The sequence below is a fragment of the Lissotriton vulgaris genome, chromosome 2_1 (assembly GCF_964263255.1).
Source record: "Lissotriton vulgaris chromosome 2_1, aLisVul1.2, whole genome shotgun sequence".
NCBI lineage: Eukaryota > Metazoa > Chordata > Amphibia > Caudata > Salamandridae > Lissotriton > Lissotriton vulgaris.
The window spans coordinates 1,041,605,897-1,041,677,680 of record NC_141687.1 but is presented as its reverse complement, the minus strand read 5'-3'; the positions used below and the strand labels follow the sequence as shown (position 1 = coordinate 1,041,677,680).

Below are 71,784 nucleotides of genomic sequence, written 5' to 3'. Positions count from 1 at the left end.
TGAATTATTAGTCTCTAAGCCCAGAGAGCACTTGTAGAGGTACCTTGATTCAAGTACCCTATGGGCACCTTGGACCTCCGCTCAGTTATTGTAATTGTTATTGCATTTATATAGCGGTTGCTACCCCTGACGAGGCGTTGAAGCACTTTTGGTGAGTAGCATGCTACTCCACACCCAAAGAAGAATAGTGGTGAATCCGTAAAGAGAGATATGAAATTAATTTGAGCGGTGGAAATGTGAGTTTGATATTCGGAATCAAAAATGATAGTGGAGGGAAATAAGAAGGAAGGGTTTGCATTTATATAGCGCTTGCTACCCCTGATGAGGTGCTGAAGTGCTTTTCAGCGGGTAGTACACTATTCCAGAAACCAAACAGGATTATTTGAGAATTAGTATAGGGAAATAGGAAATTACTTTGAGCGGTTGACATGTGAGTTTGTTAGTTGGATGGATTGAAAAGGATAGTGGAGGGATAGAAGAGGAAAGGGTCTAGAACATGGGTACTCACAAACTTTCTCTCGGCCGAATTTACAGTGTGGTTTGTGGCCGAGGGCCACACCGGTGGAGGTGGGGTCAGTGGGGGAGAGGCTAAAGAAAAAAAACTGTGACCATGAGGTTGAACACAGGCCCCTTCAGCAGACGCTTTCATCAACTAAGCCTACAGACCCGGCATCTCCACATCCCAACATATCTCTCTCTCTCTCTCTCTCTCTCTCTCTCTCTCTCTCTCTCTCTCTCTCTCTCTCTCTCTCTCTCTAGCCTCTCTCTCTATCTCCCTCCCTCTCTATTTCTCTCTCTCTCACTCCCTCCTTCCCTCTCTCTCTGTCTCACTCTGTCGCCCTCTGTCTCACTCACTCTGTCTCCCTCTCTCTCTCTGTCTCCCTCTTTCTCTCTTTGTCTCCCTCCCTCTCTTTCCTTCCCTCTCCCTCTCCCTCTGTCCGTCTCCCTCTGTCCATCTCCCTCTGTCTGTCCCCCTCCCTCCCTCTGTCTGTCTCCCTCCCTCTGTCTGTCTCCCTCTGTCTGTCACCCTCTGTCTCCCTCTCTCTCCCTCTCTGTCTCCCTCTCTCTCTCCCTCTGTCTGTCTCCCTCTCTGTCTCCCTCTGTCTGTCTCCCTCTGTCTGTCACCCTCTGTCTCTGTCTCCATCTCTCTGTCTCCCTCTTTCTCTGTCTCCCTCTATCCCCCTCCCTACCTCTATCTCCCTCCCTCTATCTCCCTCCCTCTGTCTGTCTCCTCTGTCTGTCACCCTCTGTCTGTCTCCCACTCTGTCTCCCTCTGTCTGTCTACCTCTCTCTGTCTCCCTCTCTATCTCCCTCCCTCTATCTCCCTCCCTCCTGCTATCTCCATCCCTCCCTCTTTCCCCCTCCCTCCCTCTATCTCCCTCCCTCACTCTATCTCCCTCCCTCTGTCTCCCTCCCTCTATCTCCCTCCCTCCCTCCCTCTATCTCCCTCCCTCTGTCTCCCTCCCTCTGTCTGTCTCCCTCTGTCTGTCTCCCTCCCTCTGTCTGTCTCCCTCTGTCTGTCAACCTATGTCTCCCTCTCTCTGTCTCCCTCTGCCTCTGTCCCTCTGTCTCGCTCTCGTGCCCTCTGTCTGTATCCCTCTCTGTCTCATTCTCTCTATCTACCTCTCTATCTCCCTCCCTCCCCGAGCTCCCTCCCTTCCTCTATCTCCCTCCCTCTGTCTCCTTCGCTATATCTCCCTCCGTCTGTCTCCCTTACAATGTCTCCCTCCCTCTGTCTGTCTCCCTCCCTCTGTCTCCCTCTCCATCCCTCTGTCTCTCCCTGACTCATTCCCTTGGCCTCCATCCTTCCAACTCCCTCTCTCTCCCTCTGTTTCCCTCCCTCTGTCTCCCTCCCTCTGTCTCCCTCCCTCTGTCTCCCTCCCTCTGTCTCCCTCTCTCTGTCTCCCTTCCTCTATCTCCTTCCCTCCCTCTATCTCCCTCCCTCTGTCTCCCTCCCTCTATCTCTCTCCCTCCCTCTATCTGTCTCCCTCTCTCTATCTCTCTCCCTCCCTCTATTTGTCTCCATCCATGTCTGTCTCCCTCCCTCCCTCTGTCTGTCTCCCTCTGTCTCCCTCTCCCTCCCTCTGTCTCTCCCTGACTCACTCCCTCTGCCTCCCTCCCACTCACTTTCTCTCTGTCTCCCTCTGTCTCCCTCCCTCTGTCTCCCTCTCTCTCAGTCTCCCTCTGTCTGTCACCCTCTGTCTCCCTCTCTCTGTCTCCCTCTGTCTCTGTCCCTCTGTCTCTCTCTCGCACCCTCTGTCTGTCTCCCTCTCTGTCTCCCTCTGTCTGTCTCCCTCTGTCTGTCTCCCTTTGTCTCCCTTTCTGTCTCCCTCCATCTGTCTCCCTCTCTCTGTCTCATTCTCTCTATCTACCTCTCTCTATCTCCCTCCCTCCCTCTTTCTCCATCCCTCCCTCTTTCTGCCTCCCTCTATCTCCCTCCTTCCCAATATCTCCCTCCCCCTAGCTCCCTCCCTTCCTCTATCTCCCTCCCTCTGTCTCCTTCCCTCTATCTCCCTCCCTTCCTCTATCTCCCTCCCTCTGTCTCCCTTCCAATGTCTCCCTCCCTCTGTCTGTGTCCCTCCCTCTGTCTGTCTCCCTCTCCATCCCTCTGTCTCTCCCTGACTCATTCCCTCTGCCTCCCTCCTTCCAACTCCCTCTCTCTCCCTCTGTTTCCCTCCCTCTGTCTCCCTCCCTCTGTCTCCCTCCCTCTGTCTCCCTCTCTCTGTCTGCCTCCCTCTATCTCCTTCCCTCCCTCTTTCTCCCTCCCTCTGTCTCCCTCTCTCTGTCTCCCTCCCTCTATCTCCTTCCCTCCCTCTATCTCCATCTTTCTGTCTCCCTCCCTCTATCTCTCTCCCTCCCTCTATCTGTCTCCCTCCCTCTATCTCTCTCCCTCCCTCTATCTGTCTCAATCCCTGTCTGTCTCCCTCCCTCGGTCTGTCTCCCTCTGTCTCCCTCCCTATGTCTCTACCTGACTCACTCCCTCTGCCTCCCTCCCACTCACTTTCTCTCTGTCTCCCTCCCTCTGTCTCCCTCTCTCTCTGTCTCCCTCTCTGTCTGTCTCCCTCTCTCTCTGTCTCCCTCTGTCTCTCTCTGTCTCCCTCTGTCTGTCTCCCTCACTCTGTCTCCCCCTGATTCCCTCTGTCTCCCTCTCGCTGTCTTCCTCTCTCTGTCTCCCTCTCTCTCTCTCTCCCCCTCCCTCCCTCTGTCTCCCATTCCCTCCCTCTCCCTCCCTCGGTCTCCCTCTTTCTGTCTTCCTCTGTCTGTTTCCCTCTGACTGTCTCCATCTCTGTGTCTCCCTCTCTCTGTCTCCCTCCCTCTATCTCCTTCCCTCCCTCTACCTCTCTCCCTCCATTTCCCTCCCTCTGTCTCCCTCCCTCTGTCCATCTCCCTCTCTCTGTCTGTCCCCCTCCCTCTGTCTGTCTCCCTCCCTTGGTCTGTCTCCCTCCCTCTGTCTGTCTCCCTCTCCCTCCTCTGTTTCTCCCTGACTCGCTCCCACTGCCTCCCTATCTCCGATTCCCTCTCTCTCTGTCTCCCTCGGCATCCCTCCCTCTGTCTCCCTCTCTCTGTCTCCCTCTATCTCTCTATCTGTCTCCATCCTTCTGTCTCCCTCCCTCTGTCTCCCTCCCTCTGTCTCCCTCTCCCTCACTCTGTCTGCCCCTGACTCCCTCCATCTCCCTCTCTCTTTGGCTGCCTCTCTCTGTCTCCCTCTCTCTCCCTCCACCTCCCTCCCTCTGTCTCCCTTTCCTTCCCCCTCCCTCCCTCTGTCTCCCTCTGTCTGTCTGCCTCTGTCTCCCTCTGTCTCCCTCCGTCTCCCTCTCTGTCTCCCCCTCTCCATCTCTCTGCCTCTATCTCTCTGTTCCTGTCCCTGCCTCTATCTGTCTCTGTCTGTCCCTGTCTCTGTCTCCCTCCCTCTCTCTCCCTCTCCGTCTCTCTGTCTCTGCCTGTCTCGGTCTGTCTCTGCCTCTATCTGTCTCTGTCTGTCCGTGTCTCTGTCTGTCTCTGTCTCTACCTCTATCTCTCCTTGTCTCTATCTCTGTCTGTCTCTGTCTTAATCTGTCCCTGCCTCTATCTCTGTATCTATCTCTGTCTCTTTCTGTCTCTCTCTCTGTTTCACGCTCTCTCTGTCTCTATCGCTGTCTGTCTCTACCTATATCTGTCTCTGTCTCTATCTGTCTCTGTCTGTCCCTGTATCTGACCCTATCTAGCTCTGTCAGCCCTGTCTCTATCTGTCTCTGCCACTATCTGTATCTGACTCTATATGTCTTTATCTGTCTCTATATCTATCTGTCTCACCTCACCCGGCTCTCACTCCCTGCTGCCCTCTGTCACCTCACCCGGCTCTCACTCCCTGCTGCCCTCCTGCCTCACTGGGCTCTCACTCCCTGTTGCCCTCCCACCTCACCTGGCTCTCACTCCCTGCTGCCCTCTGTCAACCCACCCGGCTCTCACTCCCTGCTGCCCTCCATCACCTCACGGGGCTCTCACTCCCTGCTGCCCTCCCACCTCACTGGGCTCTCACTCCCTGCTGCCCTCCTACCTCACCCAGGCTCTCACTCTCTGTTGCCCTCCCACCTCACTGGGCTCTCACTTTCTGCTGCCCTCCCACCTCACCCGGGCTCTCACTCCCTCCTGCCCTCTGTCACCTCACCCGGGCTCTCACTCCCTGCTGCCCTCCCACCTCACTGGGCTCTCACTCCCTGCTGCCCTCTGTCACCTCACCCGGCTCTTACTCCCTGCTGCCCTCTGTCACCTCACTGGGCTCTCACTCCCTGCTGCCCTCCATCACCTCACCGAGGTCTCACTCCCTGCTGCCCTCCCACCTCACCCGGGCTCTCACTGCCTGCTGCCCTCCCACCTCACCCAGGCTCTCACTCCCTGTTGCCCTCCCACCTCACTGGGCTCTCACTTTCTGCTGCCCTCCCACCTCACCCGGGCTCTCACTCCCTGCTGCCCTCCCACCTCACTGGGCTCTCACTCCCTGCTGCCCTCTGTCACCTCACCCGGCTCTCACTCCCTGCTGCCCTCCATCACCTCACCGGGCTCTCACTCCCTGCTGCCCTCCTACCTCACCCAGGCTCTCACTCCCTGTTGCCCTCCCACCTCACTGGGCTCTCACTTTCTGCTGCCCTCCCACCTCACCCGGGCTCTCACTCCCTCCTGCCCTCTGTCACCTCACCCGGGCTCTCACTCCCTGCTGCCCTCCCACCTCACTGGGCTCTCACTCCCTGCTGCCCTCTGTCACCTCACTGGGCTCTCACTCCCTGCTGCCCTCTGTCACCTCACCCGGCTCTCACTCCCTGCTGCCCTCCAACCTCACCCAGGCTCTCACTCCCTGCTGCCCTCCTGCCTCACTGGGCTCTCACTCCCTGTTGCCCTCCCACCTCACCTGGCTCTCACTCCCTGCTGCCCTCTGTCAACCCACCCGGCTCTCACTCCCTGCTGCCCTCCATCACCTCACGGGGCTCTCACTCCCTGCTGCCCTCCCACCTCACTGGGCTCTCACTCCCTGCTGCCCTCCTACCTCACCCAGGCTCTCACTCCCTGTTACCCTCCCACCTCACTGGGCTCTCACTTTCTGCTGCCCTCCCACCTCACCCGGGCTCTCACTCCCTCCTGCCCTCTGTCACCTCACCCGGGCTCTCACTCCCTGCTGCCCTCCCACCTCACTGGGCTCTCACTCCCTGCTGCCCTCTGTCACCTCACCCGGCTCTTACTCCCTGCTGCCCTCTGTCACCTCACTGGGCTCTCACTCCCTGCTGCCCTCCATCACCTCACCGAGGTCTCACTCCCTGCTGCCCTCCCACCTCACCCAGGCTCTCACTGCCTGCTGCCCTCCCACCTCACCCAGGCTCTCACTCCCTGTTGCCCTCCCACCTCACTGGGCTCTCACTTTCTGCTGCCCTCCCACCTCAGCCGGGCTCTCACTCCCTGCTGCCCTCTGTCACCTCACCCGGGCTCTCACTCCCTGCTGCCCTCCCACCTCACTGGGCTCTCACTCCCTGCTGCCCTCTGTCACCTCACCCGGCTCTCACTCCCTGCTGCCCTCCATCACCTCACCGGGCTCTCACTCCCTGCTGCCCTCCTACCTCACCCAGGCTCTCACTCCCTGTTGCCCTCCCACCTCACTGGGCTCTCACTTTCTGCTGCCCTCCCACCTCACCCGGGCTCTCACTCCCTCCTGCCCTCTGTCACCTCACCCGGGCTCTCACTCCCTGCTGCCCTCCCACCTCACTGGGCTCTCACTCCCTGCTGCCCTCTGTCACCTCACCCGGCTCTTACTCCCTGCTGCCCTCTGTCACCTCACTGGGCTCTCACTCCCTGCTGCCCTCCCACCTCGCCTGGGCTCTCACTCCCTGCTGCCCTTCCACCTCACTGGGCTCTCGCCCCCTGCTGCCCTCCCACCTCACTCGGGCTCTCACTCCCTGCTGCCCTCCCACCTCACCGGGCTCTCAGTCCCTGCTGTCCCCTGTCACCACACCCGCTGTCCTCCCCCCCCCCCCCCCGCGTGTGTGTGTCAACCCGGGCTGACACAGCTTCCCGGGCACACACACAGCCGCACCCCAGTACTTCACAGGTCTTTAAAAGACCATTTACATGTTAATGAGGCTTTGTTCACCTCTTCTTAGCGGCCCTGCAGCTCCACTCTGACTGTGGCTGGAGCAGTACAGGCGGTGTTTGCTGACACAGGTACGATGTCTGTAAGGTCCGCGGGTCGCCAAGGAAGGCTTGCCGGGCCACTGGCGGCCCGTGGGCTGTACTATGAGTACCCGTGGTCTAGAACATGAGCACTCACAAACATTTTCCCAGGGACCACAAAGTTGGTCTGTTATGTGACAGAGGACTGCATTGATGACAGCAGGGTGGCAGTCTGGGTTTGGGTTGGGGCAGGAGCGTTGGCGTTTAGGTGGGTGTAGGGGAAGCTAAGCATGTACATCTAATGTTTGAATTGCACAATGCGAAACCAGAATCTTGGGAATAATCTCAGCTTCTACACTTAACCAAATTGTGTGATCTTAGTAAATTGTTTTATTTCACGTTCCCTTGTTTTTCTTCATTATCACATATGAGGACTTTGAAATACATGAAGTGAGGAATCACATCCTGTGTTTGATTTAATAAACTCTAATGTTGTTCATAAATGTCTAAGGAATTCCGCACACACAAAATATGTATCAAATCACAATTAATTGTACAACATTTTTTAAAATACAACTACCTGAAATAGACGCTGTGATTGATGCTCGTGGCCACCATGCCTCGCTGAATACCAAACGTGTATTAGACATAATATATGTATCCAGGCCCCACAGATGACATAACATGTTGAGAGTGGACATACACTCTGAAATCAAATCTGAGCCTTAAAGAAGTCCCGCACAGGACAAAACGCGTCGGCTATTGAATTTTATCTTCGTTTTTCAATAAAGAACAGTGTTTAAAAGAAATGAAAACACGACTGGAAATTTCTTCATGTCATCTTTAATATTTTTGGACAATTAATTGTAATTTAATACATATTTTTTCTTAGACCTTTATGTTGTTTTGGATCACCAAATAGGGAGTAGAGAGGGGTGTACCCCCTGGTCTTCCAGCACCAGCACTACTCTCCCAGACTTTTGCCTTGACAGGTGCGGCTGTTTGTTTTTGCCTCAACCCTCAGTTTGCTAATTTTTATATAATGTTGTTTATGCATAATAGAAACTCAGGCCACCCAAGAGAGCACACAAAAACTGAGTTGTCTCTTAGTTCACTATTAGCATTGTTGTTAGAGAGGGGAGAAGAATGAATGTTTCCAAATCCATCTTTAAAAACGTTCACTTTAAAAACAATACTTCTCAGTGCACTGGTATAATCTGATGTATTAAGGTGAAACAGTTCTGCATGTGAATGATACATACTTCTTGAATTTTGAACAGACGTGATCATACTTTTACACTTATGTTGCACGATGTCTCTAAACATGAAGGTATATCTAAAGTTAAGCGGTGCAGGACCTGCTAGTTACTTCCTTTCTTTAACTTAAATTAACCTTTACATGAATGCTTGCCTGCTTGTTTAACATCTTTTTAATGTAAGTGCAAAGTCAAGTAAACAGCAGCTCATTGCTGCTGTTGATGAGGGAGTGGCATGGGAAGTTCAATAGGGCCGCATGCGCCCCCCGGGCCGTACTTTGAGCATCACTGGTCTAGAAAGTGTTTTTTGAAGATAATAGCAGTAGGGGGAGGTTTGGGATGAGCAAAGAGGGGGTGGAGTGGGGAAAAGTCAGAGGGCACATTATGTGTTCTGCAGCCAGACCCCTTGCACAGTGCACCTGTTTGCAGAGCAGATTGGGCACTGGGCACAGGAGATGGTCAGCCGCAGTCCAATCCATCAGATGAACTTACTAAAGACATATAATCATGGCTTCTTGGACATGACAAGAATAGGGGTCCGCTGCACTCACTAGTTCAAGGAAAGGTAGCAAAGAGTATATAGTCCAAAGTGATCAAGGTAAGGGTGCTCAGGAGGTTCACCTCCCGTCCAAGAGGTGCTGAACTTAGAAACACGAGAAGCAGGCGTAAGGTGTGGCTCTTGAGCACACACCTTACGCCTGTAAGGTTTCTCGTGTTTCTTGGACATGACAACATTGTGCAGATGTCAAAGTCTAAAACAGAGGATTCTGGATAACCTTTTCTGGTTTCTGTTAGCTCTCCCATGCATGCTTATGGTCCACCTTTGCTTCCTCTAGACCCTCTCAGGTCTAGAACCATAAAGCAAGGCCATCCTTTATAGCTTCATAGGTAGGGGGCCCAGCCAAGAGGTGTTTTTTTCTTTTTTATCTAGTGGTTGTGGTTCCTGGCCTGGAGGTGCCCAGCTCATAAAGAGAGCCCACTCTGCACCACCAAAGGCCCAGCCATCAAATACAAGCAGGCAGCACAGGCCCCTGCAGCTTCAGGGCTATAAATATCTATGACATGTGGGAGTATCAGAGGGCCCTCAGCACATTCATGTGTGTTACATGCTGCAAGTGAGAGGTCGGACTTGTTATGGAGATTAATATGTCCCACCTTTAATCCTCGAATAACTAAGCAGTCCTGTTTCAATTAAGTTTTTAGACTTTGAGAGGACTGCCCGACCTTTCTAAAACCATACTAGTAAATTGTGGGCACCTGGGCGTTTCGGGCAGAGCCTCTGGAATCCTGGGACAAGGGAACACAAATTATGAGGCAGGCAATTTATGCGGAGTAAAACTGCACACTTTGCAATAGTATTAATTCTTTTTCTTTTCTTCATTTGTACACATGCTAATACTGTCTGGGCAAATGTGCCACCACATTAGTGCCAGTTTGATACCAATATATAGCAATAGGTGAGAGAAAGGTGGCAGGTCAACCTTTGAAAAGGGCAATCCACTGCCTGGCAACACGTGTCCATGCGTTTTTCAGTAACTTTTCATCCGTTTGAATTAGAAATAACTGTGTTTCTTAAAATCTACAGATTATGCAGCAGATGGTGGAATGTGTGGCAAAGTCATGATTATGCGGAAACGGTCGCGGATGAATAATCGTATCATGTAAGTGGCCTTGGTTTCAAGGCTGGTCTACCGGCAGGAAAGGGCGTATCTCCGTGCACGCGCCTCCTAGGGTAATATATTGCTATATTGCAATATTGCAGCCTCGCCTACACGAATACTTGCAGGTGAAATGCAGACCGCCTATGACACTCCGGTTCCATACCTGTACATAAATATTGGCAGCGAGCTGCTAAAGCGGATCTATTGAGAAACCTATTTTTGATAAGGTCATGGGCTTTGTTTTCTAAATAACAAACAAGCAGTTCTTAAATCTGCAGCCGCGGAGCCCGGATGTGTGCAGCCGCATCCACGTTCAGACAGGCACATGAAAAATTCCAATTAGACCAATGAGCTGTCTGTCACCCATTACTGACAATCTATTAAAGGAGCCGGCTTCCCTCGTTTAATAACTCCGAACCAAAACAAATGCGCGCGCGGTTTATTGGCTGGCTCCAGGCACGCCTTGTGCGCGCGCCTGTGCTTCCTGTGGGGTGGACAGTATTTGCAATGATGCTCTCGAAATCCACCGTGAAAGCTTTTCATCCCCGCAGCTCACCCGAGGGGTGTTAAAGGCACTGGGCTTAGCGCCCCTCTTGACACGTGGCCCCTCGCTGGCTTGGGGTAAAGCCGAGGTCGAAAAGCCGCACAGTGCATGGGAGCAGTGTGGGCTTGCCTGAAGTGTAAAGGGAAGGGAGAAGGAAAAGAATGTGGAAATAGAAAAGGGGTAGAGTGGCAGAGGAAAGGGGAAATGGTAATGGATGAGGGAGGGGAAAAGAAAGTGAAAAAGAGACGCGGATAGCGCCTAGACATCGTCGGGTATTAGCGCACTACAAATGTTATTTCATTCATTCAGATGAGAGAAAGGGGAGAACGCGAGCAGAGGAAAACGGCAAACGCGAAAACAGCAAGAATGAAGAGAAAAGGAACATGAAAATAAAAAGGGGCAAAATAAGTAGGAAGTGAAGTGGAGAAAGCGGTCAGATAGAAAGAGAGGAGAAGCAAAACGGTAGAAAGGGAGCAATGGCAAAAGAGAAGAGAAATGACTAAGAGCAAAATAGAGTGGAAAGAGAGAAGGAAAAGATGTCATAAAAAGACAGCGAGAAAAGATGAACAAAGACTGAGTAAACAAGTGGAGAAACGAGATAGCACGTGTAAGGAAAAGAGAGGAAATGGGTAAGAGAAAAGGGATACAAGTATGAGAGAGGCTGAGAGAAGGAAACTGGAGAGAGGAGAGTGAGAATAGAGAGATCCCTGCAATGAAAGGGGAAAGACACCGGTAGAAAGGGATTATACAATAGTGAGGGGAAAGAGGGAGCAGAAAACTGCTTAGAGGTTAAGGAAAGAGGTAGAGAGTGGGAAAGTAAAAGAGAATGTCGGGGAGTCAAAAGTGTGCGGGAGTGAAAGGAACTGAATGAAACCCACTATGTCTTTCCTATTAATATGCATTGCCGCGAGTTTTACACTCATTGTCACTGTACTTGCACGGACATCCTTTCGGCGAAGCCAGCGGCTCCCAGGTACTGCCCATGGATGTACTTTGATACCCACAGTGACCTTGCCCTCACTCTGAGGACAGAAAGGCAGCGCCAGGAATAGCAAGTGAACCGGAGGCAAAGTGCCCGTATGTACACTCCCTGCCCTTACCTTACCTTGGCCCTTGCGTAGCAATTAAGGGGCTGCTGAGGGAGCGAGCTATCGCTCATTGATGACACCCGCGGTCAAAGGGTTTGTGATGTCATTTCCTCCAAACTTGACATTTAAGTAACTCTGCACCAGTGCGTAATTTCCTTTCAGTAATTGAACTATGCAACTATATTTTAGCTGGTACCTGATACTATTTCGGTTAAATTATTTTACCTGTGCTCCACACGATTTGAGAGGCGGTTATATCCCCCCTCACACACACACACACACACCACCACCACACACTGGAGCCAGCGCCACCCTGGAGACAACTGTTGTAATGACCGTTGAGCTCTGGAGGGAAAGGGGACTGAGAGCGACTGTAACAGAGAGACGAGAAGAGTGGACAGCGAACCAAGAGAACAGAAGAATAGGAAAGGGGTGTTATATGGTGCAAACGGAAGCAAAGAGAATTGGGTCGCATGAAAGAAAGGGAACTGATGGAGGAGTCGAAAAGTGAAAGGGAAGCAACAGAAAGGAAGAAAAGAGAAAGAGAAAGGAGGGAAAAGCGATATGAAACAAGTTAGGAAAGAGAAAAAAAACAAAAAGGTAAGGAAAAGGGGGAAGAGTGAAAGCAAGTAAAGAAGGTTAAGAAAGAGAAGGAGAAATTTGGCAAAAAGAAAAGGTGAAATTGGCATGTGAAAAGAAGTAAAGAGGGAGAATGAGGGAAAAGAAATTAAAGAAAGAATGGAATATGTAGCAACAAGAACGAAGCAAATGAAAATGAAGGGGAAAGGAAGAAGACAGAGATAAAAGAAACAAAGGGTGCTTGAAACAGGGAGAACATGGAATCAAGTTATGAAAATGGGAAAGATTAAATGAGGCGGGGAGTAAATCACAAATGAAAAAGGAGCAGAGTGGGATGAGAGAAAGAAGCAAAAGAGAGAGTGCGTTGATGAGGCATGAAGAAATAAACACCGTTAAGAATGGGGGAAGAAGGCAGAGTGAAAGAAGCGAGATTTGCACAAAAAAAAGGAAAGGAAACAGGGAAATGACCCAAAGAAACTGGGGGAGAAAAAAACTAAAAGAGAAAGGAATCAATTTACAATAAAGAAAGTGAAGAAAGAAAGGTTGAAACTACACGGGAAGAAACAAAGCCAAGAAAATGGAACAAGGGTAAAGAGATCGACACCAAAGAAAGGGGAAGAAAATGGATTAGGGAGAAAAACAGCCAACAAAGAGGAAGCGAGCAAGGTAGTGAAAAGGAGAGGTGCTTGAAAAGCAGGATGTTTGCTGGAAAGGACACGAAAAGGCGGCAGAGAAATTAGCTGAAGCTATAAGTGTGGGCAGCCACTGAAAGCCATCGCTGCTGCCTTGCGCGTTCCAGATGTGAGCAGCTGCAGGAAGCCGACAGCCAATGGGCGAACGCAGACCTACCGGGCTTTGAAAGCGGAGTACAGTGCACATTAGAAGAAAATTACAAGGTAACAACGGCGCCGGGAGCTGCACGTTTCAAGAGCGCAGGTACAGGGCCGCCTCTAAACAAAGGTGATGCAGACAGACGCCGGATGAAGTGAGTGATGGAGGCCCTCTGGTACCCACTCAGCCAGGGGCGGGATGCAAGAGCCATATAAAGAGTAAAGACAAGCGCCGCTTCCGGTCAGGGATTCTAGGGAGAAGTCTCGGGTCATCACAGTCGGCATTAGACCCTAAGCATGCGCTGCAGTGCGTGCGGGGCCCATCTAGTGACAGCTTCCACCCCTAATCACAACATAAACATGCAATACATACATAGTATGGGGGGTCACAGCTCCCAGACAGGCACACTGGAACCAGCCACAGTGCAGGGCACCGTGACCTCGGGTCACAAGACAATAGGGGATCACAGACATAGTGGGCGCCCCCTCCGGTCACAAGACACAGTGTGGTGCTCCCACGTCACCAAATCCAGACATTGAATGCTGGGCCCCCTGTTGTCACCTCGTCATCCAGACCGAGAACGAGCGAGTGCCCCTCGGGCCACCAGACACTGCGAGATTTTAATCACCAAGTCGACACAAACCCAGTGTGCGGGCACCTCCCGCCACAAGACACCGCGCGGAACTTGTGCCACAATGTCCAGACAGGCACAAAGACCCGAGTCCCCTTTGGTGACCACCCCAGTCTTTTAGGAGGATCTAAACACAGGCACAAGGCAAGTGTTTGGGACCCTCAGCTGACCACGTCCAGCCAGACACCGTGTGAGGTCCAGTGAAACCGTGTGCGGACCCCTGGGGCAGCCAGGTCCAGCCGCACAGGAGAGGCCCTAAGCTGGTCATGTCCAACCGGATCCATTGTGTAAGGCCTTCAGTAACCAAGTGGTGCCGGACGCACTGCGTGGGCACCAATGGCCATAATACAAGGTGTACGGGACTACAGACGTCACGGGCCCCGGCAAACCCGTCCAGCAGTACAGTGTGTGGGGCCCACCAATCACCCCACCATGCAGCCTTTGCTCAGACCCTAGACATGAAAAGGCTGCCACTGCGTGTGGGTCCTGCTCTTCAAAAACAGTGTGTGGCGCCCCACTGGTTACAATAATCGGTGTGTGAGGCCCCGGCTGATCATAAAAAAAGAGTGGACCATTCTGGTCACAAAACAAGGTGCGCGGGGGCACAAGGGTCACAATACATGGGGTACAGGGCCCCTCGGAAAACGAGTCCCGCCAGACAGTGGGAGAGGCCCGCCAGTCTCTGGAGAGACTCGAACACGCAGATTCCGGCCCTTCTGACCGCCAAACACAGTGAGAGGGCCACTGTGGCCACCACACAATGTATGAGGGGCCCGCTGGGCCTAAGACAAGGAGCGGGCCCTGGGGTCACCACACAATGTATGAGGGGCCCGCTGGTCCTAAGACAAGGAGCGGGCCCCTGAGGTCACCACACAATGTATGAGGGGCCCGCTGGGACTAATACACGGAGCGGGCCCCTGAGGTCACCACACAATGTATGAGGGGCCCGCTGGGACTAATACACGGAGCTAGCCCCTGGGATCACCACACAATGTATGAGGGGCCCGCTGGGACTAATACACGGAGCTAGCCCCTGGGATCACCACACAATGTATGAGGGGGCCGCTGGTTATAATACACGGAGCGGGCCCCTATGGCAACCACACAATGTATGAGGGGCCCGCTGGTCCTAAAACAAGGAGCGGGCCCCTGGGGTCACCACACAATGTATGAGGGGGCCGCTGGTCCTAATGCACAGAGCGGGCCCCTATGGTCACAACACGGTGTATGAGGGGCCCGCTGATCCTAATACACAGAGCGGGCCCCTATGGTCACAACACGGTGTATGAGGGGCCCGCTGGTCCTAATACACGGTGCGGGCCCCAGCAGCTCACCATACAAGGTATGCGGGGCCCGCTGGTCCCCATGCACAGTTTGCGGGTCCCGCTGGACGCAATACACAATGCGGACTCCTCTGCTCACAATACACGGTGTGCGGGGCCCCCTGGTCACAACACAGGGTGTGCGGGGCCACATTGGCCACAATCCACATCACGCGGCCCCTAGCAGCGTGCGAGGAGATTCTCGGGTCACTGGCCACGTTATAAACATGCAAGCAATGAACACGCCGAGATATTAGCACTTTCCACATTTTGACGTCGAGTTTTATTAAAAAAAGGAACACGCGGCGATAATCACAAGCCTGGTTTGTTGGAACAGCCCGGAACGAGCAGCCGCACAGCAGCGAGGGGAATATCCGTAATGGGTTTAATACGTGTCTATCCGCAGAGTGTTTAAACAATATTGGCTCTCTCCACACGTGCTGATTCCACGTCTCAGCGGGCCCCCGCATTTGCATAAATATAATATGTGTGCGTTTATCCAACATGAGCATCCTTTAAAGGCGTCTTCGATGCACTTTAAATGAGTCCCGTAGTCTGGGGAAAAAAACCTAACGTACATGCAACAGCGTATGTTTAAATATCACCCGGCGGCCGCGCTGAAATGTGTATTCGGAACACACTGGATTTCGAACAGTTCGAGCAGGGTGCTTTTAGAAGATATGTATTCTAAATGAAAACTGCTGCAAACACTACATTTCTGTTTTTGGAGCGCTACGGCCCCTGCCTTTCTAGCAATCAAAAAAACTCGTTTTATTGTAGCTTGCGCTAAGGTTTTTTACTGCCGCCCCTCCCCCAAAATAAAAAGGAACCTTTAAAAATATATATACATATATATATTTGTTCTTCCAGTTAAAAAAACTGACTGAGCGCCTTTTCATATTGTAAACTCGAAATTGATGCAATCCAGTACAATTTGCTTGGCTATATAGCTCAGAAATTGAGGGGTGACTTCCAGTGCGTTGGGGTCTCGGCCCCATGAAAGTCGCTTCTTTGTTAAGTTATTCAGAAACTCTCCGGGCTTCCTAACGGGGTTTTCCACCTTAATATGTAGGTGGGGTAATGTTGTGCCATCGGTTCACCTTGAAGCCTGGCAAGAAGCAGGTGCAATTTCTACAAGAAGTATTCTTCAGAGACGGGCACCGATCTGTTTACATCTTCACTGCGTTTGTCCACTTTGTAAATGCAGTCATTTGTAAAGGAGAGGCGCCGCTCTTAGATAGAATACAGCCCTTGACCCTCGGGGGCGGCGGCTTCCGGTTAAGATGGGGAAAGCCTCCACTTGACCTCAGCAGGGTTTGTGATCACAGCCAGGCTGCCCTGACAGCCGGCTGGCGGATCCCCGAATAAACGCGCAGCAACTTGTATTTAATACAAGCAGATTCTCTGTTCCTTCTATCTTATCAGCCCGAGGGCATGTAAAAACATAAATAAATATAATAAAAGAGAGTCGGTCCGCAGATAAAAACGGAAGCTCTCGAGGCGCTCAGTGAACTTCGGTTTTTCTTCATTCTGACAAAGTTACTACTGCGTGAAATATACGCCTCCGTCATATAAAATTCATAACAGACTCTGGCCAGTGGCAGCAGCCGTCTGTATTATTCATGTCAATTTATGAAGAGCGACAGACTTCTTTATTTTACAGTTCCAAATTCGCACAGGTTCGGGGCAAACACTCAGATGGTAATGCAATCGCTGTGACAAGGATATGCCATAAAACTAAATCCTGTTTTTTAGGGTGCAAGTTTTACTCTCTTGCAATTTGGAAAAAATAATTATTCGATTAAATATTCTGTCGTTTGAAAGTCTAGTTCAAATTCCCACAAAAGATGCATTTTAGGACTATTATGGATAACAAACTGTTCGATTTCAATTTTCCCTCTCTATAACCAACATGAAATATGTTTTTTCAAGACCGCATCTCACTCAGCATTCTTTTCTCTCGACCCCTGTAAAAACTCTAGATGCTTGGAAATTATAAATCTAAATTTGTTTTCAGGTCTTCAACCTGTCGTTTCATTGTGCGCGCATTCAAGCCAGAGAGGCGACTTCGTTTACATGTTTTTATTGTTGTAAACATTAAAATTGTCTTTCTTTTAAAGAAAGAATTGTCAGGGGGGAAAAAGGTCCGCGACTCTAGTTTGTCATACACCATAGAAAAAAAAGGCAGCGACTTGTATATTGTGCCATACTGAAATGTACAAAGGAAAAAAAACTACTGGGTATGGCAATATCAAAAATGTTCACTTAAGCTAGAAATAATATTTTAAACTGACATATTTTAGACATGAAAAAATAAAACGAAAAGTGCCGAGAAGGTTCCAGGGAATTCTGTATAAATACAAGCACTCTGGAAACAGTCAAAGGCTGCTGCTGCATGCAAGGTTAGCGCTAAACAACGAAATATTCCAAATATAAACGCTTTGTTTCCATTGACAATAGTACGTACAACACTTACAAACGAGGAATGTCTGACCGGTGTTACAAACACTACTGCCTCACTTTTTAGGAGTTAGCATTTCCGTAATACTTGTTCAGTCTTTTTATTATTATATACAACTGAGAAAATGGTTAACCTCAGATATCTAACAATCTTTATTTTAAAAAATTCTAGCAGACTACATAGTGTCTGAAATACTATTTATATAATACAGGCACGAGTGCCTATAACCTTTCCAGCCTATATCATCATGCTATCCTCTTATACACGTTTTCGTAATTCTTTTTTTTGTACAAATACACCCTCCAGTGTTTAACAGGTATTCATAAATAGGCACAAAATAACTTAAAAAGCCAAAATGCATATGTTAAATTTACAAGCATGTTGCCTTCTTAGGGGTGTAGGCTTCTCTCCGCTTCGGTGTATATATATATATATATATTTTATGTCACAGTTTCTGTCCATTGCAGACCATGTCGAGCGGTTCGAGAGAGGAGTGGGGTTCGATAATACTTTAATAAACAGTCTGTAGCTGCGACTGGCCTGGTCTGTTTTTGAGAGCAAGCCCGGGTCTCGCTGGGCACTGCGAGTGCAGTCCGTGCTCTGTGCCAAGGGGCCGGCCTGCCCTGGTCATTCTGTCCACTGCTGGGCACCGCCCGCAGCCCCAGGGGGCAGCTGGCCCCAGTGTGGCCCTGGAGGCGCCTGGAGGTCCGCAGCTGGCCCCAGTGCCTTACGGTCCATTCGAGCCCGCTCCGGGGGTCTTAAAATGGCAGCGTGTCCAGGAAGAGCTTGTCGATGATGGCGGGGGGCGGGACCAGGTCCTCCAGCTTCAGGTAGAATATCCGCTGCAGGCCCTGGGTGCACAGCGTGCGCAGCTCGGGCAGCTTGCCCAGGAGCTTGGACAGGTAGTTGGGGCGGTTCAGCCCCCCGTTATTGAAAGTCACATGGTCCTTCAGGCAGTTGACTATCTTGTTTTGGAGTTCCTCTACTCGCTTCGGCTCCTTCAGCCCGTGCCTCTCTGAGGAAAAAAAGAAACAAGAGATAGGTGTTAGCCTCTTCCGCACAGCGCTGCAGCCCCGTGTGCCTGGGGGTCGCTGTCAGACCCTGTATCAGGCACTTGTACAACAATAAGCTGAGAACGTAGGTCTGCCTACGTAAGTTATGAGGGACCCACCTAGTATTTTGCTCGTTTTTTATTTTGGGTCTTGCGTCCCACAGTTAAAATCGAAAAGCAAAATGAAAAGTTCTCGGCTGCAAAATTAAACTCTACTGGCTGAGCCGCTCCCACGTGATCCGGGGTGCACCAGATCTCGACCTGTGCTGTGCGCCCTCAACATAAGTTCTACTGGGACCCCGGAGTACTCCCCGTGAACTCTTGAAATCCCAAACGGCTGGACTCGGACCACCTAATCTCGTTTAGAAAGTGTGGGACCTAGCGACACGTTACCCCCCATCCTTCCATATCCGCTTCTAAGGGGGTCTTAAATACTTGTCTCCGCAGAGCGGGACCCCCTTATTTCGAGGTCTGCACTTCTGTCCTTGGCGTCCTGAGATGGCGCATTGAAAAACTCAAGACATTCGCTCGTTCCTCCACACTCGGGGCTCTCGTCCTCTGTCTCATGGCTACTGGCCTGGGGCTACCTGAGAGGCCAGCGGTGAGAGGCCATGGGCACTAGTGACCTCTGGCATGAGACCCACTCTCTCCCTGACCATCCACATCTCTAAATTCAGACTCTGTGGGACAAGTGGCAGTTGGCCTGGGTCTCTCTGCTTGACGTCTGCAGTGAGAAACGCCGTGCACAAGTGACAACAACGTAGCGTGGTTGATTTTACATCCACAAGCTAGATTGTCCAGCGACCCTCGAGGCGTTGGCTCCAGCCACTGGCATTTGGTGCCAGGTCAACTGAGAGGACCACGTTGAAAGGCTACGGGGAGGCTGCGGGTATATGTGACACTTCAACTGCGAACCCATGAGATCTTGAACCTCTCACCCATGGCCTGCTCCCCTGAGACCTGCAACGTCTCACCCTTGGCCCAGCCCCCCTGAGACCTCGAACTTCTCACCCTTGGCCCCGCCCCGCCCCCAGACCTCGAACTTTTCGCCCTTGGCCCAGCCCTTGAGACCTAGAACTTCTCACCATTGGCCCAGCCCCTGAGACCTAGAACTTTTCCCCTTGGCCCAGCCCCCCTGAGACCTAGAACTTCTCGCCCTTGGTCCAGCCCCTGAGACCTAGAACTTCTTGGACTTGGCCCAGTCCCTAAGACCTATAACTTCTCACCCTTGTCCCAGCCCCCCCTGAGACCTCGAACTTCTCGCCCTTGGCCCAGCCCTCCTGAGACCTCGAACTTCTCACCCTTGTCCCAGCCCCCCCTGAGACCTCGAACTTCTCGCCCTTGGCCCAGCCCTCCTGAGACCTCGAACTTCTCGCCCTTGGCCCAGCCCTCCTGAGACCTCGAACTTCTCGCCCTTGGCCCAGCTCCACTGCGACCCCGAACTTCTGGCCCTTGGCCCAGCCCCTGAGCCCTAGAACGTCTCGCCCTTGGCCCAGCCCCTGAGACCTATAACTTCTCGCCCTTGGCCCAGCCCCTGAGACCTAGAACTTCCCACCCATGGCTCAGCCACCCTGAGACCTGCAACGTATCACCTTTGACCCTGCTCCACTGAGACCTCGAACTTCTCACTCTTGGCCCATCCTGCGTGAGACCTCGGATGTCTCACCCTTGACCCAGCTCCACTGGGACCCCGAACTTCTAACTCTTGGCCCAGTCCACCCCCTTTATCTGGAACTTCTCACTCTTGGCCCTGCTTCCCGGAGACCCCGAACTTCTCACTCTTGGCCCAGCCCCTGAGACCCAGAACTGCTCCACCTTTTCTGCTGGGAAAGATGCAGCAGGACGAGGCTGTCGAATTGACGCTGGCCTGGGAGACCTTGAGATGCCAAGGTCACAGGCTGGGGATACTTCTTCGAACTGGTGTGGCACCCACGGATTTGGAACAAATCACCCCTGGACACCCGGCTGTGAGACCCGCACTGAGAGGCTGTGAGGAAGAGCGACGCCTGACTTAGGAAACCCCAATTCCCTCTCTCCCGCCCAGGCCCATGTTGCGGTACTCGAGGCACTTGTGTCAGACCCCCTGAGATCTCGAACCGCTAGCCAGCCCCCTGAGTCCCGAGCCCGCCGAGGCACGCACCTGTCACCATGGCCAGGGCGGCGATGCAGGAGAAAGCCGAGATGTCGATGTTCATGCTCTGCAGGTTGGAAGAAAACTCCACAATGGCGTCGATCCACTCCCCGAAGCCTCGCACACACTGCAGCCGGTGCAGCACCACGGCGTTGCAGAAGATGAGCTTCCCCTCCACAGGGTTGGACCTGAGGGAACACAAGAACACACCTGGCACTTAGGATGCGTAGTGAGGGGCGGTGATTCGTATGCCTGTGCACTTGAAGAGATATTATGCCCCACTAATAATATGCACACCACAGGAGGGCACGCGCTGTACTGGACTTACTGAGTGGATGTGTGTGTGTGTGTGTTTGTGTATGTGTTTGGGGCATATCCCTTTTAGATACTCCTGTTCCACGTGTCAAACATGGAGCAGCGTGGTGCTGGTGTTAGTGATAACAACTTATGCCGGGGTGAAGGCCACCTGATTGTACCAACAGTAACCTGGCTGATTCTCTCTCTGGAAGAGTTCTTGGTGGGCAAATTTAACATGAACGTGGTGCATCTCACACACACACAAACACAGGGGTAGTGTTGGCCTGTCTGCAGATGGGCCATTCCTGGTCTGAAAGTTCTCACACGCATTTAAGGTGGTTGTGACTGCAGAAGGATTGTTTGTAGGCCGGGATTCTGACACACACGCACGCATGCATGCAGGCATACACGGAGACTGTGTCTGTTGAAGGGTTCTTGGGCCTTTGTGTCTGCCGGTGGGTTCTTGGTCGGTCGTAAAACTCAAACCCAACGTAAGCAGGTTGTGTCTACTGAAGGGTTATGGGTGAGACGGAAAGCGCTACGGAAGGACTACGTGGTTTGGAAAGCTCCCACCCACGTGTAAGGTGGTTGTGTTTGCTGCAGGGTTCTTGGTCACTCCGAAAGCTCATAGGCATGCACAAGAGGGTTGTATCCGCTGGGGGGTTTCTAATTGGGCCTAAAACCTCAAACGCAGGTAAGTAGGTTGTGTCTGTTGAAGGGTTCTTGTGTGTGTGGGTGCGAGGGGGGTGGAGAAGTTCAAGCACGTGTAAGGTGATCCTGTCTGCTGAAGGGTTCTTGTGTGTGTGGGTGCGAGGGGGGTGGAGAAGTTCAAGCACGTGTAAGGTGATCCTGTCTGTTGAAGGGTTCTTGGTCGGCCCAAAAGCTGGCGGGCACATAAGTGTGCTGTGTCTGCTTGGAGGGGGTTTGGGGGAGAGGATGGAAGCTCACACCCACGTGTAAGGTGAATGTGTCTGTTGAAAGGATCTATGTGGGCTCAGACGCTCACACACACCGTGGGCAGGTTGTGTCTATGGAATGGTTCTTGTGTGGGTGCGAGGGGGGTGGAGAAGTTCAAGCACGTGTAAGGTGGCCGTGTCTGCTGAAAGGTTCTTGTGTGTGTGGGGGCGAGGGGGGTGGAGAAGTTCAAGCACGTGTAAGGTGATCCTGTCTGCTGAAGGGTTCTTGTGTGTGGGGGGGGCGAGGGGGGGTGGAGAAGTTCAAGCACGTGTAAGGTGATCCTGTTTGTTGAAGGGTTCTTGGTCGGCCCAAAAGCTGGCGGGCACATAAGTGTGCTGTGTCTGCTTGGAGGGGGTTTGGGGGAGAGGATGGAAGCTCACACCCACGTGTAAGGTGAATGTGTCTGTTGAAAGGATCTATGTGGGCTCAGACGCTTACACACACAGTGGGCAGGTTGTGTCTGTGGAATGGTTCTTGTGTGTGTGTGTGGGGGTGGAGAAGTTCAAGCACGTGTAAGGTGAATGTGTCTGCTGAAAGGATCTATGTGGGCTCAGAGGCTCACGCACACAGTGGGCAGGTTCTGTCTGCGGAGGGGTTCTTTGGGGGGGAGGGGCGCACGTGTAAGGTCGTTCATGCACAGACCAATGCTCACACGCTGGTGTAGGGTGGTGGTTGAACTTGCGCGAGGCCTTGTAACCCCCTACAACATCCGTACAGGCCCGACTGGAGGCACCACGACCCCCCAGAAGCAGAAGAGACCCCTCCACCCCGTACCTGTAGGCCAGCCGCAGCACGAAGAGCTCCAGGAAGGCGGATTCGAAGAGCAGGTCCTGGTCGTGCTTGGGCAGCTCCAGGAAGCCCGGGATCTTCTCGGCCCAGCCCCGGATGATCTCCATGGAGCCGGTCAGCAGGTCGTAGAACTGCTGGATGTGCTGCGTGTCGTCCCCGTTCAGGTGGTAGTCGGGGTTGGCCTGGAACTGCGTGGAGAGAGAAAGAAGCGCGCGCACACTTAATGAGGTTGCCTCGATCAGATCACCCGTGAAATTGCCAACCCCCCCTTTCGAGGAGGGGGGCATTGTCTTAAGATCAATTAAAGCCATCCCTGACCAGTGAGGAAATTAGACGTTCCGGGACAATTAATTCAATTAGGGACAGGGCCGTGAGGCCGCAGCGCCAGATCTGCGGCGTGACATTTCCCAAAACAATAGGAACACAGTCCGGGCCGGCTTTATTAGAGCACCACGGCGCACTCCAAGATTGTCAATTTACTGGTCGCCGCATTTAAGTGGGTACTTGTGCGTGCGCCGCGCCTGCTCCGGGTATTCGGCTAGTTAAATGTGTTCACAATGCGCACCAGTGGGCAGTGTAATGCTGCATTTCTGTGGCGGCACACAGGAAGTTAGTTAGCTAGGCAAGCGGCCTAACTCCCACCAACATGTGTAGGAAGTGGTAGCTCCACTCTCCACTGAAGCGTGTATTCTTTGTGGCAGGTGGCTTCAAATCTCATACAAATTAAATAGAACATGTATGCACTCAATACTATATCAGTGAGTACAGCTGGGCCCCCCTGATTAATGCTGAAGCGAGTTGGCACAGAAAAGTGGGCATTGCACACACTTGCAAATCGTATGGGGTCTGCGAAGTGCGGCTAGCACACACCACTCTTCCTATACAATTGACCACAACTTGGACTCAACATGTGGGCAGTGGGTAAAACTATGTGTTGTGGGAAGTGGAGTGTACTCTTCTACCCTTCTAGGCTGAGGGTGGCCCACGAGTTTAGTGTGGGCACGGTGGTACCTCCGGGGGCATCGTGCCCCCCAGGCTCTGGGCTATTCCTGTAGAAAGTAGTACCTCAAACTGTGTATTATTCTTTTTAGCAAGATGTGCTTTGTGTTGTGTGCTAACTTGCGCGGGCAGTGAGGCTTCGCGTAGCCTGCTATCCTAGTGGGCAGGGGGCGCACCACGTGGTACGCAAACCATCTAGAGGAGGGGCACCTGCACCTGAGGTCAAGGAGTGCCCACGTGGTGGAATATATGGTTGGAGCATGGCGCCCTGTGGGGTTTCATATCATCGAAGGAAGATTTTTCCCAAAGATGGGCAGGGATGGCCTCTGCACTAGGGTGTAGGCGTAGGACGCTCGCTGGTGGGAGCGGGGCGGGCGCCATGCCTGGTGTACTATACTTCTGGGCAGCGGTGCCCGTGTGGGCATGGGGACTCGTGTGAAGTGCTATACCTTCGGACGTGGATGCCACATGTGGACAGGGGTACCCGTGTGTAGTGCTATACAGCAGACATGGATGCCACATGTGGAGAGGTGTGCCCCCTGTGTAGTGCTATACTATCGGACATGGATGCCACATGCATGTGGACAAGGGTGCCCGTGTGTAGTGCTATACAGCAGACATGGATGCCACATGTGGGAATTGTGCCCCCTGTGTAGTGCTATACTATCGGACATGGATGCCACATGCATGTGGGCAGGGGTGCCCGTGTGTAGTGCTATACAGCAGACATGGATGCCACATGTGGGCAGGTGTGCCCCCTGTGTAGTGCTATACTATCGGACATGGATGCCACATGCATGTGGGCAGGGGTGCCCGTGTGTAGTGCTATACAGCAGACATGGATGCCACATGTGGGCAGGTGTGCCCCATGTGTAGTGCTATACTATCGGACATGGATGCCACATGCATGTGGACAGGGGTGCCCGTGTGTAGTGCTATACAGCAGACATAGATGCCACATGTGGACAGGGGTGCCCCCTGTGTAGTGCTATACTATCGGACATGGATGCCACATGTGGAGAGGGGTGCCCGTGTGTAGTGCTATACAGCAGACATGGATGCCACATGTGGGCAGGTGTGCCCCCTGCCTAGTGCTATACTATCGGACATGGATGCCACATGCATGTGGGCAGGGGTGCCCGTGTGTAGTGCTATACAGCAGACATGGATGCCACATGTGGGCAGGTGTGCCCCCTGTGTAGTGCTATACTGTCGGACATGGATGCCACATGTGGGCAGGTGTGCCCCCTGTGTAGTGCTATACTGACGGACATGAATACCACATGTGGGCACTGGGCAGGGTGCCCCGTATGGTGTGCTCTACCCGTGGGGCAGGGGTGCGGCCCAGCTCTGCCCATTCTGGCTCCCACTTACCCTGGAATAGTCCAGGCTGCTCATGGCTGGGTTGGAGTCGACGTGGGCTCTCACCAGGGCACTGATCAGACTCACCGGGGGAGAGGGTGGAGACGGCTCCTGCGGGCTCTTCGGCTTGGAAGGTAAGCGACCCCTTCGACCTTTCAAACTGTCGGTTCGAACCACTGCAAGGCAAAGAGAAAGAACACGTCAGCGGATTCTATTGTTTTGGGTGCAACAACCTCTCGGACAACATGGCGACCCTGTTTTAAAGTAGATTTGTCGAACATAGCGCACGGACCTCAAGGCACTGAATGGCAAGGCATTAAAGAAGCACGCGCAGGCTTGGCAAGGGAGGGTGTGGTGCAGGGGGGCATGCATGCGTGGTACTGGTTAGTTCAGTATACAGGTGGGCAGCGGAGTGTGCAATGCGTCAGAAGAGGGTGACAGCTTAGGGCGTGTAGGTCGTGCATTTAGAAACTGTGCGGCATTCTTAAAGGGCCTGTCTGAGTAATGCCCTTTGGGAACCCTAGTCGTTGCTAATTAGCAATCGTTATGTATTATGTGTAGATAACCGGAAGTGACACGTGCTGGAATATAACGTATCTATCAGAAACCATAATGGCACTACAGGGCAAATGGCCACACACCGTCAATCTAACGGGCATGACCTGGTCACGCACCAGCAATGCGGTGCAAGGATAGTGTGTGTGGGGGGTCAAATATGAGCACGTGGTGTGGTGTTTTAGTAGCAATGGTGTGGTGTCCCACGTTAGGGCATATTGTATGCATTCAGTGTGGTCTCACCTGCATGCGTGTGGAAAGTGTATTCAGGAATGCCCCTGTGCGTGTGTGCATACTGGGCCCACCTGTTAGCACGCAGTATGAGTGCTGTGTGTTTACCGCTCTAATGCCAGCACGTGGGCCCGTGTCTTCTGGAATCTAAGGTTACATGTCTGCACGAGCGGTAGTCTTGTGTGAATGCCGCGGGTCGGACGTCCAAATGAACTTGACTGTGCGTGAGTGTCACGAGCAGTGCGTGACTACCAACGTGCGTGTTGTGTATGGCGACCAGGACGGCCGTGTTAGGCGTTAGCAAATAAGGGGTGATTTATGAGGAAGAGTAGGGGTCAAGCATGAACAGGTAGAAGTATTATATCAGGGAAAGGGACTGGTGGCATCTCAATAGGAGAGGGGGGCAGGTAATACCAGGTGGGGAGTTAGCGAGGGGTGAGCAGCATGTTTCTGATCGAGTTATGGCGCAGTAGAAGGAGGAGGACTGCGACTGGAATAGCAAGGTCCTGGCACCAGAGCGACGGGGGTTTACATAGTGGGGGCTGCCAGGCAGGAGAGTGGGGAAATGTTGACGTGTTTACTAGGTCCCGGGTACTCGAGTAATGGGTTAGTCCTGTATCGGGACGGAGCCATGTTTATGGCACCGCGTGTGCATCAGCTGTTTGAGTAGAATGTTATGGTTTAAGTCACATTTTGCATGTGAGTGGTACTACCAGTAAATATGTTTATGTGAGGTGGTCCAGGGCAGGAGAAAGATTTTGCCTGTATAAGCAAATATGTTGCATTTGAGGCCTTACAGATTAGGAGAGGCCCTCTATGCGCGGTGGTCTGTATTGGGACAGATGTTTTATGTGAATGTTATGTGTTAGGAGAGGTGCTCCATTGCGGCAGTCTGTACTAAGAGGAAGGTTTTTCTGAGTGTTGTGTATTAGCACAGATATATGAGGCGTTAGGTATTAAGAGAGATGTTCTACATCTGATGTTCTGTGATGGTCCATTCTAGGGGAGATATTGAATGCGACCATCATGTATTTGGTCGGATGTCTACATGAGTGTTATGTATTAGCCCAGATGTTTTATGTAAGGCATTATGCATTAGGATAGCAGTTCTGTGTGAGGTGGTCTGTATCGACATGTGTTTTATGTGAGAATAATATATTAGGAGGTATGTTTTATGTGAGAGTTATGTTTTATGTGAAGTGGTCTGTATAAGGAGAGAATATTTATGTGCCGAGTTCTGCATTAGGAGAGATGTTTGTGTGAGATGTTCTCTATTAGGAGAGAGGTCTTAGTGGAGGTGTTCTGTACTACAAAGGTTTTATGTGAGGAATTCTCCATTAGAATTGAGAGCGATATTTAATGTGAGTGTTAAGTGTTAGGAGGTCTGTTTTATGAGGGGTGTGATATACAAGGACGGATGTTTTATTTGAATCTTATGTTTTAGGAGAGATGTAAGGTGTTATGTATTAGGAAGGGTGTTTTACGACAGGTGCTCTGTAATCGGAGAGAGGGTTTATGTGCAGTGTTTTGTATTGGGACAGAGGTGTTATTTGATTCATGTGTGTAAGGAGAAAATTTCTATGTACCGTATTCTCTATTTGGAAATACGTTTTATGTGGGGTACTGTGAATTAGGAAGGAGGTTATTTCAGTGTTATGTATGAGGACATATATTACATTTCAATTAAATGTGGTAGGAGAGAAGGTTTATGTTGGATGTTATGTATTAGGAGCCAGGTTTCATGTGAGGCGCTCGGTATTAGGAGACATGCTTTGTGAGAATGTTGTGTATTTGGGAAGGCGTTTTAGAGAGGTGTTAGAAAAAGGCCAAATGTTTTATTTGACTCATGTATTAGAAAATATGCTTTATGTGAGGTTTTCTGTGTTAAGGGAGATTGCTATGCGGGGCGTTCTGTATTAGGAGAGAGGTTTCCTGTAAGGTTTTCTATATTAGGAGTGATGTTTTACATTGGGGTATTATTTATTTGGAGTGGGGTTTCCTTTGAGTGTAATGCATAATGACAAATGGCTTTTAGAAGAGATGTTTTGTGTGAATGTTATGTATTAGCGGAGGTGTTTCAGAGAGGTGTCATGTATGAAGAAATATCCTTACCTGCATGTTTTATTTGAGTCATATGTATTAGGAGAGGAATTCAATTAGAGCCTTACATTCTAGGGGAGATGTTTCATGTGAGGGGTTCTGTGTTAGGAAAGATGTTGTAAGCGGTGTGTTGTGTATTGCTGTGAAACATTGAGAGGAACAGAGTCGAGAGCAGAACTGGGTCGAGTGCATTAGAAAGCAGAGCACATCAGCAAGGAGAGGTGTTATGGGTTAGGGAGAAGGGTGTCAGGGTGTACAGTAGGGCACGTTGCATTAGTAAGATGGTGTCATGAACTGGAGTGAGGCATTGAGTATTAGAAGGAGGCATGCAAAGTTCTAGGGCGAGGGACTGGGCATTAGGAAGACAGTGTCTGAGCTTAGACTGAGGTGATATGTATTGAGAAGGTGGCTGTCAGGATCGACAGTGATGTGTCAGATATTATAAGAAATGAGGGGGTGTGAATAGGGAAGATTGTGTTACATTTCAGAGGGGGTGTTCTGAATTAGAAAGATGGCATTTTGGGTTTAGAGTAAAATGTGATGTGTTAGGAAGAGCGGTGCTGGGTTGAGAATGAGTTATGTGTTGAGAAGTGGGTGGCTTGTTTGGGAGAGGTGTCAGGGATTAGAGAGATAAGCTATGTGTTAGGAAGAAGGATGCCTGAGTTCAAAGTGAACCCAGATGTCAGTCCGAACAGATAATATAGCAGAAATGGGCCTTGTGTGTTCCATGCTTGAAAGTGTGGCAATATGTGTTATTTGGAGGGATGCCTTCATGAAAGAGCGAAGAGTTATGTGCCCAGAGTTTGAGTGCCTTGTTTGAGACTGAAGTGTTATGTCTTACAGCTAGGAGTGCCTGGGATTCAGAGAGAGGTGTTGCTGCCATGAAGAGTGGTATCCGGCCTAAAAGTGGGATGTTATTCGTCGCCGCCATGTTGGAGAGGTTAACCTGGATGTAATAGTCAATGCAAGGTGCCCAAAGCACGCCCCCGATCCGTACCTTCTTTCACCATGCCCACGGCCAGACACTTCTGAAATCGACAGTACTGACATCTGTTCCTGCGACGTTTGTCAACCGGGCAGTTTTTATTCGCTAAACAAACGTATTTAGCATTTTTCTGCACAGTGCGCTGCGGTGGGGAGAAAAGGAGAGGGCGTTAGAATCCTCGTGCTCGTTCCCATTAGCTCCGCCGTCGCATCTGACCAAGATAAAGCGTCTGGGGCAGGCTGTAATTTTTGCAGGGCATTTAGCGCCGGGAAATGCAGAGCGTTAACACGCGAGCGAACCCCCCAGCTCCGAGCCCTGCTTTGTATGCCAAGAGGAGCAGGAGGCACTCAGTAAATACAAATCCGTGGGCATTCATATTATTTACATTCCTTGGAGACTGCCTCCATTTAAAATGATAAGATTATTCAATCAGGATGGTGAAATAAAGAGATCACTTAATTTCACCATAGGGAATTCGGTTCCACTTGGTTAGCTCAGACACGGCTCTCTGTCCTATCCAATTTAAATCTGAAGGCAGCTTCCAGCACATGCAAATTACCCGTGCTCGCGTTGAGGCAACTCAAAAGCGGCAAAAGACCCTGAGCGACTGTGTGAAAGCGCTACGAGCCGGGGCCTCGCTGAGCACAAGGGGAGGCCTGGGGGGTGCACATATACTTGAGCAGAAATAACACCACCCAATAGCCTTTACCAGATAATAAGCGGGTATTGAGACTATCTCGGGACTGGACACCAGGCTTGCAGCTGTCAGGAGGCCTGTAACTACTGACCCTAACAAAGGCAATTTATGGCAGAAAGTGGTAGGGATGTTTACCCACTGATTTGTGCTGAAGCCTAAGATGCTTTGGGTGGGCACAATTACGTTGAGAAATATTTATATTTTCGAGCTAGAAAAAACAGATGTCCCTCTAAATATGGAAAGTTGCATTGCATGCTTTAATGAGGAAATCTGAATGCCATTTATTAATGTCGCCAACTTCCCACATTTTCACACGTGCAACGGCTACCTATTATAGCCTGGCCCATATAGAAAATCCAGTTGACCGGTTACAAGCGGTTCCCACATGATCGAGCTACTGGCTTTGATGATTCTGTACATACATTAAGCTCCCATAAACACAATTGTGGTTCGTTCTTGCTGTATCGTGGTATTTATAGCCCAATTGCATAAATTCCCTCAAGTCAGTATTTTACATAAACAAATAAAACCTCACTTGTTCTTTTCCTGCCCGAAGTCGCTATGCCACAAATTAAAACCATTTGCAACCGGTCAATTGTACTTTCCACCAGTAGTAAAACTTACATATGTACAGAAATACTTTCAAAGTGACCATATGAATGCATGTCAAGGAGAGGCAATATTCCAGTCACGTGCCTTGTGTGTATTTTAGCAAGGGCCTTCTTCGGTGGCTGTGTGCACTGTGAACTGAAGCCCAACAGTACCCTACCTGCTACTGATATGGCCCCGTTATGTGGAGTGAAAGTATGGAGTGGGGATGAAGATGTCAAGGGGACGCCATGTTTCCAACCAAACCAGCGTATCAAGGGCGGGTGGCCTACACTGCATTGTCCTGGCACCAGATGATCACCATATATGTACCATCAGAGGGATGTGATAGTGCACCTGAGAGTCAGGGGACACCGTGCTTCCGGGGCTAGGTGTTTTTGCTGAATAAATGCATTTTGTGGCCTTGGTTCAGAAACTATGTGTCTTGACCTAAAGAGTAAGTGTACTGTGTGCAGTAGAGTTCAGGACTGGTGCCCTGCCTCCTACTGCCATGATCACCATATATGTGACATTTGTGTGGGATGGCCATGTACTTGCCTAGCAGTGTGAACCCATGTTTCAGGCACTATATATTTGTTTTGGATACCAAGCAGTGGTTCAATGCATAGTTGACCTAAAGTCTCACTGCACTCTATGCAAGGGAGCGGACTTTCCCAGATCCTGCAGTGTCACTATACTCAGTGCAAGGTGGGCCTGGAACAGCATAATGTCCCCCAGTGACATGATTATGTATGTGCCGGCCAGTGGGCGCCATGTGTCTCGTAGTGAGTGGCAAAATCTTCTATAGTGGCCGGGTGTTGAGTGCAAGGGGGCAGAATCAGTGGCCTAAAACATTACATAGGTGCCCTGTGTGTTGGATGTCCTTGTACATGCGTTCCAGGAGGGACGTCATACTTCCAGTGGCCCCCAAGTGTCCTAAAGTGTGAGTGCACTTGGTGCCTAGTGGCTCAGGCCTGGTGGCATGCCTCTCAGTGACACGACCTCACAGGGCACCGCGTGGCATGCTAGGCGGTGGCGCGGCCTCTTACCTTGAAGAAGCCCTTGCAGCCCTCGCAGGTGCGCACCCCGTAGTGCTGGCAGGCCGCGTTGTCCCCGCACACGGCGCACAGGCCCTCGTTGGACGGGGAGCCCCGGGAGGGCGGCGACGGCGCCTGGCTGTCCATCAGCTGCGAGGCGTGGCCCAGCTGCAGGCCGGGGAAGCCCATGGAGGCCTGCTTCCGGAGGGGGTTGGGCAGGGCGAAGGCCTGCTCGTGGTGGGCCCCGGAGGCCTCGGCGCTCAGGGGCACGTGCAGGGCGCCGTCGAAGCGCATCTGGCAGCTGGAGACGGGGGTCCCCGGCGGGGACTGCTTGAAGGAGAAGAGTGAGAGGCGCGGCGGCGCCTTGCGCGGCTCCAGCATGTGCGCGCCATAGCCCTGGTGGAAGCCGTGCAGGGGGCCCGGCTCGTCCCACAGGGCGCCGCCGCCGTGCTGCGCGTGGAAGCCGGGCCCCGCCGGCGGCGAGGAGGGCTTGTAGTAGCCGCCGTGCGGGGGAGGCGGCAGCAGGTCCTCGGCCGGCCCCAGGTGGCCGTGCTGCGGGTAGCCGTGCATCTGCAGCTCCTCCACCTTGATGGCGGCCTGCTGGCCGGACAGCGGCATCTGGTAGAGGCAGGGGGGCTTCACGTCGTAGCCGCCCGCGTTGTAGTTGTCCATGAAGGTGCTGAAGCTGGGCAGCGAGGTGGTGGCCGAGATCTCCGTGTTGGTCAGGTCCATGCTAAACTTGACGAACTCGGGCGTCAGGAAGTCGGAGCTGTACTCGGCCGAGGAGTGGTAGCTGTAGCTCTGCGAAGCGGGGCTGGCTCCTTGAGGCGACGACCCATACTGAGCCTGAACACAGGGCATGGCTGTAAATGAGACAGTTTAATGGATACCCATACTGTGCAAGCACACTCAGCCCCATTCCACCTCCAAGCACCACAACGCGCCCGCATACGGCAGCAGGCCTCACACACTGGAGGGGGCCCCCTCCTGGTACCTGGAGAGTTGCGTCCTCCTGGTATAAGGAGAGGGGCCACCTCTTGCAATTTGGATACTGGCCATCTCAGAGTATCTAAGGTAGAGACATGCCTAGTGTATCTGGAGCGGGTCCTCCCACCATATCGAATCCTCCCACCATACTGAAAAAGCAGCCACACGGGGTGTGTGCAGATACACGCCCTAGTGTTCCTGTACCCAGTGCAAACATTCACCTTTCGGTAGCAGCTGTTTCTAAAATGCCCACGATGCTAAAGTGAACAGTACGCATAACAACTCGACAATGCCACACATTATACTAGCATACAGACTCTAACCCACATAGTGAAACTGTATAACCCTCAATCGTATTCACTACACCTCCCGAAACACACACGCACATATAGACAGAGCAAATGTCAAATGTAAGGACAGAAAAGTAGAGAGAGCACTGACCGAAAGACAGAGGCGCACTGACAGAGTGGTAGGAATTGTGAACAGCAATGAATTATACGAACACAATAGCCATGTACAGACACAGAGAAACACCTCATTAAAGCCACACACACAGATAGATAGATAGAATGTCAGATACATAGATAGATAGATAGATAGATAGATAGATAGATAGATAGATAGATAGATAGATAGATAGATAGATAGATAGATAGATAGATAGATAGACAGACAGACAGCTATATAGACAAACGTATAGGTAGGTGGGAAGGTAGGTAGGTAGGTAGGTCGGTCGATAGATAGATAGATAGATAGATAGATAGATAGATAGATAGATAGATAGATAGATAGATAGATAGATAGATAGATAGATAGATAGATAGATAGATAGATAGATAGATAGATAGATTTTATTTGCAATGTTAATGGTATTACTTTGAAATGTAAGCGCAACCTACCTTCAGCCGAGTCACTGGAGTTCTCGAGGAAACTAAAAGAGGACAGTGTTGTGATTGTGGCAGCGTCCGCGTCGGGAAGAGTTGGCGCTCAGCGCGGGATTCTGTCTGTCCTGCCAGGTACCTGAAAGAGGCACACAATGCGCTTTAAGTCATTGCGTCTGCAGTATCAGTGTACCGCACCTCGAGTTACAACACAAACACGCAGGCGCGTTTATCGGTCCCTACCCCACGACTCCCGTGTTTAAGAATACAATTGCGCCTTCTTTTATACAGGGCCCTCTATCTTTTTGATAGCACCATATATGTGGCCTGCTCCAGGATTTAAAGTTGATTATACCGTTTTGGCACACAGCCCTCGACAGAGTAGTTATTGTGTAGATATGAGGCCTATTTGGGCAATCTTAACTACGCACTTATCATTCTGACTAAACAGATCCGAAACACGTAATGTTAATTTCTAGGAAGAGAGTTAATCCTTTGGGTGAGGTAAAGGGCATGTTTATTGGGGAAACCGCCAAGCCCTCCGGCCTTAACGAGGAAGTGCAGAGCACAGGAAGGGGGTGTGGCAGGCGTACAAATAAAAGGGCACAAACCGGCAAGAGGAGTTTCTCGCTCCTAGAACACACAGCCAGGCTCAAGCTCGTGTGGTACCTCTCCCAGATTACTTAGAAAGGAGACCCCAGGGAAAGCGAAATCAAACTGGCATAGCCTTCCTGTAACTTATCACTGTACCCCAGCGTTCCTAGGTGACAGCAACACTGTTCATATTCGTGGGCACGGCGTGTAAAACGCGAGTTCTTTTATGCTTCTTCAAAACTGAATTCAAACTTTGTTTAGGGGCAAATCCGAAGAACAGCCCCTTCCTGTTTTCAAGTAACACGCAGTAGCAGGTCGGCGGGCACAACAAACAGACACTTCCGCCGGCCCCGCACAGTCACGCCCGCATCTGACGGCGGAGCAGGGCGTCTCTTTAACAGCGACGGAGCCCTCTAACGAGTCTGGGGCCGAGCAGCAAGCCGTGGCACTCGACTGCCGGCTAATTGGCTCCTCGCGTCTGTGCTTGAAGGCCAGTGTGCCGTAGCTAGGAGACCGAGACACCGCCGCCCCCCGAGCCCGCCGAGGACTGCGGGAGCCCAGCCGCCAGCAGGTACCAGCCGCTCCCGGCCTACACCGCGGGGCCGCAGGCAGCCTGCTCTGGGCTGTGGAGGGAAGGAGGGAGCTGCAGAGAGTGAGGGAGCTGCAGAGTGAGGGAGCTGCAGAGCACAGCGGAGAGTTACAGATAGGAATGAGTTACAGACGAGTGAGCTACCGAGAGAGAGGCTGGCAACTACAGAGGAGTGAGCTACATATAAGGAGGCTGTTAGGAGAGAGTTACAGAGAGGAATGATCTACAGAGAATGAGCGAGCAGCAGGGAAGGAGTGAGCTACAGAGAAGGAGGGGGCTACAGAGTGCAAGGAGCCACAGAGGGTATCTACAGTAAAAGTGAGCTACAGGGAGGGACAGCAACCTACAGAGTACTGAGCTGCAGAGCAAAGGAGAAAGAAACAGAAAAGCAGCACGTTACCGAGAAGAGGAGAGCTACAGAGAAAGAGAGAGCTGCAGAGAGGAGTGAGGAGCAGACGAATAAGCTACAGAGGAGGGAGCTACACAGAGAGGTAACCAACTACAGAGATGGAGTTAGTTGCAAGCAAAAATGAAGTACAAATATGACCTAAATGCAGAGAAGGAGGGGGCTGCAGGGAGCAGGAGAGAGGCACAGAGGAGTGAGCTAAAGAGAGGAGTGAAGAAATGAGCTACCGAGATGAAAGAACCACAGAGAGACGGAGTGAGCTACAAATTGGGCTACAGAGAAAGAGTGAGCTTCAGGAAGAGGGTATACGGGTTGGGAGTACAGAAAGGGACTGAAAACCGAGGCAGAAAGAACTGAGTGAAATATACAGGAAAGGGGTCCTAAGTGCAGCTATCGGAAGGGGGTTCTTTGCAGCAGCAGAGTGAGCCCCGAGCAGCATGTACGAAGCGAGCTTCAAGTGCCAAGTACAGAGCAATACCTCGGGGCAGGGGGAACAGGGCCAGGACAGCAGGTGCACGCTGAACTCACATAGAGCGACAGTCAATCCGAAGCAGAAAGTGCAGCGAGAGCAGCAGGTACCGAGTGAGCACACACACAAGTAAATAGTGTGAGCGAGTCTACGACAGGAAACCCTGGACAGCAGACACAGATGGAGAGGGGGCTCCAAGCGGCGTACGCACAGAGAGCTTGGAACGGCTGGGTGAGAGGGAGCGGGTGAGTCACGGAGACAGAACTAAGTAAACCCGGAACAGCGTGGAGCGAGTGAGCGTGAGCCTGCAATGACATGTGCGGGGTGGCCCCATTACACCAGCACAGAGTGGCACCGTTACACCAGCACTGACTGGCCCCGTTATACCAGCACTGACTGGCCCCATTACAGCAGCACAGAGTGGCCCCATTACACCAGCACAGAGTGGCCCCGTTACACCAGCACAGAGTGGCCCCGTTACACCAGCACAGAGTGGCACCATTACACCAGCACACTGTGCTCCCTTACACCAGCACAGAGTGGCCCCATTACACCAGCACAGAGTGGCCCCATTACACCAGCACAGAGTGGCACCGTTACACCAGCACACAGTGCTCCCTTACACCAGCACAGAGTGGCACCGTTACACCAGCACTGACTGGCCCCGTTACACCAGCACTGAGTGGCCCCGTTACACCAGCACACAGTGCTCCCTTACACCAGCACAGAGTTCTCCCGTTACGCCAGTACTCAATAGGTCCGTATAGCAGAGTCGAGCTGACACTAGGCAGCAGTACATACTTTACCAGGAAAGTAGTACCAAGAGTAAGGCAGGTGCCTAGCACAGGTTTGGCCGGGTAGAGCAGGATGGGTCCAATGAGGTAGAACAGCATAGTGTACGCTCGGGACAGCAGCCTATGACAGCACGGAGGGTAAGACTGATACAGCAGAACATGGGGGTGAGTCAGGGACAGCAGCACGGGGCACAAGGAAGCAGCACAGAAAGTGAGTCTGGGACAGCAGAGCGAGCAGTGAGTTTGAGACAGCAGCAGAAGGAATGACCTTAGGATAGCAGCAGGGAAAGTGAGCCCGGATCAGCACCATAGAATGCGAGAGTCAGGCTTGGAGAGCGAAGCTGGGCGGGACAACCGCAAAGTGTGCCCACCGAGCCGCAGGTACGGTCTCCCAACAGTAGAAGTTCATAGGATTAGAGAAGTGGTCCTCCTGCGGATGATCGCTGCTGAGGAAGAAGACTCCCAAAATATAAGATCCTACGGCAGCAGGAGGTGTGTCTGGCGCTCTACGTACAGGAGACAAGTGTAGGGATGCGAGCCACATGGAGAGCTCCACGCGCCTGTTGAAGTGCCCTGCTTTGATGGTCCAGTGTCCTGTCACTCCTGTTCTGCCTGTCAGCACTGTCAGCACTTAGGCTACAGCCTGTCAGTGCTTAGTATACATTCTGTCAGTTTATAACGTACAGATCGTCAGTGTTTACAGTATAGAATGTCACTGGTCAATGTAGAGACTGTCAGTGCTTAGTATGCAGACTGACAGATTGCAATGCACAAGCTGTCGCAGAAGTAGGAACAGAGTGGCAGTTTTCAAAATAGAGGTTGCCAGTGCATAGAACTCAGACGGTCAGTTCTTAATCTACAGACTGCCAGTGTTTAGAACATAAACTGTCAGTTTTCAATGCACTGACTGTCAGTGCTTAGAAGCTAAACGGACTGTATTCGATGTAGAGACTTTCTATTCTCAGCACACAATTAGTGCTCTCTGTACAGACGGTCAGTGTGGACAGTGACAGGGGAGAATGTGTAGCCTCCTGCGGCTCTATGTACAAGATGACAGGACACAGTGTTAACGTCACCTGCCATTATATAAACACACAGACTGTAACATCGGATCCTGCCGATGCCGAAGGTAGGGAGCGACAAAACACAATGCGCAGAATAACAGCTCACAGGTGTAGAACTTGAGACCCCAACGCTCGCCCTACTTGAGTCATGGTTGCCCAACTAATAGTTTGCAGTGTGCGCCCATCATTCCAACATCTGGTCCCCAGTAATGTGTCCCAGTGCCACTGCACTAGAGTGCCCCCCACCCCCCAACCATAAAACAAGAGTATGCCCTGAAAACAGTGTGCCCTCGCAGCGCTGGAGACTGGTCCGCCTAGGTCAGCTAACGGGAAGGGTACTTACTGTGGGCTCTGCTCATCGCCTGCTCTTACATCTCCAGGGGGCAGTGGCACAGGGGCGCTGCTGCAGGCAGTGCAAAGAGGGCAGCACGGGGAGCGCGTGCCGGGCGGACTGGCTCTGCCGCCTCCAATGTGCCTTTGTTTATGTGCTCTCCCTATTCACGGTTAACAGGCTTCCCAGCCCTGCAGGCGTCAGGCGACGTCAGCGCAGCCAGCCAATCGCAGCGCTCGAGCCCGCAGTTGGCCAGCTCTGGCTTTGGTAAATTTCCGACGTGACGTCACGGTCAGAGAGGCTCTTAAAGTGGGAGCGGCTCAGGGCGTCCTGTGCAGTCCTGCCCCTAAAACGTGTGGGTTGTGAGCCCCGTGAACCCACGAGTGTGCGCGGAGGACGCTTGCGTGGACTCCGTCACACCGCTGCTCGGTCAGGTCCACGAGGAGGCCTAGTGTACCGCCAAGTATGAAGCACAGAGGCGCGCGTAGGGCCGGCAAGAGCCTTGAAGGCGACTCTAAGTGCACTGCTTAGGCTGACAGGCGGCCACACACAGCTTGGGTACTCGTGCACGCGAATCCAGGCACGCCAGGCGGCACAGACACACTTATTTCGGCAGTCAAGTGTATTCACGTGCACTCACGAACAGAGAATCAAAGGTGCACATGTAATTACAGACCACAGATACAACTCGACTGACAGACGTGCAAACAGGTGCCAACAGACACTGCGGACGCATCTGCACTGGTAGTTTAACATTGCCGAGTGATAATAATAATACAGACATACTAGTAGCGAAGTGTACACACACGTGCCCTCACATACAGACCAGCAGTGACAGACACACATCTATTGACAGACATGTACACACGGTGACTCAAAGACAGGTGCTGCTAAACACTTGTATCGGGAGTTAGGCATTGACAATAATCCAGACATGCACTTACACTGGCAGGGAGTGATAGCCACAGACTAAAAGGGCCTACAGACAAATAGGGTCGGGAATAACAGACATCCCTGAACGGACAGTCCAGCGGGATCTCCTTGACAAAATATAACAATGTACATACTGTCAGACACTAAGGACAGACATATACAAACAAGGTCTACCCACCTACCCATCAGTATTGACTGGTAGGTTGACAAACAAGGTCTTACTAACAGACGCTTAAACATACCTGTACTCACAAGTAGGATCTCACAGACAGCCAGGTAAGGTAGACATCTGAGACGCATAGCTGTATTTCCAGGCAGACCTCTAAATAAAGAATCTCAAACAGGCGCTGAAAAGCACACCTGCAATGGCCGACAGTTTGACTTGACTTGACTTGACTAACAGGATATCTCTGAGAGACATTATAGGTACTCCTGCACTGAAAGACAGGTGCACTGTACATACCCGATCTCACAAAGAGATAGGTACTCCAGGCACATATGCAATGGAAGCATATATAGCAGATGCTTACAGATACTGACAGACACCACTGGAATATCTGCATTTACATGTGTATACACAGAATCCCAGACTGGTAATGGCAGGCACTTCTGGACGGATACATAGCTTGGCACACAACATCTCACCAGCAGGTATTGCTAGACACCACAGGCACATCTCAATTAACAGTTTGGTGTAGAAGTAGGACCCTCTAGATCGAGAAGTTCTTAGGCACAGGTGTCATGACAGAAACTACTAGACCTCCAGAAGACTGCTAATGCAGTGACTGTCTGAGTGCCCTTGTATAAACAAGCATGGACTGACACGCATGTGCTACTAGCGATACCATAAAGACAGGCAGTGGCATGTGCTGGACCTGCAACCACCAGTATTGACCCATGCACAGAGACTGACCTATGCTAGCGGGCATGGTTTGTAAACAAAAAAGTATTTACTGACAAAATGTCTATACAGAAAGGGACATACTATAAATAGCGACAGGCACAGACCTGTACTGACAGCTTCTGCCTCAATATACTGAGAGAGAGACTTTAATGTAACTTGCTACAATGAGGGATCGACAAATAAGGTCTTTATACATAAGACATAGAGGTGCTGACCGATATGCTAAAAGATAGTGATGCAAACGATGCAGTGTAACATACAGTGAAGACACAATAACGTACTAACAAACATGGCAGGTGGGTTTCATACACTGGCACTAGGAGAGACGAGACGCAGATTTTACCAGCGTGTTGCGAGACACGTTACAGCAAGGTCTATTGAAGCAGGTGCTCTAAATGTGCAACGGCAATTAGGCACTAGCAGTAGAGGCAGGCAGACATATGGACAAATACTGACAGTCAAACACCCCTGCCAGGCCTACATCGGCGATTCTGGTAGTTGTCAACAATCAGAATCGTTAAGTATTCGCAAAAAGATGCCAAAAATCATTACCAGACAAAGTACAGAAAACAGTGCTGATGGACGTGCCACAAACTGGCACTTACAGGCACTGAAGCCAATCCACCGCTGACAGGCAGAAACTATATAGTGACCAGTAAGGACACATCTGACTGGCCATTGCTACAGACTAGCAGATACAGACCAGCGACGCAAACAGTATCACCTAGAGATGATTGCAAAATGACTTGCACTGGTATTGTGGTGCCACAGACAAGTACCGTAGTATATAAGATCCACACTACAATCAGCTATAGCTTTACTCAGCTACACTCAGTTCTACAATACGTGCTACGGGTTCTCACAGAAGTACACTACGTATAAGAACTGGCTTCCACACAACACTTACAGAAAGAAGGGCGCATAACCCCTCCGGGCTGGGAGCGCAAGATTCCTATGCCTGCCATATACAACCGAGGGGAATGTAACAGAGTTTCTACCGCTTAAAATACAGAAATATATGTCTGTACACCTGCCCGCTCTAGACAATGCTGATAGACACGTACCGTCCTCAGAGGTGCACAGTTACTGCAGACACCCCGCTCCACATGGCTGGAACGTCACACCTGACTGCTGCTCCTCTTCTGATTGCCTCTGTGTTCTCGGCAGTCTTACAAACGCGGTGGATGTCCCGTCCCCTAACTCCTCCTACACTTGTCAGGCTCGTTGTTCTTCGAGCACCCTCGTGCGCACGGTTCACTCGGGAGCATGCACCCAGTGCTATGTGCGCGTGTCTTGGTTTCTTTCCTCGATACATATAAATAGGTGCTTCAAACGGGGAACTGTCACATTTTCCAGTTCCGTGTTTTATTATGAATAAGACGATATAGTAATACCACTATTCCACTGTTGTCGTTTTTAACGCACACTTGGTCTTTGTAAGCAGACGCCACCTCGTCTGTATCCTTTAGCGACCTTTTCAGACACCATGCAGGTCAAAGGTCGCGTGCAGCCCCAGCCCGTGACGCACCTTGTACATAATATAAACCATATGGACGTGAAAATGGCCTCTTTTCCAGAACAGTGAATAGCTCCAGATGCAGGATAGAGTGCAATATGCTGGAAGACACACACCATGACGCGAAGACAATTTACATAATTACGCATTCCTACTCTTCTCAGTGTAAGGGGGAGACGGTGTGAGGTTACACGAATGCTCAGATGATACAACCCCTAAATGTAGTTAATGAAGCCGAGCCCTCAGCGCGATTTTACTGTAAACCAGCTTTTGGTAAAAATGACCCACTGGAGTTTAAACAGGCCTTGGATGCCTCCAGGCCCGCCCTTTTGGGGGATCTGGCGCAGGCGCGCAACGCCCATTGGGGTCTAAGGGCTTCAACCCCTCGTCGTGTGTGGCTGAACAGCTTCTCGAGCACACCCACAGCCGCACGAGTCTTCACAGGTTTTTAACCCCTCCCATGCTGGTGACGGAGCCGCTCCGTCACCAGCCACGGACGTGCTGTCCTAATGACGGAGCGGTTCCGTCACGGCCGCTCGGCGCGCCTGCTTTGCGCGCATTCTGCGCCTGCGCTGGACGTTCTGTTGAGTGAGCGGGGCCGTGACGGAACCGCTCCGTCATCAGCACAGCGCAACCGAGGCTCGTGACGGAGCAATTCCGTCACGAGCATGGGAGCGCCGCACGCCCCCCCCACCCCCCTAGCGCAGCTGGCTGAATTGCCGCCACAGCAAAGGGGTTAAAAGACCATTTGGTTGTTAATGAGGCTTTGTTGTTTTTCACCCCTTTCTAAAGCCGCTGCATCTCTGCTCTGCTCCGCCTGCTGCTGGAAGAATCAGCAACCCCCCCACCCTGAAAATTTCTCCCAGGCCCCCTCCCCCCCAAAATTTGACTCTAGTGGTGCCTCTGATCTGGCGGGCCGACTTGCCCGATTCGCTAGCTGGATTTCTAACACTGTAGACACGCTAGCCTTGTCCTCTTCACCTAGGCTGTCTAGGGAATCCCTTTCCAAACCTTGCTTTAATCCTGACCTCAAAGCGCTTAAACATCAATGCAAATTCTTGAGCGTGTGTGGCGTCGCAGTGATTACTGCCCTGCTGCTAAGTTGAAACTTAGATTTAAACAAAACATCTACTATGGGGCTATAACTCAGGCCAAAAGGTAATTCTAATCAGCTCGCATTGGTTCTGCAAAAAACACAATGCCAAAGAAATCTTCGCAAGTTTCCAGAGCTTTATTTCCCCTACTGCCCAATCTACAGACACCTGGTGCGACAATCTCTCCAATTTCTTTTTGGACAACATTCACACCATGCAGACGGCTTTCTCCTCCTGTGACAACTGTACTGGGACAGATTTGGAGTCATTGCCTGCTGACCCCAATCACTCCTTGTATGCTTTTAGACCTGTGGACCTGCCTGACTCTCTCAAAATCCTCAAAGGTTTGAAGTCGGGCTCGCCCGTGGACCGTTGTCCAGCCGGACTGCTGGCAGCAGCTGCAGAGACTATCAATGCTGAAGTGAATGGCATGGTTATGCTGCCTTGAGGATCGTGTAATGCGGTTTGACTCTGCTTTGCGACCTGGATCAAAGAAACTAAAATAAGGAGGTTTCAGGACTACCCCCAGAATGATATAAACTCCCCCCGTAGCCGGACGATTGTTTGGACAGCTGGACCTTTTAGCGGATGCCTTTACTCATTGGAGGGCCCGCCTTGTGTGCACCCGACGAGGAGGCTTGCCTTGTCCCCAGGACTAGTTTTCCTGTGTGGATTACACTTTTCTTTAAAGTACCCCTGTCCTGATGAAGCCAAAAGAGACAACTGGCCGAAACGGGATCACGACTGCGTCACCACCTTTGTGATAAGGAGACCCCATATTTTGTATTTTGTGTTTGATGTCAGGCGCCTTGATTAATATATACTTCTTGTATTAAAGAGAATTTACAACTCAGGCGCTACAAGGACTTCCTTTATTGTGATACTTCACTCGAAGTTAGGAGTGGGTACTGTTAGAAAATTGATTTACTTTATCTTCAGTTTTTTGTAGGGTACACCGTTGTATATATAGTGTATATATTGTATATGTAGATTATTGTATATAATGTTTTGTTTTGATTACTAGGTTGTTTGGTGCCACCTTGTCTTGTGACTCTTATATATGTCCTTATTAAATTGTACCATTTGATGCTGATACAAATAACTGTAAAAAACAGGATAATTAAATATATCTTTTTGTGAAAGTATATGCTTAATTGATTCCTCAGTACCTTCGTTTCTACTTCCTCATCTTTTTGATGTTCCTTACCCAGGTATGGGAGGGTAATTTGGGCAGAACCCCTTCATAATTTTCTACTAGGACCGTTGTCCAGCCGGACTGCTTCAAAACTGAAGTGAATGGCATCATTAATCTGTCCCTTCAGGAAGCCTGTGTTCCAGAGGCTTGGAAGCAAGCCAAGATTCTGCCTCTTCCAAAAAAGCCGTTGCTTGATCCCCTTGGCCCAGGGAACTATCGCCCCATCTCTCTCCTGCCGGGCTTGGCCAAGGTGTGTGAGAAGGTGGTGAATAAACAACTCACTGAGATTGTTGAGAAAGCGGGACTTCTGCATCCGGCCAAGTCAGGGTTTAGAGGCTCCCACAGCATCGAGTCTGCCCTGATGGAGGTCTTGGAAGCCATTTGGAAGTGTCTGGACGCTGGCGAGAGGGCAGCATTAATCGTGCTTGACATCTCGGCGGCGTTCAACACGGTCCCGCATTCACTGCTCCTTAAGCGGCTCTCCGAAATCGCTGTGTCGGTACTGTTTGGGGCTGGCTCAGGTCCTTTTTGGAAGGACAGGTCCAGCCGATATGGCTCCCTCTGTCCTCTTCTTCTTCTCAGTCAGTGACCACTGGAGTCCCCCAGGAGTCCTCCCTTAGCCCCCTTCTCTTCAACATTTATGTTACACCTTTGGTTTATCTGGCAGAGGATCTGGGGGCTAAGGTTATGGCTTACACGGACGACACCCAGCTTTTCTTCACATGGGATAAAAATGCGGACTCAGTCTCTTCTGCTCAACACAGTCTGTTTTCAAATGGCTGGCTGCTGTACAACTCAAGTGCAATGAAGAGAAGTCTGAGATTCTCCTCTTTGGAAAATTCCCTCCGAATTTCAGGGTAACTCTTTGGCCACCAAGTTCCCCCTGCCTACTTCTACAGGCAAGCCAACCAAGAACTTGGGGGTGTGGTTTGATGAGAACCTCTCCTTCCTTATTCAGATCAAAAATCTTGCCGGAAATGTTTCAATCTTCTTAAAACACTAAGGAAGTTTCTCACTCTCCTGCCCAGGGCTGCGAAAGAAACAGTCATCTGCGCTCCTATCCAGTCTCTGCTGGATTACACCAACACCCTTTATACTGGTGTCCCTGGCTATCTGATGAAGAAGCTCCAGGTGGGTCAGAATGCGGCAGTCAGACTTATTCTTGACATTCCCACCAGGAATAGCGTGAGACATCACTTACGCTCACTGCACTGGCTTCCGGTGGCCGAACGGATCAAATTGAAATCTTTAGTTATCCCCCATTGCGCTCTTCATGGCCACGGCCATACTTACTTGCAAAAACGCTTCTCCTTCTATGCCCGTCCGAGACATTTGCGCTCTACGACCCAATGTATTGCGCAGGTTACTCGTTTTAAATATGAGAGGCTAGGTGGCAGCTCTCTTGCCCGAAAAGCTGCTGTTGCATGGAATGCTCTTCCCTTTGCCTTACAGCACATTCAGGATTCGTTGGTTTTCAAGAAGCTGAAAACACATCTCTTTGTCTAAAACCCAGCCCTCTGCTCCTCATGGTTTTGCGCCGGGACACTCTTGAGTATCTGTGCACGCTACAAATAAAAATAACATAACATAACATAACATAACATAACATAACATAACATAACATAACATGAAGCACACGCAGCACATAAAAGAAGCCTTGTTTTAGGGATGGACGAAGTTGGTGGAAGGAGAGGTTGGTGTCATTCCCACTATAAAAAATTGGATTTTTGTGTCAGCTGAATGCATTTGCCTGACTGCCTTTAAACGATTTCAAATTCCACCTGGTACCAGGGACTATGGACACAAGTAGACTGAAAAAGCGAAACCTGCACAGTAACCATTGAAACAACCGAACGGAAACGGACGTTGCTGCTTAAGTTAGTTTGTAGACAACCTCTTCCCACAACAGGTGACCTTATGTTTCTGCACACAGGGGCGATGGTATGTGAAAGTCACCGTTCTCCACGTTTCTCTGGAGAAGAAAACCAGTGGCAATTAACACAAAATGGCGAATGCTACATTGTTAAGCCCGAGGTGATGTCTCTGCTCGTGATGGAAGCAGGCGGAAGGCGAGGCCTCAGAGGAAAGCCTTATATGTGCTGTGCCGGAATGTGATCAAACTGGATGGAAACCCAACCTCTCCAGGCAGCAAATACCACAGTCTGGGAGCGGCCTGACGTCCTCATTACAGTGAACTTGATAATGTACGTAAGCAGACGTTCTTTGATCGCCTGCAGGTCGCTCCTTCTACAATAGTGCGTGTATTTCTGAACGCAGACACATATAAGAGAAGAGCAAGTACAGTAGCCCTGAGGGTAAAATTGCTATTTAAGTCCTATACAGTCATCATGATAAAGGGAGCCCGCCCTCATGTCTCAGTAGAACATATCACTTTAGATCACAGATGTTTTTGGTGAGGAGTTCAATGCTTCTGTCATTCAGATGGTTCAAGAATTAGGTTAGAGAACCGGATGCAGGAGTGTCATCTCTCTGTGCCTGATTAGGAGGTAACTCTTTGGCGAATTTTAGTTGCACCATGTATGTCGGCCATCAGAAAAGGTGGTCTTTCAGACTCCACAGGTATCTCAAGATGTCTTCAAGTCATGAGCATAGAGGAACCTTCCACTGGGTGACCTCTTATAATTTGGTGGTATGATGGGAAGCAGGTTGTGAGATGCGAACACTAGGCATTGATACAGCTGTTATGCCTGCAAAACCTTGGCTGTAACAAGCTTGGTCCTTTTATGTAGGGCCTTGTGAATGATGTATAAGGCTTTGAAATGAGTTCTCATCCTAACCTGTAACCAGCGTTTGGCCCTTTGTACTGATGTGGACAGAAGGGTAAAATATGAAGCTAAGACCAGTGGCGTGGCTCTGGCCTTTTGTAGTTTGGAAATCCGTTTGGCTCATGGCACAGAATACGGAGCAGAGAGATTGTCTTGAGATCAGACAGGCCTGCACTTTAAAGTAATGTTGGGTTTCATCTGGCAGGTCTCTCAAGTTGGGATAACATATTTGTCCATTGTTTGGGTCTGTACTCACGCCACTTGTTCTGCAGGCTGTTTCAAACTTCATGAGGGCACAACCTCATGTGGAATCATAGCACTCCAAAGCGCAACTAGTTTGGATACTTTAGGCCTAGACGCAAGGTGGTGACTTCTACTTGTCCTTTCATGGATGGTAACTGCACAAACAGGGTGCTCTGTTGGGCCGTCCTTTGCTCATACGTGTACGGCAGCTGGTGTGAAGAAAGATGGGGTAAGGCTTAGAAGAAGACTCATCTCCAGAGTTTTGGGAGTGGCAGACTGCCTGACAGCTGTGCATGCGACCCCCTAAGGCTTTGTCTGCCATATGGGAATAAGGTTGGGACTGACCAGGAGCCAAGAAAAAAATGTCAGTAGCTGCAAAAGGAACAGAAGAGAAATTAACACCATAGATGATAAGACGAGCACTTTCTTTGATTACTAGCCTAAGCAAAAACACAACAGCTGTGTGGTATGATTTTCATGGAGGTCTACACCTTAAGTGTTGTGAATGTCACAGCACACTTGTAGCAGTGGTGGCTAGTGACATTTGAAAGTGGAGGGGCGTAATAGTGGTGTATGACTTTTATGGAGTAAGCAGTGCGAGAAGCTTAATGGACAAATGTAGGGTCCAGGGTGGGTCCTCCTGCAGAGAAAACAGATTGGTAAACTATTGATAAGAGCAAAAGGGCACCTACTGGACAAACTAACAATAAGAATGCCCAAAACACCCTAACAGCCAAGTTGGACTAAACTGTGGCAAATACTAATATGAGGCAGATCCCGACTCGCATTAGTTTACCCCCTGAATGTGGGGCCTACGTGGCGGTTCTAGTTAATGTGCCCAAATTGAGGAAGGACCAAGAGGAAAACTCTGCAAGTCTTAAAAACAGAATTCTTCACTGGCTATGTGGAAATTGAAAATTTCCAATAGAAGAATCGAGGGAGATAATACATACCCAAAGATTGGGGTGGGTTGGCCCGCTGAGAAAAAAGTTCGAGGGGAACTGCATAATTATAAACTTTAGGTCCCCCTATTGGGCCCAAAATACTCTTGCCAATGCCCCACCGCCCTCACCCTGGGAATTTAACACCACTTTGCTCCCTCTGGGCTATTTTTATAGGCATTTAATAGACCCAAATTTTGATCGTGAGAATAACCCTACAGTGTATTATCAGGACTCAAATCCTAACATTAGGAACAATTCCTTATTTCACTATCAGGTTCCAAATTTTAACTTCAGGAATGGACCCCCATCGCGTCATCAGGCTATGTTCCCAGCATATCCAGCGCCACACCTATACTTCCCTATTCCGCCCCAGTACAACCCAAGGGAGAGGCCTAATTTAGGGATTATTCAAAATCGAAACATGCCCCAGAATGAGTTGAGGTACACATACAACATCCCAACTCACAACCGTTTTGAACATGCCTTTTTTAACCTAGAAGACCAGGATTGACTGGGGATCAGTGAAAGTAATACAGTTTGTGAGAAGGCAAATAATGATAAAAGGGAAGATTTATTGCCAACAAAAACTAAAACAACACAAGGAATAGCAGTGTATGATTATATTGCCCCACCTACAGTTACACATGATGATATAACCCTAACACCGACTAAACTTAAACAAAGTATAGATAAAAGTGTTAAGAGTAAGCCAGTCAGCCCCTTCAATCGTTCTGATTTGACAATCCTTAGCTGGAACGTTGCTGGGTTAGAACCGAGGTTGTTAGACCCACAATGGGTCTAGCTATTGGATGGCAAAGATATCATCATGTTTCAGGAGACATGGGCTGTAGGGAACTTACACATAGAGGGCTACCACTGTTTCAATGTGACAGCATCTAAGCTTGATTTTGGTCGTGCAGTAGGTGGATTATGTACTGGGATTAAAATATCGGCCGGTGGCACTATTAGAGATTTATCTTGAGGGAACCCGAATATACAGGTTCTTGAATTCAAGAGAAAGACCAGGATTTATTTAATACATTTTTATAATAATGATTTTAATTCCATACCCAATAAGAACTTTGTAGCGCTCTCTAAGATTCTACGAAATCTGGAATCAAATTTAGATACAGAGGAGGTGACAGGGATCCTCATCGGGGGGGGGGGGGATTTTAATGCAAAAATTATAAAGAATCGTCAGTCTAAAGATAACAATCACTTAGACCAAGCAGAACGTCGGGGCATAGAATTAGACAACATATTAACTGAGCACATTCTTAGTAATTTCATGGATGTAGGTCACACCCCTAACATGCATCACGCTCCCACGTTTAGAGGTAGGGAATGTTTCTCGACTATTGACTTTATTTTTATGTCCCCCAATTTAATAGATCACGTAATAAAATCCACAGTGATGGAAACAATATTTGGAGATCATAACCCCCTTACAGCTACTTTGCACCTAGGGCTTAGCCAGTATATGCTAATTTAAATGGCGCAAGAGATATCACACCTTCAGGAGATGGTCTGCGATTAAAATGGAGAGGAGTTGACAGCGGGGCAATATTTGAATTTGTGCAAAGGGAACATCCCCATATAATCAATTCCTGCCTATCCCTGGATGGGAATTGCCATAGGATAATCGCAGACTTTGGCAAACTGTGTCTTGCTATAAAAACCTGCTTTTCAGTTCCATTGCCAAAGAAAGGGAAAGACCCAAGGTGGTTCGATCCTGCCTGTTCATTAGCAAATAGGGCATTGCGTAGGGCATTAACTACCAAGCCTAGGTGCACAGCAGAGGTACAGGCGGCTAGAAGATATTATAAATTTAAAATAGCCAAAAGGATGGCTGCATTACTGATGGAACAGTGGGAGTCGCTGGTCGGAAGTGCAAATCTGAAGAGCAGCGGCCCCTTCTGGATGGCCGTGAGGAAAATGCGAGACATGGGCAAACAATTAACCCCAATCAGCTGTAATATTACCAGCAGTGCTTGGGAGGCCCATTTCTCTAAAATATATGCAGCACCACCGAGGAAATAACAAGCTTTGCCCCTGGACAGTTGTGTGGTTTACAGATTGACCTCTATGAGGTAGAAGTAGCCATCAGACAGAGCCTTGGCAACAAGGCTCCTGGTCCTGATGGACTCCCCATAGATGTCATTAAACACAGTCCGGATTTATGGGCACCAATCCTTCTTAATGTCTTTAACAGTTTGCCAACAGCGCCTATGCCCAATACTTGGTCCACCAGTATCATTGTCCCAATTTTTAAAAAGGGCGACAGGTCAGATCCAGTTAATTATCGTCTGATTTCACTTTTGGACAACACCCTAAAAATTTTGGGGCGAGCCATTTATAATAGGGTGGTAGAGTGGACAGAAGACACAGAACTATTGGACCCGTATTAGATGGGATTCAGGAGCAAGGTGGGCACGGTCGAGCAATGTTTGAATCTGAAGTTGATAATTGACAAGTATAACATTGCTCGATCGTCCCCTATCTACCTTGCATTCATGGATCTCTCATCCGCTTTTGACTTAGTTAACAGATCCAAACTCTGGTCCATTCTCCTGGATTATGGATTGGATGAGGCTCTTGTTAATTTTCTGGCTTATCTTCACACCGATTTAAATTCTTAAGTTAGGATTGGGATGGGTGGTGAAGTATCCAGAGCTATTAAAATTGGTAGGGGGGTAAGACAGGGGTGCGTTTTAGCACCCCTGCTGTTTATTATTTACATCAATGGGTTAGCCAAAGCCCTAAAACAAGTGACTAGAGATGTGCCTATAATTCAGGGGGAAGCACTACCAGTCCTATTATACGCAGACAATGCGGTTCTTATGGGCCGCACGCCTAATGCCCTCCGCTTACTTGTTAAAACTTTTGTTCAACATATGTAGGGTTTAGATCTGCGTGTTAATTTAAAAAAATCTTTTATTATGCCATGTGTGCCCGGCAGACAAAAGCTCAATACTATACATGTAGGGACAGATAAATTAGAATCTGTGACTACATTTCCATATTTAGGGTTGGTCTTCGCTGTGAACGGCTCATGGAGTGGGCATTCGGCCCACGCAATGGGCAAGTTCTCGAAGGCCACCAACTCTATTTTGAGCTTGTCCCGCCCAAAGAAAATAGGCGCCACTAGAGCTATTTTACATTTTTTTAGATTACAGTGCATACCAGTAGCAACATATGGGGCAGAGGTTTGGGGTTTGGGGAAAAACCCCAGTATTCAGCGAGAAGAAAGCCGCTTTTGTAGAAAAATACTGGGTGCCCCAATCTCACCATCCGAGTTCATCTGCCACAAGGAACTAAATCTCCCCTATGTATGTGATTTTATTAGAACAAGACCGGCTCTATTCTGGATTAGGATTTGGAGGAATAACTCAGCCACTTTAACACAAGACATTATACAAGACATTATAAAAGACTGTCTTAAATGTGAGCATGGCTCGGAAATTCCCTGGCTCGCAGGAGTTTCAAAGACTCTGCGCGCTGTGGGTAGGGGGGATCTTTTCTCCAATCCATCCATGATCGAGCCAAAAGATAAGATTGAGGTCAAACAAGCACTTTATGCACTTTATAATTCAGAAAGAATGGGAAGTGTAACACTTAAATCTACTGTTGTAACATATATGGGGAATGAATTGTGCAGGCAACCACTACGATTCTACCTCACTCTCACCATGACTAACTGGGAAAGATCACTGCTATTCTGCCTTAGAGCGGGCTCTGTAAAATTGTTATTGGGTTTTCCCCTGGGTTATCACCACACTACACAATATAAACCATGTCCATGCGATGGCACAAGCACACAGAAGGATTTGCACTTCCTATTCTTCTGTAAATTTTATCTAAAGTATATTAATTGGTTTTTAACCCCGTATTTTAGAAAACAAAGACCCCTCTCCTTGGGGCAGTCTTATTCTATGCTGCTTTCCCTGGACACAGATGAATTAACTTTTCGCACTAGCACTTTTTTGAGATTAATAACGCGTGTACGCAAGATGACGGAAAATCCCTGAATCTGATTTATGAGAGCTGTAAAAGACTTTAATGATCATGACTATTGTGATTTAATCTGTTATGATACGTAAATGTTTTTATTGCTGTACTTTGGAGTGGTGGAGTGGTGTGGCTCACTGGTTAGATGCGGCAGACCCAGAAGCAGAGAACGGCCCGGGACCAGGGTTCAATTCCCGACGCGGCAGGGTCTTGGACCAGGGTCAGCGGACTTGATAACTCTCGCCTCGGTGCCTACTCTAACCAGGGATCACACTCGGCAACTCTGGGCATTAGCTTGTCTCATCTCTACAACGGCCCCCCACATTCGCCGGGGATGCCTGGTTTCACCTTGGAAATACCCAGTAGGGACCATCTCACAGGGATAGCCAGGACGGGTTCCCCAGCGGTCTACAGCGCCACGACGCCTCAGGGCAGCGGTGCGCTTTACAAGACACATTACATTTACGAATTTTATGAAATTCGAATAAAGGTCTTTTTGAATTGAATTGAATTTGATTGGTAAATGGTGCATTTTAAGGCAAGTTAATTTAGTGATAAAGCAATGCTTATAAAGCAGTGGGAACATATAGTCTTGAAATATTAAACACATTAAAAACAGCCCAATATCTTACTGTAGTAATACATTCAACAGTTACTGTAATGTGCAGATTTTACAGCACAACAACTTCAGCCCTTTAAAGCGTGTGCTTGCCCAGTGTCTTGCACTGCATGCAGCATCGTTTTTGGAAGAAAATGCTCTAACCAGGCTTTGGGAAGCACCCACAGCTGCTGAATGCAATCAGCCATATAGAAATAAAGGCAGACGGGTCTTTAAGTGGGATGAAAAAAGTGGAAGCTCTCTAAAAGAGAACATGTACAGTACATTTCTGTGATTCCCCCCATAGTGTGCCACTTGACTGACTTTTTGGTTTCTCTCTGAGATGTAATTGCATCCAGATATATATAAGACAACAACTGACATACAACTAAAACCTTTCAGTACGATTGGCTCTGTCAATGGTTGTTAGCTATTTAAGATAAATAAGTAACAAGAATTTGCTATAAATAATTAACATTGAAAATGTTTCAGTTCTAAAATTGTGAGTCTGTGAGGCCCGTGAGGGATTTTTGACCTCCAGTTATGTGAGCTTTTTCTCTCCATATCTCATCTATATGCATATCTTCAACCGCCTCTCTTTCCTCATCAGCACCCTTTTTTCACTCTTTCTTGAATGCACTTCTTAGTACCTCCCTCACTTCACCCCTTCCAAACATACACTGCTCTCACTCACATTTAAGCAATTACTTTCCTTTTGCTTTTGCCTTGTAAATATATTAACATCTGTATACCCCCATCAAACACATTTCCACAGAATTTCAATTGCAACTGGAATACATGACGATTGTTCTGTGTGCTCTGCAGAGAGGCCTACTCCTGACAGGCACTTTGCTTTGGCTTCAGCCTCAGTGTCAGAGCTCTCAATCAAAATCCCTCATAAACACCTGCCACAGCTCAAAGTATACACTATACAAGAGTAATAAGATGCATGGAAAAAATACAGAAGCACAACCTGATAAAATAGCTAACAGTCTTGGGGAATAGAAGATTGAGTATAACATGTGAAATAAGAGAGAAACAAATCTTCTTTAACATGCATTGCCATAATGTTTTAAACATTCTTTGGTCGTAAATCAATCCCTGTTTTTGACATTAATGTTAAGCGCATGAAGATAGGGCCATTTATGTCGCCATACAGCAGATAACTGTCATTACTATAAGCACATATTTCTCCCTTTGCGCTTGACTCAGATATTTTGATCAACTTTGTAAGGGAACAAAAACCCTGCTCTCTTTTGGATCAATTTTGGATTAATTTCACAGGTGAACAAATACAGAAGTTCTACTTCTGAAGGGGCAAGCGACGTGCAGTCACCGCCTGGAGTGTCACAGCAGGGGAGGTTAGCATGACCACCACAATATACATACCACAAGATTTGAAAAATATACACTCCACAATATTAACATTATAACACTTACCACTACTAAGGAAAAGGCACAAAATCATACATGCGTGCATCCACTCCTATGTGTGACGAATGAGAAAGGGTGGGATTTATGCCTGCGAATGACAGCTGGCTGCCCTCACGGAGGGACAGAGACTCCAACTCCTGAAACCGTGACGCTGAAAGTGTCACTGGCTTATAGTGGATACTACCATAGGCGACAATGGCAATGAAGATCTTTAAAACTGTAAGGCCTGTGTCGTTCCTAACAGTGCAGAAAGTTGATTGACTGCCTGACTTCCATCTCTTTCTTCAGGGCAAATGAGGCAGGCAGCCTGGGACAGACAGCCCAGACTTAAATACATCGATTTGTTTAGAGATACGACTGAATCGCTAAATAAATAAATCCATTCAATGCTTGTGCAGGAATGTGTAGGAATTTCAGTGGGGAATAGCCCCAGAGCCTTAATGGAGAAACTGCCCCAGACTTAAAGAGTTTCTTGATGCACTTTTCACAAAATAAAAGGGCACTGGTGCTCTCATTGAATATTTCAGAAGGGACAGCCACAATTTGAGTCACTCTGGGAACTGGTTCTAGACTTCCTGCGGACATCAGGGATTAAAGAACTTCAATCATGCCAATTTCAGCGTTTTACCCAAGGGGCCCTGGAGCCATCTTACTATTAGGCATAAAACTGAGTACTTAGTAGCCCTTTAGCACTTTGCTCTCAATGTAATATGGCACAGCACTCCAAGACTTACTCAGCGAGGTGGTGTGGCCTACAAAAGAAAAATCCATTTACTCTACACTGTACTAAATACCATATATAAAAGTATAAATGGACATGGAGAAAAAAACAAGAACGTTAAAATAGGGTTTTCACAACCCCAGACTCTTCCAAATGACTTTAACACAAGTTCTTAACAATCTTTTTTTTAAAATGTATTGTTCTTTGGAGGCAAATACAAAAGCCAAATATATGTAACAAAAATAAAAAAATTACATGAAATTGACAATAAATATTAAATAGTGTATACATTCCTTTGCTCTATTATTTTCAGTCTGAATTCAAACTATTATCAACATTTCTATTGTAGTCTCAGTCATGTTTGTAATGGAAGAAACAGATAAGCATATCAAACATCCCAGCTTATTCAAATAAATAAGTTTTACAAATATTCATAACCATGCATCTTATTACCATAAACGAGGCCCAGAAACATTATAAAAATGTTACCAGACATGCAGATTTAGTGACTCAATTAGTCTACTCGACCTAACTGAATGCTCTTGACCCATAAACTGGTTTCAAATTAAGTGATCCTGGGCAACTCTTTTAGTTCACTGAGCCATCATTTTCTTCATTATCGTGTATGAGAGCACCTTCAAATATGAGAATTCAGCATGTTTGCTGTATACGTTTGCTCCATATAAGACACATCTAGCCGCCTATAGGATACACATGACCCCTGACGTGCTTCTTAGTTTATTAACTGCATTGTCATCAGGGAAGGAGCAGCAATTTTTCTCAAATCATGTCTAAAACTCATAACTGTTAGTCCTGACATTTCTTGGCGTGATTACCCCTGACTTTTTGCCTCTACCTCCTCTATTTTTGATGCTGTGATGGATTTCGTTTTACTGGCTTAGATGCTTTGGGCACTTTGCCACTGCTGATCAGTGTCAAAGTGCAAGTGCTCCCTGTGTAAAGTGTAATGTTAAATTGGTTGTCCATGATTGGTATGTTTGCCTTACTAGTAAAGTCCCTAGTAAAGTGCACTATGTGTGCCAGGGCTGGTAATGCAAATGCTACTAGTGGGCCTGAAGCACAAATTGTGCCACCCACAGAAGTAGCCATAAAAGAGAGAACTCAGGCCTGCCACTGCAGTGCCTAGGCACAGTTTGCTAAGCTGCCATGTTGTCCTGGCAAGTGCACCCACTTGCCAGGCTTTACCCTTCCCTTTCTATGCCCATCAGACTCTCCTATGGTAGGTCCAGGGTACACCCCTGGGCAGGATGCAGTGCATGTGAAGGGTAGGACATGTACTGAGGTGTGTACCATGTCCTGACAGTGAAATAATCTCCATTTCGTTTTTCACTGTTGAAAGGCCATCTTGCCCATAGGATAGAATTAGGAGGCTGTGTAATATGTTTCCAGCCTATCTGCCCAGAGGCTTAAGATGGAGAGGTGAAGTTTAGTATGCTTGAACTGACAATTCTATAACACATCTTTTTGTGAAGGTGGTTTTCGCATGGTGTGTTTAGAAACCACTCTTTTAGAAGTGGCAAGGTTTTTGTACTCTAACATTTCTCTGTGTCTCTGTGGATTGATTGTCTGGTCCTTTTATGATTTTAATTAATCGATTAAAGTGGTTTTGACTTGACTTGACTGTCTGGATCTGAAAGTGATAGGATCTGGGAAATCTCTTGACCCAGAAAGAAATTAACTTTACCTTGGGCACCTGCTGTAACCCTGTAAGTGCTTCCAGAGCGGCGCCTTGTTGCCTACTTGCAACTATTCTCTGATCCTGCTCTGACCCTCGAAGCAGGTCAGAGAATAGTTACAAGTAGACAACGAGGCTCCTGTCACAAAAATTAAACGTGAACAGGAAGCACTTACAGATATAGATAAAGCAGGTGCCCGAGTTGAAGGTCAAATTCAGTAACTCCTTAATCAGCCCAAAACAAAGGTGTGTTTTGTCGAGGCTGGGTTGGTGTGCTTTCTCCCCATATCTACAGTCGAAAATTAGCTATGATGCTTGATGGAGGCCTTTGCATCCATGACTCTCACGAGTGCAATCCCTGTGCAGTTCCTGTAACCAGTAGCTTCTTTCTCCTCATCTGCTGCTCTGATCTGTGCCTGACCTTTCATACACACAAGAGGCATGTGAACTCGCAAAGAAGCCCCTCCTGTTTGCCCCCCACACACACTAGCGGTGTGCACCGTCTTCCCACCTTTTACCCACTATGATGGACAGCTCACTCGAGGGACCCCGGCGCCCTTCGGCGCGATGGCAAAGTTAATCAGCCCAAAACAAATGTGCGTTTTGTCTAGGCTGGGCAGGTGTGCTTTCACCCCATATCTACAGTCGAAAATTAGCTATGATGCTTGATGGAGGCCTTAGCATCCTTGACTTTCACAAGTGCAATCCCCGTGCAGTTCCTGTAACCAGTAGCTTCTTTCTCTTCATCTGCTGCTCTGATCTGTGCCTGACCTTTTATACACACAAGAGGCATGTGAACTCACAAAGAAGCCCCCCTCCCGTTTGCCCCCCCACACACTAGCGGTGTGCACAGTCTTCCCGCCCTTTACACACTATGATGGACAGCTCACTCGAGGGACCCCGGCGCACTTCAGTGCGATGGCAAAGTTACACACACATGGTCATTGGAGGCAACTCTTCTGGCCCTACGCAGCTGTAGTGCAGGAAAAGCCCTATACATTTACCCAACGAGGTAGCACTTACTGATTAGCCAGTAGAAAGTACTCTAGTTAAGTATGGTGTAAATCGCAAAAAAATCCACGATTTCACAGGGAAACCAGCGAATTCGCGGATTTTATTGAGATTTCGCGGACTGCTGATTCGCAAAATTCGCCCACGCGTTTCACCCACTGGGCTTTTTTAAGGCTCTGAATTGAATGTATATCATTCTATTTCAGTTGCCAATCAACGCTGGCCCGGCTTAATGAAGGTAGGCTTCAGTGTTTGATTGTTGCAGAGACAGTAGCAGGTAACGTTTGGCCCGTGGTAGAGCAGCGAGAAATGTTTTCCAAATGTGCAATTGTTACGGAAGCTACCCCCTGATCCTGAGGATCGCTACCATTTTTAAAAACTTGTGTGCATTTTCGGACCTTGATACGTCCGTTCTGTATCTTAGCTGTACGTGTTCGTAGTTGTGACTATCAGATGAACGTTCGTCTGATAGGCACATAGAACGATATACATTCAATTCAGAGCCTTGAAAAAGCCCAGTGGGCGAAACGCACCCCTGAGGTAACATGTGTCACCGCCTGGGACAGGGTGTGGGCTCGGAGAGGTACGCTCTTGGTCTTTCCCATTCTGGCAGCACGAGCCTCTGCTTCAGCTCGTATCGCGGCCTGTACTTGCCAAGGAGCGGCAGTACCGTGGCCAGAGTACAGAGCTACACTTTTGTTTACACCATACCCATGTCATGGGGATCTGTTGGCGGAAGCTGATCGTGAGTCAGTACGAGTGACGGAGAGACCGTCTAAAGCACTGTGATCGGTGCAGGAGCGTACTACGCATTACATTATATCTGCATTACGAACTACCTGTTTACTGTATTACGCATTGCATTATTTTTGCATAACGAACTACCTGATTATTGCATTACTCCTTGCATTATTTTGGCATTACGAACTGCCTGATTGCTGCATAATGAACTGATTATTTTTACATTGCAAAGTGCCCAATTCTTGCATTATGAACTGCATAGCATTGCATTAGGACTGCAGTGGATCATCTAGAATTGCTCATTAATATTGCCAGAACCTACAAGGGCTGGCTGGCCTAATAACCGGCAGGAGGAATATTATAAATACGCATATGTTGGATTTATATCGTGTGGTCTCATTGTTTATCTTTTTATATAAATATGTACTTGTTTTTATGAAACTCGTGTGGAGTCCATTTGTGGTGTCATCATTAGGTTACTGAGAGCGGTGGTTGCAAAATACTTTACACACTTGCCTTGAAGATTAGCCTGGCTGCTAGTGCCAAGCTACCAAGGAGGTGAGCAGGGGCTATCTAAAAAGGTGTGCTTCCTTTCCCTGACGTAGAAGCAAGGGTCCCTATTTGGCCTAAGGTACCTACCTCAGCCAACTAGCAACCCCTAGGTCTAACAATAACTTTGAAAATTATATAAAGAAGGCATGAAGTGGCAGAACACTGTTAGTTGCAATCAGCACATTTTCTATTGCCACAGAAAGTCCCACTGACATGCAGTTTTACAGATAAAACTATCTAGTGTGCAAGCAATACTATGTGGAAGTCGAGTTTCTGCAAATATTTTTCATTTGCACATCACCAAGTAAATTGTTCTGGTTTGTTTTGCTCCTATTTAAATCTTTGTTTGCATTACACTTCTGAATTACAAAACAAATGGTGCTTTTGTAATTTATGATACATTTCCATATATTTGTACTATTCATTTAAAATCTATTTGAATGTTGTGTGTTAGAAAAAACTGACATCCTACAGCCTTTTGCTTTACAGTGACTGCAACAGCTCACTTTAAAAATCATTTAACTGTAACAAGAGAAAGAAAATTGAACACAATTTTCTAGGATAAAGAAGCAACAATTAGTAACAAGTGGAGTGCCTTGAATTTTATCCTTACCTCCACTGGAAGCCAGTGCAATGAGGCATTGAATTTTTTGGGTTGCTTGAGGATAGTTCTTCTTGCCATGTTTTGGACCAGCTGGAGTGTCGTGATAAAATATTTGGGCGAGCCCATATATAGGGAGTTCCCATAGTTCGAGCAGGAAAGAATCTGCAGGTCTCTTTATGGTATTTCCTATAATCAGAGTCCACTAAGCTGGTTACCGCACTGATATTTCATTCTGAGAGTTAGTCTATGGAAAACAGCAGACATGGTTGGAGAGAGAAACGGTGTGGATATCTGCTGGGATGGACTTTGTTAATATCAACCCATATCTGCCTGTCATTATGAGCAGTGCCATTGGAATTAAGTGATTGTCTGGGTGCTGCGGATTTCACATAATTATGGATTTGCCGCATTCGCCACATACTCCATCACCTGCTGCATAATTTGCAGATTTTAACAAACAAAAAGTATGTTTCTATCTCTAATGGTTCAAAAGTTACTAAAAACGCAGCAACATGTGTTGCCACACAGTGGAAGGCCCTTAGCAAAGGTTGGTTGGGAACTATTCTATTGCTTATTGCTATATTTGGGTGTTTAACTATTACTGTGCCCAGACAGGGTTAGCAAGTGTAAACATGACGAAATAAGGAAATCATTCTATCACAAAATTTGCTGTGTTATGCCACACAATTTGCCTTTTCGTGCCGCATAATTCAGTCAACCCTGACGCATACTTTGAGCTTCCCTTGCTGCATAATTCCAGTGGCCCTGATTCTGAGATGTAAAAAAGCTGCCCTGGTATGTGACTTGTTAGAACCAGCAGTTGTTGACAAAATGAAGGTGCCCGGCATTGATGAAGGAGTTTCCTGCAGATTTACTCACAGTGGACCGAGCACTTTTCTCTACTCCTTACACGCGGATCCTTCCTGGACTCCGGCTTTACCTTTGTTTTTCGTTTCTCCGCAACTTTGCCAATCTGTTCACTGTCATTGCCCCTGTCACTATTGCTGAAAACAGAATCCACGTGCTTCGGTCTTTGTTTCACTAACCCACAATTCATGTTTGCCGCACTCCGCCAATTCTTGTGTGTCTTGACTCTTATATGCAGTTTGTATGTATTTAATGACGCGTGGGACTACAGGTCCCAGAATGCACTGTACTCTTGACTACAACCCCGCGGAAGGCTCAAGCTACCGCTGACGTCACGGGGCCAGTTGCCAGCTCTGCACAAGTGAGGACAGCTGATACAGTGTCACTAAAATACAAGGCAGACCGTGAAAACATTACAAGCGCTTTATACAAAGCAGTATTTGTTCTTGTGCTTCACAGAGGGCGCAATCACATCTCCTTGGAAAGCCCCACACCCCCCTGATAAAGCAGGAGGTGGAACAGCTGTGTGTGTGTTGTTAAAATGTTTGAAGAACTGAAGGTGTGAGCTCTTGACGCCTCAGCTGAACACTGATTTGGGGTGTAGTATCTAAATCGCGGGGTGATGGGAGCGCCAAAATGTAATGTAAGAGCTACCTTAAAGCACATCATCTCCAGGGCAAAGGTCACTTGACGCTAGGGGGGCGGAAGGGGAAAGCATTGAAGGGTAACCTGATGGGAACTCAGACGCACCCTTTTGTGGTCCACTGGAGGAAGGGTGCTGCTTAAAAACAGTGCCTGGAGAACACCCAGCTCACATTACAGCACTATACCTTCCTCTCCCCAATGAAGAAAAGAGGCGCACATAGCTAATTAACTTTAGCAGATTAACTTTAAAACAAGGAGACTTCTGCGCTAACCCCTACTTCCTCACTTGACTGAAAGCGTGTGATCTTGGACAGAGTCCTTTCTCTTTCTGTCACCCAATTCCCTTATTATCTAAATGCCGCCTGCTTATAAATAGAGTGAACACTGCTCCATAAAACAAAATGGACTGTTTAATTGAGTCTGCAATACATGTGCCTAGAAGCCACCCACTGCGCAGAGTTGTGATACACACATCTATTCCCTCCGACATGAGGCACACACCACTTTAACCCCTCCCCTGCTGGTGACGGACCCACTCCGTCATCAGCCGCGGTCGCGCTGTGCTGATGACGGAGCGGTTCCGTCATGGCCCGCTCGGCACGCCTGCGCGGCGCGGATTCCGCGCCTGCGCTGAGCATTCTATTGAGCGGGCGGGGCCGTGATGGAACCGCTCCGTCATGAGCACAGCGCAACCGCGGCTGGTGACGGAGCGGTTCCGTCACCAGCATGGGCGCGCCGCGCGGCCCCCCCGCCCCCTTAGCACTGCGGCGGAATAGCCGCCCCAGTGAAGGGTTAACACACAACAGTAAGTTGGTAAAAGGACTATATACAAAAACAAATAGAACTTTGAACTGACAAATGAAGGCCGTTCTGTGCACGTTTCTTCCTAATCTCTGCATCCATAAAAAAGCTTACTTCGCTCCTCAAATCAAGCCCATTATAAATGCATCTAAAAGTCACAGCACATAATGGTTTTAATTCTTAAGCAGCAAATCAGGAATCGCTCACAAAATATGTATATAGTACTTGTAGTCAATCATAACAAGTACATGGCTTGGGTATTAAGTTTATTACCCAGCTAGGCGCCTACGTAGAATATTCAGTACTGCATAAATCATTACACCCTCTAGTAAATATCACTGTTGTACTTGCCGAAATACTAGCCAACGTATGAAGTACCTTCATCAGCAGATTTAATATACGTAATGTAAACAATGATTATTCCAGCATGCTTATTATATATCATAAACACTGTGCTTCTGCATGTATAATATAAAAAGCAACAATTAGTGTTTAATAAGGTACATTAATGTACTCCCGAGTTATATTGCAAACGGAGAGTATGAGAGTTAAGCATAAAATTGTGCCGGCCTGCAGCCGCATTATTGAAGCAATCGGTAAAATGCTACATCAGTGATACCGTAAAACACAATGAGTACTGCTTGTACCAGCAGAAATACCAGGTTCAACAAACACGAGAGGCCTGCAAACCAACAATGTCAGATGCTGGGGTACTGTAGCACCGATCAATGAACACCGCAAAAGGAAGAAGCTGGTGTGTGCAGATACTATTTGGTGCAGCATTTCAGTCTACAGTGACTAAAGATACCATTCGGTGCAGCATTTCAGTCTACAGTGACTTAAGCAACCGCAGCTCACCTCCAGGGGGTGCTAGCCCACGGCGGAGATTGTTCAGAGCATGGTTACATCTTCAGCAGTACTGCAAGAAACCTGCGCAAAGGAAAACAAGCGCAGGTGAGGCAGAGAGGAGACACCATGCGCATGCACATCGCCTGTCCATGCGCGTACATGGCTTGTCTCCCTTCGTGCACCAAACACACAACAATAGTCTCGCCAAGGCGAAAGCAGCGCATGCGCTGCATTCGCTAGGCGAGACCTAAAAAGACAAAATGGTATTTGACCTTTGCCCTTGAACAGACAGCAACTGTGTCATGATAAAAACAAGATTTAAAACAGTGATACTCAGATTAATGCCTGGGCCGCTTGCGGCCCTCTTGACCTTTAAAGGTACCCACCCTGGCGAACAGTAGCACGAGCTGCTGTTTACTTGCTGAGCACTAATAATCTGAAAAAATGTTAAACAAACGGGCAAGCATTTATTTGCAGGTTTAATTAATTAACTATTGTGGTGTCCTGCACCACTTAACTTTAGTGAACCTGAAAATAAATGCCTACCTGTATATTTACCATTTTTTTAGACCTCCTTTCATAATCCCTGACTCACCCTGGACCCCCTACCGCCTCAGTGCAGCCCACGATCACACCACAGCCCATACTTTGTGGTCCCTGGGCAAACGTTTACGAATACCCATGATTTAAAAGCATCTTTATTGCTCATTCACTTTCTGAAAAAACAGAACACCTGTTTCTTTCCAGCTCAAGTGTGGACCAGGAGGTCCTTAAACAAGCTCACCCTGATAAAATCTGACTCGCCACAGTGAGTGGGCGTGGAGATTTTTCGAGGCCTGCATACACCATTCTACAGTAGAGGGATATACCCATAAATTGCCTGAGTTAAAAAGGGCAATGCGGATGTTGATTTAAACAAAGAAATTCCCCATATTTTGAAATACCTTTGGCTAGCCCCACCCAGTTTGGCATACAATTCTTCTTGATTTTGTACTTTAGACATTCTACTGAGAAAATCTTGAAATAACATGATCAAATGAGTTTTCAATGTCTTAAATATTAGTGAGAGAGCTACCAGTATTGAAATATAAATCTATTTTTGACATCTTGCTGTACCCAAAAATAGATAACCCAATAAAGACATCATTAGGGTTCAGGGAATATATATAAAGAAAACGTTTGAGGTATAATAATATTGAGCTTGTTAGAAATGGGATTTCTGGTTGGCTAAGGCTTCCGCCAAAGCTTGGCAGAATCCACCACTCTAGTCAGGGCAAGGAAGTCACACGCAAAAGATAACCCCTGCTCACCCCCTTGGTAGCTTGGCACGATCAGTCAGGCTTATCTCGGAGGCGATGTGTGAAGCGTTTGCGCGCTCACCCAGCAACAACACCAAAGGCCCACCACAAAGGAAACTCCACACAAGGTTATATATAAAAATAGCCTTTGTATTATACCAAACACATGAGATAATAAACACACAATTTACAATGTGCATCAGGAACGGGCAGAATTTACAGGGGATTATGTACACGGGACAGGGCCACGTGGGCCACTGTCAGGAATAACCACTTTTAGAACTAGCACTTGGTAGAAATAGCACTTAGCACTTTGTAGGAATAGCACTTAGAACATAGAATAATGATAGCACCAAATAGCAAATGTAGCACACAACCAGTAACCACTGGTAAATGTAAATTGATATGTAAATTGATACTTGTATAGCGCACTACTCACCCGCTAGGGTCTCAAGGCGCTGATACGAATACTGCTGTGGAACCCGTCCTGGCTTTCCCTGGGAGGCGTCCACTCCTGGGCACCCCCAGAGTGAAGGCCAGGCATCCTTAGCGTTGTGGGGGCCGTTGTGGAGATTAAGTAAGCTATTGCCCAGAGTTGCAGAGTGGGACTCTATGATTAGAATAGGCACCGAGGCGAGAATTATCAGGTCCGTGGAATTTTGAGCCCAAGACCTGCCGAGGCGGGGAATTGAACCCTGGTCCCGGGCTAGACCTCTGCATCAGGGTCTGCCGCTCTAACCATTGAGCCACACTTCTCCAAGGTAAGTACACCCTACGCAATCCTAAACACCGTAGGCATGTATCGCAGGGAACCATGAACTCGCTAGCAGAACCTATATTAGGAAAAACAACCTCCTAGGCATAAAAATACATTTAGAGGTATAGGCAACAAGCATCGCATAAATCACATTAGGCCAGTATCACATGTGTGCCAAAAAGTACACAGAACTGACCCCAGGCCAACCTGGCCTCTCAGGGGCTTACAGGCCCAATGTCCAGAATGTCTGGGCTGGCTGCGCAGGCAGCCAAAGAAGATTCACAAGGGCCTAAACGAAGCAGCTGCCCACTAAGTGCTGGGCAGCTGTAGGAACTGAGCCTGGCACCAGCGTGCCTCCTGGCTCTCTTTTGGGGCTCTGAATATAGGAATTCGGCCAAACACGACGTGAGAACCTCGTGGGCTTTGACACAGCTGTGCCCCAAATCACGTGGGAGCCTTGCTGGCTCTGATTACCACAATGCAGCCATACGTTGGAGCCTCGTGGGCCTGGGAAAGAAAATGCCCCCTAGGGCCTCGAGGGCTCGAAATGACACTGCTGCCAACTGGGGGGAGCGGCCAACTGCCAGCCGGGGCCGCTCTACCTCCCGAAATGCCCGAGATGTTGGAGCCCGCAGGCTGGAAAAACAAATGTGCCGCCGGCCGCAACACAACGATGCAGGCAGCTCCCCCTCACTCACTGGGGCTGCACCGAGAGATTTCTCGGAGTCCTCGTGTGGGGGGGCAGCCCCAACAACGTGCCTGGGTTCCCTCTTCACCCCCCGGTCCCCTCCTCTCACCTGGTACTGAAGCGCGGGGTCCAGTGACTCTCTCCTTCAGGATGCGTGCTCTCTCCAGGCGTGGGAGCTCCGCGCCACACACAGCCCACGCTTCACCCGTCCCCCGTCTCGGGACCGGGACTTTTAGAGATAGAGCCCGCTAGGCTCAGTACAGCTTCTCCTCGGCCGGGGCTTCCAGGTTGGGTGCCTGGGGAAGCCCTCCCGGGGGGAACCAATCACAGTGCTCCCCACCAGTGATGCGGGAGGAGCCTCTGCCGGCTGGGGCCAATCCCAGCGCGGCCTTACAATGACGTCGCGGCTGGACTCCTCAGCTCGCTCTCGGCCTCGGTGCTGCGGCCGTGATCTCTGGGGTCAAAACAAGGGGTAGGCTCCCTCTAGTTCAAGATATAGGACGGGGTGGGCACCCGTTCAGGAGCAAAATTAAATGCCGCAGCGGGGTAGGCACCCACAATAATTAAATATAAAGTCCCTGGCGGGGTGGGCACCTGCCAGGGGTCTCACAGACTCAGCGAGATCGTGGGGTGGCACCAGTGCCTTAGAACTCGGCCAAATACGGGGTAGGCACCCGTGTATTTTAAATACCGCAGAAGCAGGGTGGGCACCAGCGCTCTGAAATCAAGAAACAAGGGGGGGATCCCCAGGCAGCCTCTCTGCACGGCAGGCCCCCAGCAGTCCCCTTAGGATGGAAAGCAAAGCGCTCCCAGGCGCTGCTAGGATAAAGGAATAAAAGCAAAGCACTCCCAAGCGCTAGGGTCCCCAAAGTCCAGCAAAAGTCTTGTAGGAGGTGAGGGGAAAAGGCTGGGCCCATGGGTCAGCTCACAGGGCCCTCCAGGCAGGGAGGCAGTCCCCAGTAGCGGTCCTCCTGGCGCCCAGCAGCACCAGGACCCCCTCAAGGTAGGATCAGGAAGAGAACCTTTTGCAAGGGGTCACAGCTCCTTTTTATACACATAAATCTTTTGTCTAGGGTGCAGGGTTAAGGGAAAAACCAGACGCAGCTGGTTTTGGAGCACTCTGTTGTGCTCAGCCCCTCTCCCCATTCACTGGCCAGGCTAGGGTCATCAGTTGCACCACAGGGGGCGGAGCCAGCATTGTGTAGGGAAAGCCCAGCCCTATTCAGGTCCCAGGTGCACTCCTCCCACCCATCTGGCTGTCAATCTCTCTATTCACCACCGGGGCAGACCCATCCTGACTCCTGGAGTCAGGTACACACCCAGCTCCAGCCAATCACAAGCCAGACAGTCACTTCACCTTTATTACACAGACATGCCAACTTCTAGAAGTGGCACTTTCACACTAGGCACATTAACGCCCTACACATCATCGCGCAGCATTCAATCTCACGAGTTTGCACATACCAAACTAGACCCTGCGCTCCCCACGCATCAGGAACTACCATGGACACTCACATTCCCCATGCATTCCTATGGGAGGGCAGGCCAACCTCACCACACGCACGCACTTTATCCTGGGACACAGTGGTAAAGTGCACAGAAGCCAAAAATAACTAGCACCAGGTCACATATAAAAGCAAAAAGTTTAGGGGTGAACCTGCCAGAAGGGCAAAGTCCAACAGAGCTCCAAAAGTTATTTAATCTTGTGTATTGCCCTATGATATGAGACCAATTTGTACCATCTACAGCTTCATATCTAAAGCAATATACCAAATTTTCTGGCCACATTTTATTTAAATAAGCCAGAGTATAATAAAATTGCATCTTTCGAGAATTCGCTCCTCTCAATACTGAGAAATTGAACATGTTACTTCTTTTCCACATCTGAGTTGTTAAAACAATATATTCCGTCTTGAACCATCTGAATGAAATTTTAAGAATTGTTTCCATCTATCACCGATCAAGGAATCAGTGACTTTATGAAAAACATTTATGTTCCATCTGGTTAACCCGTTAACCACGGTGTAAATTCTGCTGCAGTGCGGGTGATTTATTGCGCGGGCGGGGCTGAGTCGGCCAACGGACGTGCGCAGCACTACTGAGGTAGTGCTTGCAACGGCCGTTGGCCAACGGGAGGGTTAATATTGCACGATTCATTACATCTTGATTTCTAAAAATTAGATCTTCAAAGCTGGTTGTGAAATTAACATTTGGAATAGCAACATTTTAATACAATTGTGTTTTTTTTTCAAAATCATTGGATAATCTTATATACCACTTTTGGTTTGGTAATTTTATGTCAGAGAATATCCTAAATATTATTATCCTTCTGCATGATTTCTATTTTCATAATCATGATTGAGAACTAAATACGGAATGTTTTCAATCTAGCAGAACACTGTGCAAATATGCAAAGTAAGACTTACTAAATTTGACAACGCGAGGCACCATCAACATTAGGGCTTTTCAAAGTGCTAAGCGGAAGTCTAGGACAAGAGTTTTGCCACATAAAAAAATGAGATCATGGACTTTCTTCTTAATAAAAACTGCATATAAAATACAAGTTGCAGGCCCCTAAAAATTGAACAGAAGTAAAAAGGGCATCCTAATTATAACGGCTCTATCAAGAGTGGCAAATAATTCCATTTTAATAGGAGTAATCAATCTAGTTTAGACTAGAAAAGGGATATCATTCGAGAGATGCTGGTAATTTTAAAGTACAAAGGCAGGGTTCTCCACTTTCACCCTCTTTATTTGCCCTTTTTATAGAGCCGATAGCCAACGATATATGAAGACATGTATTACTCCACCGTTACCACAAGCTGTATGTGGTGAGATAATGTTACTTTAAAGCCTGATAGTGTTTGTCAGGAAGGAATATATGAATTTTATTTACTTCTTTTAGACACTGGGTGGGAATAAGATTAATATTTTTTAAATGGATACAATATTATAAAATGATTTACCAGAGCTATTATAGCCCAATTTTCAGAATGGTTATAATGTTCACCTGAAACGCTATCTAGGTATCAAGTTTTCCAAATAAGATAGATGGTATCTGTAAATTGAATTTATAAATCAACTTGGCTTCAGCCCCCTTATATAAATTGCATATAACTTCTGTGACCTCAGCGAAGAAACCAAATGCCTCGAAAATATAAAAATGCGTATCCTAGGCCACACACTCAAAAGTCTTTTCGTCCATTGAGTAAAAAACAATCATCATTAGGAATTGTTTAGTGTTAAAAAAAAGCACAGGGCTTCAATTAAATGATCTTTATTCATACATAGCTGCCTTCAAGGAATAAAGCCACTTTGATCAAAATAAATTAGTCAATGGATTGCCGTATTACACCTGTTTGTCCTTAATTTAGTCAAAATGTTTGCCCTTTTTAAAGAAACTGATGAGAACTCTATTATTATATGCCACCTGTAGGTCTGGACAATCAGTAAATCATTACCTATTGGCTTTGACAAAACCGTTTTACCTGTGAAAATAAAGGGGCTCTGGAGTGTGTGAGGTTTCTAAAGGTCAGCCAGGCCCACTTCAGAGCTATGCTGTTACTGTTACAATGTTGCTTTTTAACTGAAATGTTCAAAGTCTACAAAATTCATGATCACCTCCGTGGATCCTTCACCGTCCCAGAGGCTACAAATGCGCAAACTTACACAATTCCATTCCTCAAGCTGGTACTGCTTTCAGTTGTGGGTCATGGTTGGATACAGAGACGCTGCTTTCTTTGGTCAATCTCTTCGGGGGAACCACATCCTGCTCTGGAGTACCAGTAGGGCATTATTTTCAACTACTCCACTTTCTCAAAACAATCACACCGACACCTATAGAGAGAAGAGCTCATCCCACTCCAAGAGCATAAATTCTCTCAAGGGGGTACACAATAGTTGGGAGAGTCCTTGATGGGGAAAATCAATGAGACCAATGGCCATGCACTGGAATCCCAGGACACATGAATAAAAAGGGGAACAAATGATGAATTTCTCAGAAACTAATCGATGCAGCTAATTTTTTTCATAAACTTTGCTATCTTTGTTTCTGATATCAAATAAACTCCCAAACACAGCCTGCTAACCTTTAAGATGCTCATTATCTCCAAAAACACTGACGTGGTTCACTTTTTCTTTTCTAAACAGCTCTTTCCTCTGCACGGGTACACTGTTACTCTCCTCTTCCACAGTAGTTGGCTTTCTTCCTTAAACACAGAATGAAGCAGCATTTCTAGCGGAGTTCAGGATCTCCATGTCTGTTCCTGATTTGGCAAGGGAACTTGAAGCTGGATACTTCCACACTAGAGCTCAGCAGGTAGTGTAGGCACACAGTCGTAGGTCTCCTTCCTTAATTAAGTGTGCTCTGGCACACTGACTGGAGATTCCTTCCAAGGCATTTCCCTGGTTCGCAGATGATATACGATTTCCAGACCCCGTCTATGTATTGGGTTACCTCTAGCTTTTGGGGTGTTTGTGTATTTCACACATACTGCCCCTGCCAAAGACTTCTGATGTGCAATATGAGCAGGAATACGGCACCAAGTTTGGTCAACACTACCAGGAGATGTGAAACAGGAGAGCTTTTCCCATCCAGCCGCTACAAAAAACTGTCTGCAGCAGCAGCACCTAGGGGAAATTAAAGCAGGAAGATTCCAAGTGGGGCTTTGTACTTCAACGGGATGCCCCATCAAACATTTTCTAATGGGACCTGGCTCACTTTAAAAAGGAGGCTATAGGATGTTCCAGATTCTTCCCACTAACAAAGAACCTGTGTAGGCTCAGATCTGGTCTCTAGTTTGTCAAGCTTCCATATGTAGGAGTTCCAAAAGGGTCCTGTTCCATACTGTAAAGAACAACACAAACATTCCATATTTACTCTACCTCATACATGCAAAATTAAGATGCACCCTGCACCTGTTTCCCACAGGATAGAACGAAGAACCTAGTTGAGTAGGAACTCCACATACCTTTTAAGAAATGCGTTACTTACCTGTAACAGCAGTTATCCAGTATTGGTATCTTTCATAGATTCACATGCCTGAATCATTCCCCGTCGTCGGGGTAGGAGTCCCGGTAAATAACAATAGTAATGTCACATAGACATATACTTAGTACCAGGCCAGAGGCCTCACATTAGTAGCCTATCTAGGTCCTTATGTAAAAAGGACCAAACTTTGGCCAGGAGCCAATCAGCTACCATCACCCTTCTCACCTTCCTGGAAGGAGCCCTAGTCCCTCAGATTTTCGTAAGCACAGTGCTAAGTAGTACCTACTGAGAGGGAGAAGGTGAGCCCTTCCAGGGGAGGCGGGTGGGTTGCATGTGAATCTATGAAAGATACCAATACTGGATAACTGCTGTTACAGGTAAGTAACGCATTTCTTATCCAGTATTATGGGTATCTTTCATAGATTCACATGCCTGAATCAGAGTAGCAAGCAATAATGAGCACATTTCGCATAATACATTCGTAAAGACATAGTAATCTTATCACAAGTTGTTACACAGTTTACATGATACTCACAACCTGATAAGAAATGTGCGATAAATTACCTGGAAGGTGGGATGATAGGAAGAAGGCTCACCACTAATGAAATAGATGACGTAGGACAGCCTGCCCCACTGCTGCATCCTTCATAAGTTCAGAGTCCAAGCAGTAGTGCTTGGTGAACGTATGTGGTGTCTTCCATGTCGCCGCTCTGCAAATGTCGACAATGGATACCCCAGCAAAGAGCGCCATGGAGGTGGAAACCGCTCTAGTGGAGTGTGCTCGTACTTTTGAAGGCAGAGGGTGGCCCGCCTGTTGGTGACAGAAGGCGATGGCCGCTGAAATCCATCTGGAAATGCTCTGTTTTGTTAAAGCTAAGCCTTTCCTGGGTCTGCTAAATGCAACAAACAATTGGTTGGACTTTCGAAATTGCTCCGTCCTGTGAAGGTAAAATTTGAGACATCGTTTGAGGTCCAATGAGTGAAGAGATCTTTCAGCCGCAGATGATGGATTCGGGAAGAAAGATCGTAGGACAATAGGTTCGTTGAGATGGAAAGAGGACGGAACCTTCGGTATAAACTTAGGGTTAGTCCGTAGAATGACCCTGTCGTTCTTGAACTGGATGAAGGGGTCTTGCACAGAAAAAGCCTGCAGTTCACTCACTCTCCTTGCCGACGTGAGCGCCAGCAATAGAGCTGTCTTCCATGACAAATATTTTAGATCTGCTCTGTGGATTGGCTCAAACGGGTGTTTCATTAGTTGAGCTAGTACCACATTTAGTTGCCATGTAGGTGGAGGTGCTCTAACTGGAGGGAAAGATCTGAATAATCCCTTCAGAAACTGTTTGATTAGACTGTTGGTCCATAATGAAGCTCCACACGAAGATCGTCTGAACCTGGATATGGCCGCCAGGTGGACCTTTATTGAAGCGTGTGCCAGTCCAGAATTGGCTAAGTGGAGCAAGTAGGGCAGAATTTGTGCTGGAGTAGAAGTGAACGGATGCAAATTCTGAGCTCTACACCACAAACAGAACCCTTTCCACTTGAGGGAATACGTCTTATTAGTACTTTCAGCCCGAGCCCGGGCTAAGACGACCCTGCATTCCTGTGGAATATCTAAATCCTGGAACTCTCTGAACTCAGAGGCAAGCTGATAATTTTAGAGATGTTGGATCCGAATGCTGGACTTGTCCCTGGTTCATTGTGAGGAGATGTGGGCATGTCCTGAATAGAATTGGAGGTTCCAGCGATAGAAGGTGTAGCTCCGTATACCAGTGTTGGCGCGGCCACGCTGGGGCTATCAGGATCATGGTACAACTCTCTGCTTTCAGTTTCCGGAGAACCCTGGGGATCAGGGGAAACGGTGGAAAAGCGTAAGCAAAGACGTTGCACCATGTCATCGAAAAGGCATTCCCTAGGGACCTTTTCTGGGGAAGCCAGCTTGCGTAATGTTGGCATTTCGCGTTCACTTCCGTCGCAAAGAGATCCAGATGAGGTTTGCCCCAACGGGAGAACACCGAGTCGAGCGTCTGCTGGTCGAGCTCCCACTCGTGGCAAAGTGAACGCTGCCTGCTTAGCGAGTCTGCCAGGGTGTTGTCTACTCCTGGGACATACTCTGCCCGCAGAGAAATGTTGTGTTGTACCAGCCAGATCCAGATTTGCTGAGATTCTCGAGACAACGTCCTGGATCGAGTACCCCCCTGCTTGTTCAGGTAGTGCATTGTGGTGGTGTTGTCCGTCCTCACAAGCACTGGGGAGTTCCTGATTCGGGGCAGAAATGCTCGAAGTGCCAGGCGCACTGCTCTCAATTCCAGCAGATTGATGTGGAGTTGTTTTTCTGCCACTGACCATTGACCGTGTACTTGCAGTTCCTGCAGGAACGCCCCCCATCCTTCCAGTGAAGCGTCTGTGGTTATCACATGAGGAGAGACTGGGAGAAGAAAAGGGAGACCCTTGTTTAAGTTGTCGCCCAGAAGCCACCATCTCAGAGCTTTCTTCATGACCTGAGTGATCCTGATCCAGTCGTCGAAAGACCCTGTAGATTGGATCCACTGATTTGTTAAGGCTTCCTGTAGAGGCCGCATGTGTAGGCGACAGTGAGGAATGAGAAAAATGTTGGAAGACATCATTCCTAGCAATGATTTGAATAGTCGAACTTTGACTCTCTGTTTGGCCTGAATGTGGACAGCCAGAGTCTTCAGCTTGACCTGATGTTCTCTGGAAGGAAAGGCTTTCTCTTGTTGTGTATCCAACGTTGCTCCCAGGAAATTGAGACGTTGTGACGGTTGGACAGTTGACTTTTCCTGGTTGAGTGTTAGGCCCAGATTTTTGAATAGATGAAGGCAGGCCGAAGAGGACTTGGCTACGCCTGTCCGAGTCGGAGCTTTGATGAGCCAGTCGTCTAGGTAGGGAAAGACTTGGTGATGATGCTGGCGAAGGTATGCCGCTACTGGTGACAGACACTTCGTGAAGATGCGTGGAGCTGACTTCAGGCCGAATGGTAAAACC

At 48.7% G+C, this 71,784-nt stretch overlaps 1 protein-coding gene and 1 non-coding gene across 5 annotated transcripts; both read right to left on the bottom strand.

Moving 5' to 3' along the window:
* Positions 1-16,615: 16,615 nt before the first annotated feature.
* NR4A2 (nuclear receptor subfamily 4 group A member 2) lies at positions 16,616-39,874 on the bottom strand. 4 transcript variants are annotated; one of them, XM_086956674.1, is made up of 8 exons: positions 36,916-37,045; positions 32,675-32,795; positions 30,801-31,651; positions 28,479-28,608; positions 24,608-24,771; positions 22,220-22,422; positions 20,201-20,379; positions 16,616-18,024 (listed from the first exon to the last, which is right to left on the bottom strand). In XM_086956674.1, the coding sequence occupies exons 3-8, from the start codon at positions 31,647-31,649 to the stop codon at positions 17,768-17,770; spliced, it is 1,782 nt and encodes a 593-aa protein (XP_086812800.1). In that variant the 5' UTR covers positions 31,650-31,651; positions 32,675-32,795; positions 36,916-37,045; the 3' UTR covers positions 16,616-17,767. The 4 variants fall into 4 exon arrangements, with proteins under 4 accessions (XP_086812800.1, XP_086812803.1, XP_086812802.1 ...); XM_086956677.1 differs by having other exon boundaries at positions 16,624-18,024; positions 30,801-31,634; positions 36,916-37,042; XM_086956676.1 differs by having other exon boundaries at positions 16,624-18,024; positions 24,683-24,771; positions 36,916-36,929.
* Positions 39,875-60,835: 20,961 nt separating this feature from the next.
* On the bottom strand, positions 60,836-60,975 carry LOC147731575 (small nucleolar RNA SNORA8). Its single transcript, XR_015308927.1, has one exon. It is a non-coding gene; the product is annotated as a small nucleolar RNA SNORA8 (small nucleolar RNA).
* Between the last annotated feature and the right edge of the window lie 10,809 nt (positions 60,976-71,784).

Coding starts and splice junctions, on each gene's coding strand:
- NR4A2 (XM_086956675.1), bottom strand. CDS start 31,649: ATGCCCTGTGTTCAGGCTCAGTATGGGTCGTCGCCTCAAGGAGCCAGC. Junction 24,772..28,478: donor CGTGGGCATGGTGAAAGAAG/GTACGGATCGGG, acceptor TTTGCCTTGCAG/TGGTTCGAACCGACAGTTTG. Junction 18,025..20,200: donor CGCCCTGGCCATGGTGACAG/GTGCGTGCCTCG, acceptor TTTTTTCCTCAG/AGAGGCACGGGCTGAAGGAG.